A 72089-nucleotide genomic window follows, 5' to 3' on the forward strand; every position below is an offset into this window, starting at 1 on the left:
GCAGGTCTCCCCCAGACCACTGGCTGCAGGCTCCTGACGTTCACTCTCTCTACCACGAGTCTGGGATTTCCTTTCCCACATCACTGGCAGAAAAGCTTCCTTCCCTACCTGATCTTCTACAGCTCCGAGGGAGGGCTAACTGCAGCCTCTCTGCGGCAAGCGCATTGTCAGCAGCTCAGGTGCAGCCCTGGGGTCCTGACCCCCTGGCATGTTCCACCGCAGCCCACTCCAGCTCCTCCAGGAGTTTCCCCCACGCCAGGCGACCGCGGCCCTTAAACTGTGACGGCCCCTTCTGAACGGTCTGCGTCCCAGGTGTCATCTGCTGTCTGGGAAGCTTACACCGGCCGACCACTCTGTATCGGCCCGCGTGTCCTCACCGGGGTTGGAAATAAGATGCCTTGCGCGGGGTGCCAAGCGTGACCAGAGGCCTCCGGTTAGAAGTCGGTGGGGGAGGAGAGGACACGCAAAGCCCCGTCGAGCATGAAATCAGAGTTCAGGGGGCCCTACGGATTCCCTCCAGGCGCCTCCTGAATGTGTCCGGGGCTCTGAGGGACATTTCTAGGAGCACGCTCAGTCCTCGGTTGAGGTCACTCAACATGGGGGGATCCCTTTCTGAGACAAAAGAAACACCTCTGGAGTGTGTCCTTAAGAACTGGAAACTTTTTTTTTCTTTTACTGTGACAGTGTCTGGCCTTTATTTAAATGGGTGGATCGGGGCGGAGGAGGGGAACGCCTAAAACTGGGCTTCTTTGTTGACACAGGAAAATGGGCTGAGGTTCCAATATGTTCAGGACTTTATTCCACTTTGGTCATATTCCTGGTCTGTGGCTCCTGTGATCAGAAAACCCTCTTAACTTTCTGAAGAACCCCCTTCTGACTCCTGACTCCTCTTGGGGTGGGGGCGGGGCGGGAAGAAAGCGGGAAAAGAACCGAGCGTCCCCTCTGCCTGCATGGCCCGTCCTGATCAGACTGAGAGCCTGGCTCCCAGAGGCAGTCCCTGCTGGGACAGCACCTTGTCAGCAGTCTGCCCCTCTGGTTGGGGCCAATCTGAGCGCCGTCTGGGCTGTATGTCAGCTGCGAGGCAATGACCACAGCCAGGAGAGGTGACGCTTTTTGCCACTGGATGGCCGTGATAGCCTTTAGACTCCAGAGAAAATGGGTTAAATGAAACTATTTTTGAAATCGCAAAACCAGTTCCTTTTGCGTGTGCAGTTAGCAAAAGCTGGCTTGTTGAAATCTTTTTCTTTTTTTTTCCCAGAATTCTGACCCTGAGAAAGTAAAACTATGCCAGGAAAAAAGCCTGAAGTTAGCGCTTATCTTGACTGGGAGATATACAGCCCACTTTACCTGAGACTTCAACTCGGGTAATTTAGTAGAAATTCAAGCCAAGAAAAAGAAAAGAGGCAAAGAGACATTTTATAATAAATCTTCAGTGGAAAACTGTGAGATCCCCTGGAGAAGGAAATGGCAACCCACTCCAGTATTCTTGCCTAGAGAGTCCCGTGGACAGAGGGGCCTGGCGGGCTATGGTCCATGGGGCCGCAGAGTCCGATGCAACTGACTAAAAACGACATGGGATCTCTGTCTGCCTGGATCTGTGCGTGCCTCCGTGTGGGTCTTTGTCTTTGGATAATATCGTTGAGGTTAATTTGTAAATGGGCTGTATTTAACTGGCTTAAAGAAAAATAAGCACTTACAAATCAAACAATTCTAAATACAAGGAAAAAAACCTGAAGATGTTTGGGCTCACTAGACACAAGCCTTGTATTACACTGGGGAAAAAAATTGTACTTTGGAAAAATACATGTTTTTAGAGGTTCTAAAATTTGCTCCTGAGTTTGCTAATCAGAGAATGACAATCTGACACAGTTCACGATTGCTTTCTTCTTGGTTTTAATTAGGTGTTAAGGTTTTTTAACATTAAAAATTATAATATGGAATCAAAGCTACTAAGGTGACAAGGAAAAGATTTCAGTGCATAAAGCAAGTAAAGATACATGTTGTCAGCGAAAGAAGATATAAAAGACTGGAGGTGTTTTTGTTGTAAAAAGTAATGATAATCTGTTCTACAGTTGGTTATTTATAAGTGGGGGGAAAACAGAACAAATTAATACAGATCTAGAAGGTGACAAAAGGTTTGCAGAAAAGGAACGTTGGAAAGATGCTTTGGTATATGTGTTAATAATACATCAAAGGTTAAAACCGACTTAGATTAAACTAGATAACTGGCTATACACCTGCAAGTCTCCTTAAAGTACCAGGTGTAGACTGGAATTCAATCTTATTCTTCTGGAAATAAATGAGATCCATTTTGTATACTAATGTTCAGGTTGTCACGTCTCCAGCTACTTCTGCAGTTGAGTGGCCTGTCACACCTTCCTCAGTCATTCTGAGCTAATAAAAACGGCACCGGAAATATGTGAGACCGAGGCAAAAGTTCCCACTCCTTTGGACAGGGTAGCACCAGCTCTGACTCTGCCGGACCAGGATCAGACTTGCTAAAAACCGTACCCTGGTTCTCACTCCTGCTTGGGCCCCTGGTCACAGTAATTCTTCTACTGGCCTTTGGCCCCTGCCTTTTCAGACCTACTTGTGAAATTTGTCTCTTTCAGATTACTCCAGTTTCACATCAAGATGCCAGTGATGCGGAGATTCCAGGCAGTCCTCAGAAGAGATCCTTCGGGAACAGCAACAGAAATCACCCTGGGGCCCCTGAATGAGACAGGGTGAGAGCTCCTGGCCCCAGCTGGGTGGTGTCTACAGCCCCACCCAGCCTGCAGAAGCGACAGGAGACTGACCTTTGCCCTCAGCCTCCCAGGGAAGGCGTTTGGGGCTCTTGTCTCTCAGAGGGATCTGAGGAAGGAGACGGAGGGGACTCTGGGCTGGAAGCTGCTGTTTGTCAAGTGGAGTGAGGCTGAAGCTTTGTTGTCCCCCAGACACTCAAGGACAAAGCTAACAGTAGCAGCTGAGCCCTGCTGGAGTCAAGAGATAAGGCGCCAGTGACTAAGCTCAAAAATGACTCCCCTGTGCAAGGGCAGGAAGGCTCCTTGGAGGCTGAAAATGGACGGGACCCCACCCCATAACGAGTGTGGACACGCCCCAGGGGGCTCTGTTGGGGGGATCAGACCCAGAGTTTGGTCCTGACTTAGGCCTGACTCCAGTCACACTCAGGTCCGACTCTGGTCACACTCAGGCCCGACTCCGGTCACACTCAGGGCCCACTCCGGTCACACTCGGGCCCGACTCCGGTCCAGACTCAGGCCCGACTCCGGTCACACTCAGACCCGACTCCGGTCACACTCAGGGCCCGACTCCGGTCACACTCAGGCCCGACTCCGGTCCACACTCGGGCCCGACTCCGGTCACACTCAGGGCCCACTCCGGTCACACTCGGGCCCGACTCCGGTCACACTCAGGCCCGACTCCGGTCCACACTCAGGCCCGACTCTGGTCACACTTAGGCCTGACTCTGGTCCACATTCAGGCCTGACTCTGGGCCACGCTGAGGCCTGACTCTGCACACTAACGCCTGGCTCTGGGCCATGCTGAGGTCTGACTCCGCACACTAACCCTGGCTCTGGGCCACACTGAGGCCTGACTCTGCACATTAACGCCTGGCTCTGGGCCACGCTGAGGCCTGACAGTGGTCCTGCCTCAGGCCTGATTCTGGTCCACATATTAAACCTGACTCTGCACACTGAAGCCTGACTCCAGTCCACACGTAAGTTCCGACTCCGCGCACACTGCAGTCTCACTGTGGTCCACACCGAGGACTGACTCTCGTCCACGTGCGGCCTGAATGTTCTTTCTCTAAGCTGTGACTCTTGTCCTCATAAGGCATGAATCTGGTCTTCACTAGGCCTTGCTCGCGTCCTCAGTAAGACCTCGTAATAGGAAATCCGCTCTGCCGAATATAAATAAAGTGTGGACTGTAGGTAATTCAGAAACTGACACAATATTGCCAAGCAGAAGCAAAATATAAACACATTTTAAAAAACACAGACATAGGAAGTATTATGACTTCATCTGCTCCACGCCTGTGCAGAGGTCTAGGAAAGCTGACATTGATGACAACTTCACGCCGTGGATCACTGCACCGGGAAGTTTAGACAAGTCAGAGCTGCAACCTGCGTGCGAAGGAGAGACGATGCATAAAGACGGGGTACAGACACGAAAGGCAGGATTATTCTGCCATAAAATATGATCAAAATTACCTTTTCCAGCCTCAGTGACGAAAACGATGACCGTGATCTCGGAGAGAGAGCAGCGAGCGGTCCTGAAGACAGTCGTGGTTCCCTGTCAGGCACTGACCTGCGGAGCCGGATGAGAACCAGGAGCCCTCGCCGCCGGACCAGCAGGGGCGAGAAGCCAAGGGACCCCGCTGAAACGATGAGTGTTTCAAAGAAACGGAAACCTGTTAAAACAGGTACGGAGTTCACTTTTGGAGACACGGCATAGCACGTGGGCAAGCACGCAGAGGAGAGTTTGTTTAAGACAGAAGCGGGGCAGAGATACGCCCAGAGAGAAAGGCTAAGAGCGTCCTGAATGAGGAGCACAGGAGGAGGTAAAATCCCTCAGGCAGGACCATCCTGCCGGCTGTTTGCCTTTGCCAATTACCTTGTCTCTTTCTTCACACCCGACTGGCCCCTAAGCCCTCCGCAACATGCATGGACAAGAAAAAGAAAGCCACCAGCACTGGGGAGAGAGTGTTTGCAAATACAGGTGTCCACAAGGAAGCCATCTCCAAAATATGCAAACTGCTCTTTCAGCTCAATTTAAAGAGAGCAAACAACCGAATAGGCAAGGGGGCCAAAGACCTGCATGGAAACTTCTCCCAAGAAGGCCTCCGGATAGACATAAAGCCCGTGAAGACTGGCTCAGCATCACTATTACAGGAAAAGGCAGTTCAGAACTGGACCGCGGTATCAGCTCATCCCACTGAAAACGGCCATCACGCCGAAGATCTGCAAAGATTCAGTGCTGCTGGGGCCGGATGTAAATGGGTGGGTGTAGAGAAGGACAACAGCGTGGAGAGCCCTTAAAACGGCACTTGTCGAGTTCCCACGTGATCCAGCAAGCCCACTCCTTGCCTGAGATCCGGAGAAAATCGTGATTTAAAATCACAGGTCCACCCCCTCTTTTCAGGCAGCGCTACTGACAACGTCCAAGACAGCATCAACCAAAATGTTCATCAACAGAGAAATGAAGAGTCACTGGTCCATCGAGACACTGGAGTACACTCAGCATCAAAAACAGCCGAAACATGCCATTGTCAGCGTCAGTGGGCCGAGAGATTTACATACTGAGTGAACCCAGGGAAAGGGGAATTCATCACGTACAGGCGGAAGCTATAAACTCATACAAATGAACTAATTTGTAAACAGAAACAGACTCACAGACTTAGAAAAGCAACTTCTGATTATTTAAAAAAAAAAAAAGGAGGGGAAGGGAGACATTAAGAGGTTAGGATTAACATATACCACTGTTATCTGGTAGATAATCCAAAAGGACCTACTGAACAGCACAGGGAAGTCTAAATCTACTCCCATTAGATAATAAAAACTAAATAACCAAAAAAAAAAAAAAAGTGGAGCATGAAGAAATGCTGCCACCTTGTGGCCACTTTTGGTAACAACCGAAAAACCTGTGCTGATGGGTCTTTAATATTCACAATGGTTGGCTGGCATCACAGAGTCGATGGACCCGAGTTTGAGCAGGCTCCGGGCGTTGATAATGAACAGGGAGGTCTGGCGTGCTGCAGTCCATGAGGTCGCAGAGTCGGATATGACTTAGTGACTGAACTGAAGTCTTCAGGGACGTAAGGGAAAAAAAACACCAGCCCTCAACAAAATACCCTCTACCCTGGGGTAAATCACCGGAAGAGAATTCAACACAGGGCCGATGTTCAAGAAGTCTATTTGAAGACGTAAATTGTACTCACAAGGTAAGAAACCAAGTCCGAGGAAAGATACTCAGCGTCACTATTTGTGGTGTGCATGTTCACAGTGGCTCATTTGTGTCCCAGTCTTTGTGACCCCGTGGACGGTAGCCCGCCAGGCTCCTCTGTTCATGGGATGTTCCAGGCAAGAATACTGGAGTGGGCTGCGATTTCCTCCAAGGGATTGTCCCAACCCATGGATCAAACCCGGGTCTTTTCCGACTCCTCATTATCAGACGGATTTTCCTTACCACTGCACCACCTGGGAAGCCCTTCCTAATTGTTAAGGAACTGCACTGCAAGTCAAAACTACGTGGAGGTGTCACCTTGCACCACTCAGAATGGCCATCCTCCAAAAGATCTTCAAAGATGAACCGCTGCCAAGGCCGCGGGGAACAGGGAATCCTACACTGTGGGCGGGGAGGGAAGCGGGTGGGTCAGCCACCGTGGAAAATATCTGTAGGTTCCTTAAAACATTTAATACAGAGAAGCCACACTTTCCGGCCATCTTACTTCTTGGCCTAGAACTGAAAAGTATCCTAATTTGAAACACGTGCACCCCTATTTTTAGGGTGGCACTGTTCACAATAGCCAACACACGGCTTCAACTAAATGTCCATTGATATTTTCTATCACAAAAATGAACAGTAACTGGTTCATCTATACACTGGAACATATTTGGCCATCAAAAAAAAGGTAAAAAAAAAAAAAAAATACCATTGGCAGCAGCATGGCTGGACCAAAAGATGATCATACTAAGTGGAGTCAGGGAGAGGAAGAAAATGGTTAAAGATATCACTTACAGGTGGAATCTATAAATTCACAGAAATGAACTAAATTCTAAAGAATAACTGAATTTCAGACTTAGAAAACCAGCGTATGATTTTTTTTTTAAGTTATGGGGGAGACATACAGTTAGAGGTTACAATGAACATATACACACTACTTGATATCAGAGATAATTGTAAAAGACCTACTGAATAGCACAGGAAGTTGATTGAACACACCGTGATAAGGCATAGAAAAAAATCCCTGAAGAACAGACAAACACCTGTGTATAATTCAGTCACGCTCTTGTTCACCTAAAATAAACAGAACATCAGAAATAAACTCCACTTCTATAGAAAATGGAAAAATTGCCTGATTAAAAAAACATTCCAAAAACCAGTGGAGCAAGAACACGTTACTGCCTTGTGGCCACTTTTGGCAACAGCAACTGATAACTATGCTGTTCAGTTCAGGTCAGTCGCTCAGTCGTGTTCGACTCTGCGACCCCATGGACTGCAGCACACCAGGCCTCCCTGTCCATCACCAACTCTCGAAACTTACTCAAACTCATGTCCATCAGGTGGGTGATGCCATCCAACCATCTCATCCTCTGTCGTCCCCTTCTCCTCCTGCCCCCAAGTCCTTCCCAGCATCAGGGTCTTTTCACATGATTGAGCTCTTCGTATTAGGTGGCCAAAGTATTGGAGTTTCAGCTTCAACATCAGTCCTTTCAATGAACATTCAGGACTGATTTCCTTTAGGATGGACTGGTTGGATCTCCTTGCAGTCCAAGGGACTCTCAAGAGTCTTCTCCAACACCACAGTTCAAAAGCATCAACTATTTGGTGCTCAGTTTTCTTTATAGTCCAACTCTCACATCCATATATGACCACTGAAAAAACCATAGCCTTGACTAGACAGACCTTTGTTGGCAAAGTAATGTCTCTGCTTTTTATATGCTGTCTAGATTGGTCGTAACTTTCCTTCCAAGGCGTAAACATTTTTTAATTTCAGGCTCCAGTCACCATCAGAAGTGATTTTGGCCCTCAAAAAAATATAGTCTGCCACTGTTTCCACTGTTTCCCCATCTATTTGCCACTAAGTGATGGGACCGGATGACATGATCTTAGTTTTCTGAATGTTGAGCTTTAAAACCCCCTCTCTGCTCCCTAAGCCGCCCCCTCCTCCAGCCGGAGCCCCGGTGTGGACACGCAGGGTGAGGCAGGCTCAGCACGTGTCCTGCCCAAGGTCGGTGCCCAGACACAGCTCCACGGTCCTCTCGCCGAGACTTCCTCTGTCCTGTCTGCTTCCTGCCCTGAGACTGAGCACGAGGCAGCGCACACCTGCCGGGACCTGGCTCCAGAGCTCTGGGCAGGGACCTGTCGGCCAGGGTGGGCCAGGGGCTGGTGAGTCTACAGTTACAGGGGCAGGGCCCCCAGACCCGCTGTCCCCACAGACGCCACCACCCCCGCAGCGGCTGGGTCGGCCCCGCTGTCTGCACGGAGAGCGTGGCGCGTGTCCCGTGAGGAGCCGGTTTTATCCCCAGCGCTGCTCATCCCCCTCTCGGGTGATTAAGCAATTAAAGATCCTAACGCAACAGCCAGACCACAGGTGAAAACACTTCTGTGTCCTCTGTGGGAAATCAACGCTGAGGAAGCATACTCGGGCATTAAGGGGACAAGCGGAGGTGCACCAGTCACGTCCTTCCTGCGCTTTCTCCTGGCCGTGCTCCTGGGGCGGCGTCATCTCGTCACAGCTCTGAGCTCCATCCCGGTCAGGAGTCTGGCTCCAGTGACTTCACGCCCCATGGTTCCTGCTCTGTACGGCCGGAGCTCTTTTTCTAATCTGGAAAGCAGCCCATTTTGAAGCCCTCTTTCCCACCTCAAAATGCTGTGGATCCCTAATGCCCCCAGGCCTCCACGGGAGGACGGTGCCTTTTATGGGGACGGTTACTCGAGCGGTTCCTAGGGATGCAGTTACGCCTGTTTTCACATTGTCTGTGGGCAGCGTCTACCTGCAAAGGTGGCCTTAATAGGTGTGGCAGAGACCGCACAGCCCGTGACTCTGAAACACCTACTCGCTGAGGCTTCGTAAAAATCTGCCTCACGGGGCTTTTGATGGCCAAGCTGAAGATCTCTCTGGGTGAGTGTCACACTGCCCTCGAAAACGTGTGCTATCGTCCGTCACTCGGGCGTCTCTGACTCCCTGTGACCCCAGGACTGCAGCACAGCAGGCATCCCTGTCCTTCACCATCTCCTGGAATTTGCTCAAACCCATGCCCGCTGAGTCACTGATGCCATTCAACCACCTCATCCTCTGCCACCCCCCTCTCCTCCTGCCCTCAATTTCCCCCAGCAAATATGCGGGTTGTTTCCAAGTATCTTTTGACGTTGGTTTCTAACATAATTCCAAGTGGTAAGAGAACAGCCTCTGTATGATGTCAGTACCTTTAGACCATGAAGTTTTGGCACCTTCTTTTATGTGCCGTGATATATTCCAGTGTCTCCTAGTTTACAGTCTATGGAAACTTGAATCGAATTTGTACCCTGTGGCTGTGTGAACATTATGTAAATCTTCATTATGTTGAGTTGGTTCACGGTGCTCTTTGGATCTACTCTATCTTTCTACTTCTTTGTAAATTCATTCTATTAATTTTTGATATTGAAAGTCCAAATAAAAGAATCTTAATTTATCCACTTAAAAATAATCGTAATATATAGTGGAACTATCTGTAACCTTGTTCTGTATTTTCCAGGTCTCCTGTAAATGGGTCATCACACTTTCATAATTAAAAAGATAAACATATATTTAAAGAGATTTGCCTCAGCGCCTCCTGTATACAGTGCTCCTACTGCCCCACACCCACCCCACGTGATGGTCCGAAGCGCCCTGGCCCTGGGTCAACCACACATCCCCGTGGGCTTCCGACAGGCTTTCCACCTAGAAGTTGCTCTTTTTTGCTGTCTTTTGCTTCCTACTGGGACTGTGTTCACATCTTCATTCTTCTTTTAGGGCTAATTCAGAGTCTTCTCAAGGCACCATTTAGGATGAGGAACTGTCCACTCCCAAGGTCCTGTCCTTGGGAGTTGGGTCCTGACTTTTCAGGTCAAGGACCCCAGAGCCCACACTGTAGGCATCTTCTTCACATTTACTGCAAAGGGGCAAATAGCTCGCTCACTTTACTTCTGTGATTCCACTTCTTCCCCAAACCAGAATTTTCTTGGGGAAACTTACTTGGACCCTGAGTAGGGGAAACTTTTTATATACAGAACGAATGGCTATAACTGGAACAAAATCTTCCTGTTCACAGTAGCTGTTCTCCTTACATGAAAGTATTCATTTTTTCTATTCAGTTATGTCTTGGGTTGGTTAAAAGTCCATTTGGCTTTTTCCGGAAGATGTATGGGAAAACACAAATGACCTTTTCGGCTAATCCAACAGTATAGACAAAAGATCGGCAGGGTGGTTAGGCACTGGGTTAATAAGCGTCTAAGCCACCTTTGAGCAGAGGATACATAGACTGAGGTGGATAGGGCCCGGGTTTCCCACTGTTGGTGGGATATTTATAAGCACAGAAGAGGGGAAGCGTAGGAGAAGTCCTAGGGTTCAGTTTTTACTGGAGGAATCATGACTAACTCACGTTTCTGTTGTTCAGCTGGTCAGTTGCATTTGACTTTTTAGTGACCACATGGACTGTAGCCCGTCAAGCTCCTCTGTCCATGGGATTTCCCAGGCAGGAACACTGGAGTGTGTTGCCGTTTCCTTCTCCAGGGGATCTTCCCGGCCCAGGGATTGAACCTGTGTCTCCTGCATTGGCAGGCAGGTTCTTTACCACTGAGCCACCAGGAAAGCCCAGTAACAAGTTGTCGACCGTCATAACGTTTGTGTAAATCGAGTTAGAAAAGTGGTGACTCTGCTATGTGACTTGGGGACGAAACCCACTGCCATCTTGCTTAATTCAACCCAGTGCTACAGAGGCTCGTTGGGTGCTGGCTAGGCCCCCAGGAGGCTCAGTGTGGGCTGCGGTAATCCACCCCAGAGGACACAGGACAAGCAATGGATGAAAACTGACATGGGAAGTGTGTGAGTGTGAGGTGTATAGCATGGTACTCTGATACAGGAATATACTGTGCAATTATTACCACAGGGAGGTGGACACCTCCGTCGCCTCAGAGAATTAACTTTTCTCGCAGCCGGTGGTGACGGCAGGGAAGCTGTACCCTCTCACTGGCTTTCTAGTAGATGGCTAGTGTATAGTGCAGCACGCTGGGGGCCGGCCCCAGGCGGCGCATCAGATCCTCAGAACTTACTCATTCTCTCCTGGAACTCAGTGCCCTTGGACCAGCATCTCCGCATTCCCCTGACCTCCCGGCCCCTGGAAACCACCATCTCACTCTCTGTTCCTGAGTTCAGCTTCTTCAGATTCCACGCACAGAAGCTGGCACACAGCACTTTTCTTTCTCTGCGCAGTGTGTCTCAATTAGCATAGTGCTCTGGAGGTCTATCCATCATGCTGCAAACGGCATTATTTCATTCTTTTTTGAGGCTATGTAATATTCCATCGCTGGAGGAGGAAATAGAAACCCACTCCAGTATTCTTGCTTAAAGAATCCCCATGGACAGAGGAGCCTGACGAGCTGCAGCCCACGAGGTTGCAGAGTTGGACATGACTGAGCAGCGAAGCATAGCACAGCGCTGACTTCAATGGTACCAACTTTTAGTTATAAAGTAAGTAAGTCACAGACATATAATGTACAACATGGTTCAGTAGTTAAGTATACTGTGCCACATGCCGAAAAGTGGTAAGAGAATCAATCTTCAAAGGTTTCACCACAAGAAAAAAGCTCCATCAGTACAGTACAGTGTGGAGGTGGGTAGATGTTAACTACACTTATTGAACTCATCACCTGTAACGTGTACAAATATTCAATCATAATGTTGTAAGTCCTGAAGTGATATAATGTCACACTTATTATACTTTAATAAAAATAGCCACTCAATACTTAAAGAAGAGAATTAGTTATTATTGAAGGCATCTACTAGATATTTATCACACTAAGCATCGCTTCTATTGACTCCAGAGCAGATCCTAGGAGTTTTAGGATCCCTCAGGAGCAGCAGAAAGGGGGAAACAGTGGGAAAACATGAGGCCAAGGCATCAGAAGTCTGCATCAACCACAGACGAAACTCTACAAGAACAGTGAGATAAAAAGAAAAAGTGGAATTCAGTATGTAAACAATGATGAAGGTGACCACCAGCATCAGGATGGTGTGCGTGGCTCTGGTCTCCGGGGGGCTTCTGTGGTGCCCAGTGAGGGTGTGGATATACTGCACCCTCTGGCGGTGTCTGTGCAGGAGAAGCACCATGGAGCCACTGGACCAGACCATGAGGGTAAGAAACACAGCATCAGAGATGAACCACAAGTAGCCAACGCTTGTGACAGTACCTGAGATTGAGCAGAACCAATTGCCTTGGGAATCAGTATAGTTGTGTGTGTCCTGAGGACCAGTGATTTTCAGAGGAACAGGGACGTACATTAAGAGACTCAGCATCCAGCAGGTGCAGCAGGAAGGGCCAGTGACCCTGGGGGCCCTTCCTCTGAGCATCACCCACTCCGCTCTCCTGGGAAGGAGAGTGAAGGACTGATAGGTGCTCAGGACGCAGGTGGAGCACAGGGCGGTGCTGAGAGCCATCCGCTGTATGTAATACACAAACTTACACCCGAGGCTGGACAGGGGCTTCCTTGACACGAAAGCTGCCATTATGTGGGGAATGCCAGGAGAGAGGAGAGCCAGGAGGTTGGCCAGGGCCAAATGTGGCAGAACCATCTGTGTGGGTCTCTGCTTGTGGCCCAGCAAGACTGGAGAGATGCTGCGGGAGAAAAGGATGGCATTGCCCAGAGCACCAACCACCACCTGGAACAGAAAGATGGTTTTCACAGCCGCCTTCCCTGCGTTTCTCAGGGCATCTTTGTGAACAGACATGGAGAGGATGTCAGAGTGGCCCGGAGTGGAAAGGGGGCTGAGCTGGTGTCGACATCAGGAGGCGTCTCACAGAACCAACACTGGGAAAGAATTCCTTTCTCCTCTTCTGAGAAGGGAGACACGGTCATGCTCCACAGGAGGGGCTCAACCTGGAGCACACATGCATGATACCGGTTACACTTTTCACTCTGATTATATTTAATCCTATTGATTTGGCATTTCCTTATTCTCCACCAGCAGGTAAGGTCCATGAAGTTAAGAACCACATCGCTTGTTCAGTAACATGGTGTGATGCATAACAGATGTTACAAAATCTGTCCTAAGTGTAGGACAATGAGACAGGAGACTAGCAGATACACTAACCCCTTAGAGACATTCCTGCGTACTGTAAGCGTGTGTTAAGAAAGAAACGGAAAGTGCACAATGCCGGCGAGCTTTAAGACTGCCCACCTAATTTAAACACAGTTGCAGAAGAGTCAGTTATTCACACTTGAAACTCACATTTCATCAGAATTACCACACACAGTATAACTTAAAAAATCAGTTGTGGACCTGCACTTTCTTGTTCCTCGTGTGAGGAGCTTGGGAGTCACCTCTCTGTCCTAAGAACAGGGAAAACACCGAATAGACGGAAAATTCTTAGATCAGTAAGCGAGGTGACAGACAGGGCAATCAATCACTGCCTCCACTAGGAAAGAGACAGCGGGGGAAGAAAAGGAATCAAGACATACTGGAGCAGAGATTCCTGAGCAGAAAGCCCTCTGGAAGAAGACCTGGGTAGGAAATCCTGCGTCATAACGATGGATCGGTGGGGCCTCCGTGTGTAGGAGTCTGACAGTTAGAATCTCCAGGAGGACCACTCATCCCACAGTCCTGTGAGTCTGGTGATATTTGCCTCAGCTGATATCAGAGAGAAATCCATCCCCTTCTGCCTCCGTTCCCGGGAGAGGAAAGCAAACATTTTCAAATACTCCAGAGCCCTGGGTTCTTCTTACCTAAATCTGCTTTCCTGGGAAGGTAGTTAACCAGAGCCTATCCAGCTGGAGTCACATGGAGCCGGCCTCACCTGGGAAGGGAAATCCCCAGCTCCCACCCACTCCAGTTGTGCTGTCCTGTCCAAGAGGCAGAAAAACATGGAGAAACAGGAGTTCACACCAGAGGCACAGGCTCACAGGCACCTCCTACAGGTGGAACCTCCCCTCTCCCCAAGGAAGGAGATAGAGGGGCCCCCAGGCTGGACAGCTGGTGTTCGTCGAGTGGAGTAAAACGGAAGGTTTATTCTCACGCACACACTCCAAGGACGAAGCTAGTGGCAGAAGCTGAGTTCTGCTGGGGTAAAGAGAAACTGTGCCCAGGCCTAAGGCCAAGAAGACTTCCCTGTCCGTACAAGAGCAGGAAGGCTTCCCAGGGGCCGAAAAGGGAGGAGGGTGGACATGCACCCACAGGCCTCTGCGGTGGGATCCGTCTTAGCAGAACATTGCCCGTGCACGTTGGGGAGGGTTCAGGGATCAGTCAGGCGTCAAGACAGAGACAAGGTAATTGGCCAAAGGTAAACAAGGACAATATCTTAAGTATATACTATGAAATCGTACAGTAACCACAGTAATTATTTAGATTTAGACCAACAGAAGTTTGGTTTGTTTCTGGAGAGTTTTTAAAGACCCCTGACAAGTGTCCTTTTTGCTAGTAAATACCATCATTTGGTAATCTCAGAAATCATTCCTTGTTTCAAAGAGAAAAAGTCCACTATGGTTTAATCCCACTTTCTCTGAGTGAAATCCCATCATATAGACCAAAGATCAGCAAACTTTTTCTGTAAAGGGATAGATAGTGGTATTTTAGGTTTTGTAGGTCCAGATGCAACTGCAACTCCATGTGTTTATGCAGCTGGGAAGGCAGCCATGGCCAATATGTTAACAGGTGAGCATAGCTGTGTTCACAACGAAACTGTATTTCTGAAAACAGATGGCGTCTGTGCACACCACCATTCACAGCAGCATCGTTCACAGTAACAAGTAAGTGGAAACAGCCCCAGGTCCATCAGTAGATGAGTGGATAGGCAAAATGCCATCCTATATCGTACAGAAACAGTATTCAGCTGTGAAAAGGAAACGTGTAGCATGCTTGATATATGCTACAACACAAATGGACCTTGAAAACATGCTTAACGAAGCAAGTCAGGCACAGGTGGAAAAATAGTATATGATTCCACTTATAAAAGCTACCTGGAGTAGGCAAATTCATTGAACCAGAAAGTAGAACAGAGGTTACCACTGACTGAGGGGAAGAGGGGTTGTTGTTTAATGAGTAGCCAGTGTCTGCTGGGATGATGAAGTTTTGGAAATAGATGGTGGTAATAGTTATACACGGGCTTCCTGGTGGCTCAGATGGTAAAGGGTCTGCCTGCAATGCAGGAGACCTGGGTTCGATCCCTGGGTTGGGAAGATCCCTTGGAGAAGGAAATGGCAACCACTCCATTGTATCCTTGCCTGGAGAATTGCATGGACCGAGGAGCCTGGCAGGCTGCAGTGCATGGGGTCACAAAGAGTTGGACATGCCTGATGGACTAAAGCTAAAGCTCAAACAAAGACCTGGAAGGATGGTCCTAAATGAGGGGCTTCTGTCACCTCTTCCTGTGCTCCTCACTCAGGACACCCACACCCTTTCTCTCTCTGGGTGTATCTCTGCCCCACTTCTGTCTTAAACAAATTCTTCCCTGTGTGCTCGCCACATGCTTTGCTGTGTCTCTAATAATGAACTTTATACCTGTTTTTTTAAAACAGTTTTTGCCTTCTTGAGACATTTTTGCTTTTTAATGGGGGAAAGAACCAGGGTCACTTTGCTTCTAGCCTCAGGCTCCTGGTATTCTGGTAGGTAGGACTCCTGGTTTTCATTCAGGCTCTTTAGGTTCAATTCCTGGGCAGGGAACAAAGATCTCTTTTCAGAACCCCTCACTGCCGTCTCTCTGAGGTCATCCCCACAGCTCACCACCACAGCACCAAAGGTTTATTAACAGGGACTCTTTTTACCCACTACAATGCGTCCAGATAACAAGAAAAAACTCTTAGGTGCATTGAAAGTCAAAAACAGAAGACCCCCCAAACCCAAACAGTCTGAAGACACAGAGCGAGCATCAGATAGAGACATGGCAGGAAAGTTGGACTGGTCAGACCAGGAACGAAAATCAGCAATGATCACTGCGCTGAGGGCTCTAGTGGATAAAGCAGACGTGTGCGGGAATAGCTGGGCAATGAGAGCAGGAGAGGGAAGTTCTAAATTAGGAAGAAATGCTGGAGATCAAACACTGTCCCAGAAATTCAAGACTGACTTTGATGGGCTTCTTAGTAAATCAGATGCTAATGTGCAAGTAATCTCAGAGGGAGATGTACAGATGTACACTGAACTCACGGCTCTGGTCCCACTCAGACACACACCCCAGCACATTCCCCCCTTCCACCTGCCTGCCAGGGCATGGATGGGGCAGCTCAGGACAAGGCAGGGGGGCACCTGTCCTGCCCAAGGTGCTGACAATGCAGCTCTGAGCTCCTCTCCCGCTGAGAGCCGGCTCTCCCATTTCCTGCCAAGACTGAACACAAGGGAGCACTCACCTGCCTGCGCTCGGTGCCACACTCTGTGCAGGGAAGTGTCGGTCAGGATGGGCCCCAGTTATAGGGGCAGGGCCCCTGGGTCGCTCTCCCCACAGAGGAGCCATTATCATGTCATCTGGAGCGGAGGTGACATGTCTGCATGGAGAGTCTGGGGCGTCTCCAGTGAGGGCCAGATCTTACCCCCAGTGCTCGTCACCCTCACCCACGCCTGGGGACTAGGGACAAGTCCTGGCAATTACTGAGAAGGTCCGCGCGAGCAGCTGAGCAGAGGGCAGGAGCGTTTTCTGTGTTCCCTGCGGGAGAGCCCAAGTTCACAGTGACAGTCATAGCCGGGGGAGGGACACTCACAGAGCACCCGGGCTCCCTTCACTGTCTCCCGGTGGGCATTTTCCTTCATGGCCTCACTCTTGCAAACTGTTTTCTCACTGATCATCAGCATGGGATCTGGAGGCTGGGCTTTCTCCTGAGTTGAAGTTCCATAGCCCTTTTTATTTATGGCCTCAGGTCTGTTTAATCTGGAAAACGCCCCCTTTGAAGCCAGAGTTTCCCTCCTCAGAATCCTCAGGTCTCCCTCACATCCACATGACTCTGCAAGGACCTTGTCACTGGTTCTAAGTCACCCATGGAGCCCCCTCCTTGAGCCTCTTATTGGATTCCAGCCTGTCCCTGTGTTCTGGGCCATGACTACTGGAAAGAAGATTTCTGGACTCAGACAGAGACTAAGAAATACCACTGATGAGGAAAAACAGAGAGGTAACATTAAACTGTATGCTGCAGTCCATGGAGTCACAGAGTCGAACTTGACTTAGTGGCTGAACAACAGCATTAGAATACTTTAAATTGATCACGGCAATCATCAGCTGATAGTTGGTTCTTGGGTACCAGTTCCCTCAGCTGGGAAATAGCTCTGAGTTCATCCTTCTGAGAGCCCAGAGAGCAGAAGGGGTACAGTCAATCGTCCCCATTGGGCTCCTTCTGCAGGGAGTTGATGCACTGTGGCCATTGGACTTATTCACAGTTCAGGTACATGGGTTTGAGAAGAGAAGTCAGGCAAGTCAGCCACTACCTCTTCAAAGTGTTCAACTGTGGTCCCTGTCTGCAGAAAATATGCATGATAATGATTTAACGTGTTGACTGATTATTCATCCTTGGAATCTGCCCCCACATATTTAAACACAGAGAACCTACTGTGTGCCGTCCCTAGTACTAGGTAATAGTGGTCCCAGTCCTGATTTATGAGATGCTGGTTACATGAAGGACATGGTTCATCATTAGACTTCTCACTGAACTGGTGAAACGGTCTTGATTTTGCTGTCTATTAAGGTAGCTCCAGTCCCATGTCAGAGAAGGCAATGGTACCCCACTCCAGTACTCTTGCCTGGAAAATCCACAGACGGAGGAGCCTGGTAGACTTGCTAAGAGTCGGGCACTGACTAAGAGACTGAGCGACTTCACTTTCACTTTTCACTTTCATGCATTGGAGAAGGAAATAGCAACCCACTCCAGTGTTCTTGCCTGGAGAATCCCACGGACAGCGGAGCCTGGTGGGCTGCCGTCTATGGGGTCACACAGAGTCGGACACGACTGAAGCAACTTAGCAGCAGCAGCAGTCCCATGTGGCTACTAAGCACCTGAAACGGGCTCGTCTGAGAGATGCTCTGATTGTAAACACACACTGGACGTCAAGTATCTGTTAAGAAAGAGAGACAGTAAACTACTTTTTCAAGAGCTTTTCAGAATTGATTATAGCTTGTGCTCAGTCGCTCACTTGTGTCCAACTCGCGACCCCATGGGCTGTAGCCCACCAGGCTCCTCTGTCCCTTGGATTCTCCAGGCAAGAACACTGGAGCGGGTTGCCATGCCTTCCCCCAGGGGATCTTCCTGCTCCCGGGACTGAGCCTCTGTCTCCTGTGTCGCAGGCAGTTTCTTCACTAGCTGAGCTATCAGGGAAGCCCCCATCCTTAATAAAATCTCACTTATTCCAGAAATAAGTCAACATTTGATGGGATTGAGGACATGGGATGTAAATAAGGAGGAAGTAGGAACCATATTCAATAAAATCCCCTTGCAGGGGAGCTGAGTGGCAGTGGGGGCGCGTGGAGGCCACAGGCAAAACTAGTGGACTTGAGGTGGGTCCACATTATGGAATGTCTTCTTCACGTCTCCGATTTCTCCAAAAGACAGATTTGAGAGACAAGGTCTGCAGTGTGGAGGCATTTGTTAATTCAGCAAATATTCTTGAGGTCAGCTCAGTGCCGGGCAGTGTGTGTCCATTTAGGGGCACTGGACAGAGAACTCTGTCCTGAGAGGAGTAAACTGACCCTGGCAGGGTCTTCTTCATTTTCTTTATCATCACAGCTTCACATTTTATGCACGATGGTGACTTTCCGCCATTGATTTTATCAACCTCTCAGGTCCTGCCAGGCCTCCTCTCATGGGCAGGTGGGTCCTGCTGGGGTCAAGGCTCAGCAACATGCAGTAGAAACGGAATGAAATGAATGTGGTTTTCAGCTGTTGAATGAAACTGATTGCATGCACACATTTTTTAATCTTGAAACACGTCTTGTTCCATCATAAAGACCCTCCATCACACACACGCTTGCAGAAAAAAAAAAAAACACACACACACACACAATAATTGAAACAGAAATAAGTCCGGAAACCACAATATTACTTCTGGAAACGTAAGCTTCTCTCATACAATTTGTGTTAGTGATTCATGAACTGTTCTGTAGTTCTCTGCTGCGCTTTTGCGCCACGCGGGCAGCAAACGGGGACGTCCCGGACACAGCCAGGCGCACACGAGAGTTCTCTCCCGCGCCTCGAGGACCGCCAGCGCCCAGACTCACACGGTAGATCCTCAGGAAGCTCTGGTCGTCCCGGCTCGAATGCGATGCAGATAAAAACGGACACAGCGGCTCCGCAGCGGGAACTTGAGTGAATGTAAAGATATGGGACCCCTCGCCAACGTGGTAGAAGGAACCGATCCCGACGTTCAGGAAGACCCCCGCTCGGTGCAGCCGGGGCTCACCCTGAGCGCGGTGCAGGAAGGCTCGGGCAGGCGGAGAGCACGGCTCCGTCTCTCAAACTCACCCGCAGCCGCGCCCGCAGTCGGCCGCGTCTCCCCGAGCCGGCGCGCTGTCTCGCGGCCGACGCCCAGGTCCCCTCGGCCGGACCCGCCTCCACCTCCAGGAGTGGCGCCGGAGGTGAACCGCGGGCAGCGCAGGACGCAAGTGGTGCGGTGACCCTCTCAGGTCTCGGCTCCTTCCGCTGCTTGTAAACCCGCGGCGGACAGTTCTCAGGTCCTCAGAAATGATGAGGTGCTTGGTGGCCGTGTCAACGTCCATTGGCACGTCCACGGCGGGGAGAAAGGTCAGCAAGCAGGGACGCTGGACACTGCACTTCCTGCCCTCTGGGGGGTCACGTGGCTCACTCACTCCACTTCCGTAACTCGGTACTTGTTACCCAAGCAGACAGAGGGTTCCTGCCGACGCTCCCCTGAGCCTGATGAGATAGTTCCACGAATAAACTGAAAGATTAAAGACATACAATTCCATGTATATACAGAATGGTTAAAATGGAACCGGGCTTTCTCATTCACGCCCATGTTCTCTTTGCATTAACTGGATTATTTGATTCAAGACTTTTCTTCTGTTTAGAACATGATATGCGTCAAAAAAAAAAAAAGAAAAGAAAAGAAAAGAAGTCCCTGGGTGTTGATTTTCCTCAAAATTGTCCAATTGAGACAGACTTTGTCAAAATACAGACACTGAGTATACACCTGAATGGTGGTGATTTGCCGTGTCCCAGAATAATGTTGGAATGGTAAGGTATCCTTTTCTTCTTTTTGCATCTTCCCTCTCTGTAAATGAACAAGCAAGTGCACTCCAGTCCTTCCCATTCTCTGAGTTGTAGAAAATCTAAGAAGACGTGTCAGAGGTCTCTGGATGAGGGGGTTAACTCTGGAAGTTAAGACAGAGGAAGGGATTCTTGTGGACACAGGAAAGGATGGGCTTGGATACTGTAGTGACTCAGACCCAGAACTCGATGTGGCCAGGCTCGGAGGGCCGGGGCGGAAGGACTAGCTGCATTGACAACATCTCCACCTAATCCTGTGATGAGGAGGGGGCCTTGACCCGTCTGTCCTGATGTGACCGTGTGGATGGGGCCACATTTCAGTTCAGTCGCTCAGTCGTGTCCAACTCTTTGCAGCCCCATGGACTGCAGCATGCCAGCCCTCCCTGTCCATCACCAACTCCCGGAGTTTACCCAAACTCATGTCCATTGAGTTGGTGATGCCATCCAGCCATCTCATCTCTGTCATCCCCTTTTCCTCCTGCCTCAATCTTCCCAGCATCAGGGTCTTTTCAAATGAGTCAACTCTTCACATCAGGTGGCCAAAGTACTGGAGTTTCAGCTTCAACATCAGTCCTACAAATGAACACCCAGGACTGATCTCCTTTAGGATGGACTGGTTGGATCTCCTTGCAGTCCAAGGGACTCTCAAGAGTCTTCTCCAACACCACAGTTCAAATGCATCAATTCTTCGGCCCTCAGGTTTCTTCACAGTCCAACTCTCACATCCATACATGACCACAGGAAAAACCATAGCCTTGACTAGACGGACCTTAGTTGGCAAAGTAATGTCTCTGCTTTTGAATATACTATCTAGGTTGCTCATAACTTTTCTTCCAAGGAGTAAGCGTCTTTTAATTTCATGGCTGCAATCATCATCTGCAGTGATTTTGGAGCCCAGAAAAATAAAGTCTGACACTGTTTCCACTGTTTCCCCATCTATTTCCCATGAAGTGATGGGACCGGATGCATGATCTTCATTTTCTGAATGTTGAGCTTTAAGCCAACTTTTTCACTCTCCTCTTTCACTTTCATCAAGAGGCTTTTTAGTTCCTCTTCACTTTCTGCCATAAGGGTGGTGTCATCTGCATATCTGAGGTTATTGATATTTCTCCCTGCAATCTTGATTCCAGCTTTTGTTTCTTCCAGTCCAGCGTTTCTCATGATGTACTCTGCATAGAAGTTAAATAAGCAGGGTGACAATATACAGCCTTGACGTCCTCCTTTTCCTATTTGGAACCAGTCTGTTGTTCCATGTCCAGTTCTAACTGTTGCTTCCTTAACCTGCATACAGGTTTCTCAAGAGGAAGGTCAGGTGGTCTGGTATTCCCATCTCTTTCAGAATTTTCCACAGAAAAATTTATTGTGATTGGCACTCAGCCTTCTTCACAGTCCAGCTCTCATATCCATACATGGAAATTTATACACAGGAAATTTATTGTGATCCACACAGTCAAAGGCTTTGGCATAGTCAATAAAGCAGAAATAGATGTTTTTCTGGAACTCTCTTGCTTTTTCCATGATCCAGCGGATGTTGGCAATTTGATCTCTGGTTCCTCTGCCTTTTCTAAAACCAGGTTGAACATCAGGGAGTTCACCGTTCACGTATTGCTGAAGTCTGGCTTGGAGAATTTTGACCATTACTTTACTAGTGTGTGAGATGAGCACAATTGTGCGGTAGTTTGAGCATTCTTTGGCATTGCCTTTCTTTGGAATTGGAATGAAAACTGACCTTTTCCAGTCCTGTGGCCACTGCTGAGTTTTCCAAATTTGCTGGCATATTGAGTACAGCACTTTCACAGCATCATCTTTCAGCAGCACTATTTACAATAGCTGAAACATGGAAGGAACCTAGAGGTCCATCAACAGATGAATGGATAAAGAAGCTGTGGTACATATGCACAGTGGAATATTACTTGGCCACAAAAAGGAATGCATTTAAACAATACTCTAATAATTAATAAATAAAAATATCACACTGCCCCCTAAAAGAAGACAAAAGTAAAATCAAGGAGAGAAAAAAGCAAATAGGACAAACAGAAAATTTAGTCTCTGGTTTCTGCTTTTCAATGATGGAAACTAGATATTTGAATGAAAAGTACACAGGTGACGGTTTTTTCTCCCACTTATTACTGCATCCAACTAATCAGCAAACTTCATGGAGGGTCAACCACATAAAAAAATTCTGCAAGGTTTAAAAAGGAAGCAACCCTCTGGACAACACTGATTTTTCTATGTAATACTATAACATATTTGAAAAATATGAGGAAAACAAAGATACAAAATAATAGGGGAAAACACCTTATTTTCCTTTCATCTATGAAATAAAATTCTTGCCCACCCTGGAGTAGTAGTATTCTGGACCAATATTAGATTATGTGCAAACATATATTAGGTACTGATCACACTCACATGGACAGAAAACTATGGAAACACTTCAACTGTTCCTGAAGAAACGAAATGCCTTTCAGATGGCAGTACTCATTGAGGAAGAAATTGATCTCCTTAATAAAGTTATTAATCTTTTTCTGTCTAGTGATTTCATGTATAGACTCAGCTCTTCCCACACAGCATCAGTTAAAATTGACCTCCTAATATTACTCCTTGGAAGGAAAGTTATGGCCAACCTAGACAGCATATTAAAAAGCAGAGACAATAATTTGTCAACAAAGGTCCGCTAGTCAAGGCTATGGTTTTTCCAGTAGTCATGTATGGACGTGAGAACTGGACTGTGAAGAAAGCTGAATGCTGAAGAATTGATGCTTTTGAACTGTGATGTTGGAGAAGATTCTTGAGTCCCTTGGACTGCAAGGAGATCCAACCAGTCCATCCTAAAGGAGATCAGTCCTGGGTGTTCATTGGAAGGACTGATGTTGAAGCTGAAACTCCAATACTCTGGCCACATCATGCAAAGAGCTGACTCCTTTGAAAAGACCCTGATGGGGCTCTCAGGGCATTGTCCTGGGCAGAAATGGAGAGAGCTTCGCAGTGGCTTGAAGAAAGGAATGAGATTAGCTGGTGCAGGCACGAGGACTCTTCTTACATAACCTCGAAACAAGGATCCTGGGCCTTTTATTCTGAAAAGTGACACAGCGTCATGCTCCATGGGGCGGGAGGGGGTGGGGGGGTGACCTGGAGATCACATTACTGACACCAATCCTATTTCACCATTATCATTTTCTATTTAGTTTTATTTACCTTTATGGGCTTCCCAGGTGGTGCAGTGGGAAAGAACCTGCTTGCCAGCGCAGGAAATGCAGGAGATGCGGGTTGGCTCTTTAGATGAGGAAAATCCCCTGGAGAAGGAAATGGCGACCCACTCCAGGGTTCTTGCCTGGAGAAGTCTACTGGGCAGAGAAGCCTGGTGGGCTACAATCCATGGGATGGCAAAGCATCAGGCATGACTGAGTAGGCACACACTCACCTTTAGAGTCTGACTCATCACTAGAATGTAAGGTAGCATGAACTGAAAAACCATGCCTGTCTTGTTCAAAAATATGAATGGCCTGTAATAAATATTAAATAATACATACTTAATAAATGAATAAGTGAAAGGGAGACAGGAGCCTAGGACTGCCCTTAGAGTTATTCTGACAGTTGTCATTCATAGCAGATCCAAAGCACTCTAACCTAAGTTAACAACACAGGACCATGCAAGCTAATGTCCAGATTATAAGGTTCTTGGGCATTTCCTGACGGTCCAGTGGTAGGACTCCATGTTTTCACTGCCAAGGGCCCAGGTTCAATCCCTGGTTAGGGAACTAAGACCGCTGGTGCTGCATGCTCACTCAAAAGAAAAAATATATATGGTTCTCTGACTCATTAAAATGGCAAGGGAATCAATAGGCTTTGAGAACTCTAACATTTTTCATCTGAGTGACTGATAACAAAATACCTTCTAAAAAATCAGTAGCCTTTGAATATTCAGTATGACCTTAAAATGCCCTGCAGATATTCTATTCAGTATAGAAAAGCTCCTCATTGGCCAATGAGTTTTAATTATTAATAATTCCACAGATCTGAACTTGCTGAGAAGTCAGCTTCAGCTTCAGTATCAGCCCCTCCAATGAAGATTCAGGGTTAATTTCCCTTCGGATTGACTGGTTTGATCTCCTCGCACATATTCAGAGTATGCTGTTGAAAGATTGTATATATAAGATAAACCTGAATATTCTTTGGAAGGACTGATGAAACTCCAATACTTTGGGCACCTGACAGGAAGAGCCGACCCATTGGAGAAGACCCCAATGCTGTGAAAGATTGAGGGCAGGAGGAGAAGAGGACAGCAGAGGATGAGATGGCTGGATGGCATCACTGACTCAATGGACACGAGTTTGAGCCAACTCCGGGAGACAGTGAAGGACAGAGGAGCCTGGCGTGCTGCAGCCCTTGGGATCCCAAAGTGTCAGATATGACTAAGCACCTGAATCCATGCAAACACACACACACACACACACACACACACACACACACACACCAGTCTGCCCTGATGTTGATGTAAGAAACTATACATCAATAGACCTTATCTGATGTGTCAGGAGTTTGAAGTTATAATCCAGACTCTGCACATCAATTGCCCTTATGTATCCCCACTCAAGCCTAAACAGTATGTTAGGTTTGAGGAAATAAGCAGACACTTCTGTCCATGGCTGGGTTGCTCAGTGGGGCAGGTCACCCAAGATTGGCTCAGATTCCAAAGAGACCTCCACGTTTACTTCCCTCATTGTTGGGTACACAAAGACCCAACAATCTTGCAGTAAATCTCACCATTGTGATCCCGCTCAGATACACACACTAGCACATTCCCACCTTCCACCTGCCCAGCTCTGAGCTCCTCTCCTGCTGAGAGCCGGCTCTCCTGATTCCTGCCCTGAGACTGAACACAAGGGAGCACTCACCTGCCTGCACTCAGCGCCACACTCCGTGCAGGGAAGTGTCGGTCAGGATGGGCCCCAGTTATAGGGGCAGGGCCCCTGGGCCCGCTCTCCCCACAGAGGAGCCATTATCATGTCGTCTGGAGCGGAGGTGACATGTCTGCATGGAGAGTCTGGGGTGTCTCCAGTGAGGGCCGGATCTTACCCCCAGTGCTCGTCACCCTCTCCCACGCCTGGGGACTAGGGACAATCCTGGCAATTACTGAGAAGGTCCGTGCGAGCAGCTGAGCAGAGGGCAGGAGAGGTTTCCATGTTCCCTGCGGAAGTTCAGAGTCAGAGTTGTCATCTGTGGTGGAGTTGGAACTCAAGATTGAGTCTAGGATTCCTATTATATTTGTATGCAATTGTATGATATTTCCCAATGGGCATTGTTTTTCTTTTTTTTTTAATTGAAATATAGTTAATTTACAAGGTTGTGAGTCTCTGGTGCATGGCAAAGTGACTCAGCTCTTCTCTCTCTCTCTCCCTCTCTCTCTATATATTTATATACATATATTCTTCTCCGGATTCTTTTTCCTTGTAGGTTATTGCAAAATATTACTGCAGTGGGTTGCCATGCCTTCCTCCCACGGATCTTCCCAACCCAGGGACGGAACTGGCATCTTTTATGTCTCCTGCAGTGGCAGGTGAGTTCTTTACCACTACTGCCACCTGGGAATCCCCACGTGTCTCTGTGTGTGTATTCAGTTCAGTTCAGTGGCTCAGTCGTGTCCGACTCTTTGTGACCCCATGAATTGCAGCACGCCAGGCCTCCCTGTCCACCACCAACTCCCAGAGTTCACTCAGACTCATGTCCACCGAGTCAGTGATGCCATCCAGCCATCTTATCCTCTGTCGTCCCCTTCTCCTCCTGCCCCCAATCCTTCTCAGCATCAGAGTCTTTTCAAATGCGTCAGTTCTTCACATGAGGTGGCCAAAGTATTGGAGTTTCAGCTTTAGCATCAGTCCTTCCAAAGAACACCCAGGGCTGATCTCCTTTAGAATGGACTGGTTGGATCTCCTTGCAGTCCAAGGGACTCTCAAGAGTCTTCTCCAACACCACACTTCAAAAGCATCAATTCTTCTGCACTCAGCTTTCTTTATACTCCGACTCTCCCATCCATACATGACTAATGGAAAAACCATAGCCTTGACTAGACAGACCTTAGTTGGCAAAGTAATGTCTCTGCTTTTTAATATACTATCTAGGTTGGTCATAACTTTCCTTCCAAGGAGTAAACGCCTTTTAATTTCATGGCTGCAGTAACCATCTGCAGTGATTTTGGAGCCCAGAAAAATAAAGTCTGACACTGTTTCCACTGTTTCCCCATCTATTTCCCATGAAGTGATGGGACCAGATGCCATGATCTTAGTTTTCTGAATGTTGAGCTTTAAGCCAACTTTTTCACTCTCCTCTTTCACTTTCATCAAGAGACTTTTTAGTTCCTCTTCACTTTCTGCCATAAGGGTGGTGTCATCTGCATATCTGAGGTTATTGATATTTCTCCCGGCAATCTTGATTCCAGCTTGTGCTTCCTCCAGCCCAGTGTTTCTCATAATGTACTCTGGATATAAATTAAATAAGCAGGGTGACAATATACAGCCTTGACGTCCTCCTTTTCCTATTTGGAACCACTCTGTTGTTCCATGTCCAGTTCTAACTGTTGCTTCCTTGACCTGCATACAGGTGTCTCAAGAGGCAGGTCAGGTGGTCTGGTATTCCCATCTCTTTCAGAATTTTCCACAGTTTATTGTGATCCACACAGTCAAAGGCTTTGGCATAGTCAATAAAGCAGAAATAGATGTTTTTCTGGAACTCTCTTGCTTTTTTGATGATCCAGCGGATGTTGGCAATTTGATCTCTGGTTCCTCTGCCTCTTCTAACACCAGCTTGAACATCTGGAAGTTCACAGTTCACGCATTGCCATACAGTTGTTCATAACAGTCTCATAACCCTTTGTATTTCTGCATTCTCTGTTACAACCTCTCCTTTTCCACTTCTAATTTTGTTGATTTGATTCTTCTCTCTTTTTTTCTTGATAAGTCTGGCTAAAGGCTTGTCAATTTTGTTTATCTTCTCAATGAACCATCTTTTAGTTTTAACAATTTTTACCATTATTTCTTTCATTTCTTTTTCATTTATTTCTGCTTGGATCTTTATAATTTCTTTCCTTCTGCTAATTTTCAGGGTTTTTTGCTCTTCTTTCTCCAGTTGCTTCAGGTGTAAAGTTGGCTGTCTATTCGACGTTTCTCTTGCTTCTTGAGGTAGGGTTGTATTGCTATAAACTTCCCTCTTAGGCCTGCTTTTGCTGCGTCCCACAGGTTTTGAGTTGTCGTGTTTTCATTGTCATTTGTTTCTAGAAATTTTTTTATTTCCTTTTTGATTTATTCGGTAACCTGTTGGTTATTTAGAAATGTATTGCTTGATCTCCACATGTTTGTGTTTTCTAGTTTTTTCTTGTAATTGATATCTAGTCTCATAGCATTGTGATTGGAAAAAATGCTTGATACGATTTCAGTTTTCTTAAATTTACTGAGGTTTGACTTGTGACCCAAGATGTGGTCTATCCTGGAGAATGTTCCATGTGCACTTGAGAAGAAGGTGTATTCTTCTGCATTTGGAGGGAATGTCCTGAAGATATCAATGAGATCCATCTCATCTAATGCATCATTTAAGTCTTGTGTTTCCTTATTAATTTTCTGTTTTGATGATCTGTCCATTGGTGTGAGTGGGGTGTTAAAGTCTCCTACTATTATTGTGTTACTGTCAATTTCTCCTTTTATGTCTGTTAATGTTTGTCTTATGTACTGAGGTGCTCCTCTGTTGGGTGCATAAATATTTACAATTGTTACGTCTTCCTCTTGGATTGATCCCATGATCATATGTAGTGTCCTTCCTCATCTCTTGTAATCTTCCTTAAGGTATATTTTGTGATATGGGGATTTCTGCTCCAGCTTTCTTTTGCTTCCCATTTGCATGGAATATATTTTTCCATCCTCTCACTTTCAGTCTGTATGTGTCTTTAGGTCTGAAGTGGGTTTCTTGTAGACAGCATATATATGGGTCTTGTTTTTGTATCCATTCAGCCAGTCTGTGCCTTTTGGTTGGAGCATTTAATCCATTTACATTTAAAGTAATTATTGATATATATGTTCTTTGCCATTTTCTTAATTGTTTGGGGTTTGATTTTGTAGATCTTTTTCTTCTCTTGTATTTCTTGACTACGTAAGTCCCTTTAACATTTGTTGTAAAGCTTATTTGGTAGTACTGGATTCTCTTAACTTTTGCTTGTCTGAAAGGCCTTTGATTTCCCCATCAATTTTAATTGAGATCCTTGCTGGGTACAGTAATCTTGGTTGTAGGTTTTCCGTTTCAGTACTTTAAATATATCCTACCATTCCCTTGTGGCCCGCAGAGTTTCTGCTGAAGATTAGCTGTATGGGGTTTCCCTTGTATGTTACTTGCTGCTTTTCCCTTGCTGCTTTTAATAGTCTTTCTTTGTGTTTAGTCTTTGTTAGTCTGATTAGTATGTGTCTTTGCAGGTTTCCTCTTGGGTTTATCCTATATGGAAATCTTTGTGCCTCTTGAACTTGATTGACTATCACGATATTTGTCTTTGGCTTCCTTCACTTAGTATGACAATCTCTAGGTCCATCCATGTTGCTGCAAGTGACATGACTTCATTCTTTTTTATGCCCGAGTAGTGTTTCGCTGTATTGTATGTATATATGCACCATGTCTTCTTTACCCACTCCACTGTCAGTGCAGCGTGTAGGTTGCGCCATGTCATGGCTACTGTGAATACTGTGACTGTAACTCCTATTGGCTGTTTCTGTCAATGCTCTGATGTTTCTAGAGTCAAGCTGACACCTGTGATCAGCTTCATTTCATCTGGAACCGGCTTCTCCTTTGACCTATGCTCTGTGTCTGTGTGCTCAGTTGCTCAGTCATGTCTGACTCTCTGCAACCCCATGGACTATAGCCCACAAGGCTCCTCTGTCCATGGGATTTGCCTCTGTCAGGCAAGAACACTGGGATGGGTTGCCATTTCCTTCTCCAGGGGATCTTCCTGACCCAGGGACTGAACCTGCATCTCTTGTGTCTCCTTCATTGGCAGGCAGATTCGTAACCACTGTGCCACCTTGGAAGCCCCCATACTACGCTTGATGTTAGTCAAAAGGGCTTAAGCGCCACAGTTGTTGCTTCATGTAGCCTCGAGTTCTCTTAAACCTGGAGGGTGTCCCATTTAAAGCTAGGCCATCCCACCTCAGCATCTGTGAGCATCCCGAACGTACACAAGGCTCGCAGGGTATGATGGCATGGATCCGTGGTGGAGGACAGACTGCTCCTTGGTTCCTGTGGGACAACCAGACTTTCCTTCTTTATTTTGAGGACTTATCTCCATGAGTGATATTTCTGGACCTACAGACAGGATTCAGCAAAAAGTAATATATAGATACAGGTGCAAAGGGCCAACTCATTGGAAAAGACCCTGATGCTGGAAAGGAATGAAGGCAGGAAGAGAAGGAGGCAACAGAGGATGAGATGGTTGGATAGCATCATGGACTCAACAGACATGAGTCTGAGCAAACTCCAGGAGATAATGTGCAGAGAAGCCTGGTGTGCCGTAGTCCATGAGGTCTCAAAGAGTCAGACAGGACTAAGGGACTGAACGACAACAACAGAGGGATAGCATCCGAATTCTTTAAAAATGGGAAAAAGGCCCCAAACCAGTGGCGAACTGGGCAAAAAAAAAAAAAAAAAGAGAGAAACTTTACAACATAGATGAGAAGACTGACCCTGAATCATGTGTTAATTACAACAAGTCATTCAATTTTTCAAGATGGCTTTGGGTATTCTATATTTTTTACAGTTTCCTATCTTAGAATAAGCTTGCCAATTCAAACAATGGCAGCAAAATAAAAACAACACAGGCAGGACTGTGTTGTCTTTGGGATCTGCCAACTCTTCAGATCAACTAAGAGTGCATAGGTTCAGGGGAAATATGGGAAACCACCATGCCTTCCTTCAGTTTTGCTGTGAATATGAAACTTCTCTAAAAATAAAATTTATGAAAAATGGAGGAGGGATGGATTGGGAGTTTAGGATTAGCAGATGCAAACTAGTATACATAAGATATATAAACAACAAGGTCCTATTATATAGCACAGGGAACTATATTTAATATCCTGTAATAAAGCTTAATGGAAAGAACTATGAAATATATATATATGTATGTATAACTCAGTCACTTTGCTGTACAGAACAAATTAAAACAGCTTTGTAAATCAACTCTACTTCAGTAAATTAAATTTTAAAAAAGTATTATACTCAACAAAAATAAAATTCTATATAGGGCCAGTAAGGCATTAATTTGTAAGGCCTCCTCAGGCAGCCATTTTGCATTTTTGCATTACTTTTCCATGGGGATGGTCTTGATCCCTGTCTCCTGTACAATGTCACAAACCTCCATCCATAGTTCATCAGGCACTCTATCTATCAGATCTAGGCCCTTAAATCTATTTCTCACTTCCACTGTATAATCATAAGGGATTTGATTTAGGTCATACCTGAATAGTCTAGTGGTTTTCCCTACTTTCTTCAATTTGAGTCTGAATTTGGTAATAAGGAGTTCATGATCTGAGCCACAGTCAGGTCCTGGTCTTGTTTTTGTTGACTGTATAGAGCTTCTCCATCTTTGGCTGCAAAGAATATAATCAATCTCATTTCAGTGTTGACCATCTGGTGAAGTCCATGTGTAGAATCTTCTCTTGTGTTGTTGGAAGAGGGTGTTTGCTATGACCAGTGCATTTTCTTGGCAAAACTCTATTAGTCTTTGCCCTGCTTCATTCTGTATTCCAAGGCCAAATTTGCCTGTTATTCCAGGTGTTTCTTGACTTCCTACTTTTGCATTCCAGTCCCCTATAATGAAAAGGACATCTTTTTTGGGTGTTAGTTCTAAAAGGTCTTGTAGGTCTTCAACCGTTCAACTTCAGCTTCTTCAGCATTACATGAGAAACGCCGGGCTGGAAGAAGCACAAGCTGGAATCAGGATTGCTGGGAGAAATATCAATAACCTCGGATATGCAGATGACACCACCCTTATGGCAGAAAGTGAAGAGGAACTAAAAAGCCTCTTGATGAAAGTGAAAGAGGAGAGTGAGAAAGTTGGCTTAAAGCTCAACATTCAGAAAATCGAAGATCATGGCATCTGGTCCCATCACTTCATGGGAAATAGATGGACAAACAGTGGAAACAGTGTCAGACTATTTTTTGGGGCTCCAAAATCACTACAGATGGTGGTTGCAGCCATGAAATTCAAAGACGCTTACTCCTTGGCAGAAAAGTTATGACCAACCTAGATAGCATATTCAAAAGCAGAGACATCACTTTACCAACAAAGGTCTGTCTAGTCAAGGCTATGGTTTTTCCTGTGGTCATGTATGGATGTGAGAGTTGGACTGTGAAGAAGGCTGAGCGCCGAAGAATTGATGCATTTGAACTGTCGTGTTGGAGAAGACTCTTGAGAGTCCCTTGGACTGCAAGGAGATCCAACCAGTCCATTGTGAAGATCAGCCCTGGGATTTCTTCGGAAGGAATGAAGTTAAAGCTGAAACTCCAGTACTTTGGCCACCTCATGCGAATAGCTGACTCACTGGAAAAGACTCTGATGCTGGGAGGGATTGGGGGCAGGAGGAGAAGGGGACGACAGAGGATGAGATGGCTGGATGGCATCACGGACTGGACGGACCTGAGTCTAAGTGAACTCCAGGAGTTGGTGATGGACAGGGAGGCCTGGTGTGCTGCGATTCATGGGGTCACAAAGAGTCGGACACGACTGAGCGACTGCACTGAGCTGAGCTGAAGGCATTAATAATTCATGGTACTGGCAACAGAGAACTAGACAATGTTTAATGATGTCAGTGAGATACTGATGTATATTTGAAAAAGAAATGCTAAACTGTGTAGATACATTTGAAAAATATTGAATTAAAAAATTAGTACATGGAGTGGCATGTACTAATAGGTAGTGAGATATGGAAATACACTTTTTTTTTAACTAAACCAGAAAACTCAAAGGAGACTTGGACTCAGTGGGAGAAGGCGAGGGTGGGATGATTTGAGTGAATAGCATTGAAACATATACATTACCGTACGTAAAATAGAATAACCAGTGGGAGTTTGGGGTATGACACAGGGCACCCAAGCCGGTGCTGTGTGACAACCTTGAGGGATGGGGGGTGAGGAGGCAGGTAGGAGGGGGTTCAGGATGAGAGGGACACATATATACCTGCGGCCGATTCAAACTGATGTATGGTGGAAACCATCACAATGCTGCTGCTAAGTCACTTCAGTCGTGTCCGACTCTGTGTGACCCCATAGACGGCAGCCCACCAGGCTCCCCCGTCCCTGGGATTCTCCAGGCGAGAACACTGGAGTGGGTTGCCATTTCCTTCTCCAATGCATGAAAGTGAAAAGTGAAAGGGAAGTTGCTCAGTCATGTCTGACTCTTCGCGACCTCATGGACTGTCAAATAATTATCCGCCAATTAAAATAAATAAAAACAAAAACACTAAATTTGGACAAACTCAAAGTGAAAGGTGTGTATGAGTGGGATGTTAGATGTAGGGAATAAATTCTAAAATCTAGAGACACATCCTAGCAGCAGTTCTATGTCAGACGATCATGGTTCCTTCAACCCCAAGTCCTACATCCAGAGAAATCTGGTAAGAAAATAAAGTCATGCTTTCCCAAGTGTTTACATGTATTTCTTTTCTTCTACACATTGCAAGACAGGATAGGAACTTTAATGGGAGGTAGAGGATTTAGGCGCAGACAGTCAACCCCACAATCACATCACTAGAATACTGTGAAGAAAGAACTCCAAAATCATCAACTGGCCCTGATGAACCATTTACAGGACAGGGTGCGTCAGGAGGGGAGATGCCAAGGTGACCAAGGGGGACACCTTTGTGAGAAGATTACTTCAGGACGTGCCCTTGTCAGACAAGTACACCCCTGAGTCTGCCCTCATCGTGAGTCCAGAGATGGTGTGAAATGATGAGGTTGGGGTTCATCTCTTCCACCTGCGTCAGCATCATCTTAATCTCCTCATCATATGAAGATTTGTTCAGGCTGGGAAAATACAAAAAGAGAAGCTGTGTTGACTTGATACATGACTTCTGCCCTCTCTACACCCAATGGCTAGTTCCCCTTCACTCTTTCCTGGGAGAGTTGTGCAAAGGATGCATAAAATCCTTCCTAGAGACTAGGAAAGTGAGCAAGAGGGGTGTGAACCATTTGTCCCTCCCCTGCAGATCATCAGGGTCTTGGCACATGGAAGGCGCTCAAATGTTCATTCTATGGAAGTCAGCTACACACACTCTAAATGCAAACATAATGTTTCTCGAATTTATGGTTGCCAGAGGGGAAGGATGGAGGGAAGGGATAGTTTGGGAGTTTGGGATGGATATGTACACACTGCTACATTTGAAATGGAGAACCAACAAGGACCTACTGTAGAGCGCAGGGAACCCTGCTCAGTGTTATGTGGCAGTCTGGACAGGAGGGGAGTTTGGGGGTGAATGGATACGTGTATATGTATGGCTGAGTCCCTTCACTGTTCACCTGAAACTATCACATTTGTTAATCGGCTGTACCCCAATACAAAATACAAAGTTAAAAAAAAAACAAACCATAATGTTCCAAACAATATTGACTCCTTCTCTTCAGGAAATGTACTTCTGTGTCAAGACCCTGCTCTGTCCTTGATGGAAACCCTCCTGGCTCTGAGCTGCGGTTGCACTTTTTCAGGCAAATTAAGTAGGAGATGGTGTTTTTAGTAAAGGAGTCATTCTTGCCTGGGGTGACTCTGCTTGTCAGGGGACATTTGACAACATAAGGAACCTTTAAAAGAATTTTTTTCAGGGATAGATACGATGGGCCTTCTTTTTAAAAGTTAATTAAAATTTTATTGAGATATACCTGACATGCAACATTGTATAAGGTTAAGGTTGAAACACATTGGTTTGATATGTTTATATACTGCAAAGTGATTACCATCAGAACGTTAGCTAACATCTCTACCAGATCACACAGTCTCTCTCTTTTGGTGGTGAGAACAATTAAAATCTTGTCTCAGCAATTTTGAAGGTTTTTTTTTTTTTTCTTGGTGGTGGGGGGCATGTGGCTTACAGGATCTCAGTTCCCCGACCAGGGATCGAAGCTGGGCCACGGCAACGAAAGTGCAGAAGCCTAACCATCAGACCACCATGGTAGTGCCTGAAGTTTGTATTTCTGGTCATCATCTCTCAAAGGCGGTGCCCCAGGGAATGGAACGAGTGGGTTGAGACCAGAGACGCTCGACCAACATCCTGTGATGCACAGGATAGCCATCCCCTGCAAAGAAGTCTCCAGCCCAAATGTCAATGGTGCCAAGACTGCACAAACCTACAGTGGTCCCACCTCCCTCGGGGGTCACTCACCACTGAGGGGACAGCATCCACTCACCCAAGCACTTGCAGGCTGCACTCCAGACTGACCAAGGCTTCACACAGCACCGCTGCCCCATCATAGTCCAGGGTGATCCATTCCAGGTTCACACAAGTCAGCGATTTGCAGGTGGTGAGAGCCGAGGCTAGGTCCTCACAAGAGGCAGGGCTGAGCTCGCAGGCCTCTAGCCTGCACAGGGGGACACACCAGCATAAGGTGGGCTGGCATACACACCACCTCGAGGTGCCAAGGCCACGCCTCTGAGAAGAGATGTTGCAATCTGGACAAGTGGGTCTCAACTGGGGCACACAGTGTGTCTGCAGACATCTGACACGTGCGAGGAGTCCTGCTAGCCTCCCGTGGGTGGAAGGAGGCCAGAGTTACAGCTAAACCTCCCTCAATGCACAGGACAGCTCACTTCCCCACTCCAGCAAGAAACCACCCAGGCCCAGGGCTTCCCTGGTAGCTCAGTGGTGAAGAATACGCCTGCCAATGCAGGAGACACGGGTTCAATCCCTAGTCCAGGAAGATCCCACATGCCACGGAGCAACCAAGTCTGTGAGCCACAACTACTGAGCCTGAGCTATCAAGCCCGGAATCCACAACTTCTGAAGCCTGTGTGCCCCGCAGCCTGTGCTCCACGAGAGAAGCCACTGCAAAGAGAAGCCCGCGCACCGCAGCTAGACAGTGGGACCCGCTCGCCCCCACTGGCTGCAGTCAGAGAGCGCCCGTGCACAGCAACGAAGACCCAGAGCAGCCAAATAAACAGATAAAACTATATATAAAAAACAAAACCACCAAGTCCCACATGTCAGCCCGTGGCAAGCTGGAGCAAACCCTGGGTTCATGGCTGGCATTTTACTTAACAGGTTGCTTCATTGCACTTGTTTTTAAACTTGCATCCCGTTCGTCCCTTTCACTCTCCAGCTTTTCTTCTTGAAATAGATAAGCTTTCCCACCATCCATGGACACTCACCCGAGGTGCTCTAATTTACACTTAGGGTGCTTCAAAGCTTTGCATAACTGTTTGGCGCCAGCGTCGTATATCTTATTGTTCCCTAGTTTCAGGGTCGTCAGTTTTTCACTGTGGATAAGAACAGTAGCGATGTCCACACAGCAAACAGAAGTGAAGTAGCAATTCATCAACCTGGAGGAAAAGAAAAATACAAGTGGATCTGATCCTGAGGTCCAAGCTGTAATGGCTTCACTTATGTTCACTTATTCCTGTAAAGGAAGAAATACTCAAGTGTTCCTGAGATGCTGACGATGGTGATGGAGATGATACCAGAGACGACGATGAGATGATAGAGGAGACGAGGATGGTGGTGATGACAGATGAGAAAGAGGATAGAGATTGTAATGATAATGACCGAGATGATGGGGACGATGACAGAAGTGATGATAGAGACGACACAATGCAGTTCCTCCCCTTTCTGCCCTCTGCCCAACCCTGGGCTCCCTGCACTCTCCTTCCTGCCCAGTCTCTCCCCTCAGGGACCTCTGTTCCTGCTGGTTCTAATGCTCTTTATCCAAGTATATGCTGAGTTATCCCCCTACTTCCTTCAAGTCTCTGTATACACAGCATGTTTTGGGAAGGACTTCACTAAATATCTCACATAATGTGGTATCTGCTGTGTATCTCCTGTCTGCAAGCTCATGGCTCCTCACAGTATTGTGCCCCACTCACACAGTATGCAAGTGCGTATACAGAACATACATAGGTACATACACATGTGTGTAAGCCTGATGAACGTGTATCTGTGTATGCAAGCATGTGGACACATGTATAGACACATTTATACACACATATATGTCTGCTATGTACATATCTGAAATACGTATAGAGGGTGTATATGTGTGTCTGTGTTCTCAAGCAGGAATGATTTTTGCTTCCTGCCCCCAGGCGACACTGGGCAGTGCCTGGGGACATTGTTTGGCTTGCCACACAGGGACAGGCTGCTACCACCATCCTACAGTGCACTGGACAGTCGGCCTCCCCAGGGAAAAACCATCTCAGCCAAAACGTCAATAGCTAACAAGCTGTTGATCTTGTTGTTTAGTTGCAAAGTTGTGTCTGATTCTTTGTGTCCCCGTGGGCTGCAGCACACCAAGCTTCCCTGTCCTGCATTATCTCCCAGAGTGTGCAACTGTTGACATGTACCCACTACCATATGTAAAAGAGATAACTAACAAAGACCTACTCTGCAGCACAGGGAACATCAGTGCTCTGTGGTGACCTGCTGCTGCTGCTGCTGCTGCTGCTAAGTCGCTTCAGTCGTGTCCGACTCTGTGCGACCCCACAGACGGCAGCCCACCAGGCTCCCCCATCCCTGGGATTCTCCAGGCAAGAACACTGGAGTGGGTTGCCATTTCCTTCTCCAATGCATGAAAGTGAAAAGTGAAAGTGAAGTCGCTCAGTCGTGTCCAACTCTTCGTGACCCCATGGACTGTGCCCGACCAGGCTCCTCCGTCCATGGGATTTTCCAGGCAAGAGTACTGGAGTGGGGTGCCATGGCCTTCTCCATGGCGACCTGAGTGGGAAGGAAATCCAAGAGGGGATATATGCACACACATAGCTGACTCATTTTGTTTATAATAGGAACTAACACAACACTGTAAAGCAAATATACTATAATAAAAATTTTTTTTAAAAACAGATGAGTGGATAAAGAAGTTGTGGTACATATATACAATGGAATATTACTCAGCCACAACCTAGAGCCTGATATACAGAGTAAAGTAAGTCTGAAAGAGAAAAACAAGTATCGAATAATATACACACATTTTTGGAATCTAGAAAAAACAGCACTGATGAGCCTATTTTCAGAGAAGAAAGGGAGACGGAGAGAATGGCCTGGTGGGCACAGTGGGGAAGGAGACGACGGTAGCGCAAACTGACAAAGAAGCACAGACACATATACACTGCCACGTATAAACCGGGCCTCCCTGGTGGCTCAGACAGGAAAGAATCCGCCTGCACTGCGGAAGACCTGGGTTCCATCGCTGAGTCGGGAAAAGCCCCTGGAGGAGGAAATGGCAACCCACTCCAGTATTCTTGTCTGGAGAAGCCCCATGGACAGAGGAGCCTGGCAGGCTACAGTCCATGGGGTTGCAAGGAGCTGGACATGACTGAGCGACTGAGCAAGAACAACATGTATAAACCAGATAGCTAGTGGGAAGCTGCTGTGTAGCCCAGGGAGCTCAGCCTGGCACTCTGTGATGACCAAGGGGAGTGGGATGAGGGGAGGAGGCTAAACAGCAAGGAGATTATATATGTAATTATGACTGATTCACACTGATGTATGGCAGAGACCACCACAATACTGTAAAGCAATTATCCTCCAATAAAAAAAAATTTCAAGAGGTAGAGTAAAAAAAAACCAGACACGCATCTGCCAGGAAGCCCCAGAAGTAGCAGGTGGGGTAACCACTGAGCCTTGCTTTTTTTTTCTTTTTCAGAAGACTCCATGCTTTTCCTCTCTTCCTGTTCCTTTCCTGGGCTGCCAAGAGCCAAAAACAAAACCAAACACTGACATTCAAACAAACCCCAGCCAGGCGTACCATAACTCCTGTAGGTTGCAGCTTGGGTGCCTCAGTGATTCACACAAAGTTGTCACTCCGTCATCTTTCAGGACGTTTGAGCCCAGGTCGAGAAAAGTCAGGGATCTGTTGCCCAGAAGGACCTGGGAGAGGTAGTCACAGGCTGCAGAGGTGAAGCAACAGTGCGACAATCTGCAAAGACACACACATCATCCATCAGCCTACCCAAGTCCTGTGTTCTCGTTCAGTCGCTCAGTCACGTCCTGCTCTTTGCAACTCCACAGACTCTAGCCCTTCAGGTTTCTCTGTCCATGGGGTTTCCCAGGCAAGAATACTGGAGTGGGTTGGCATTTCCTCCTCCAGGGGGGTCTTCCTGACCCAGGGATGGAGACCGAGTCTCCTGCATTGGCAAGCGGATTCTTCACCACTGCGCCACCTGGGAGGCCCACATAAGCTCCATAGGGTAATCTTTTCATGAAACTACATGGAAAAACTTTCTTGTACCCTGTGGTCATTTAGAAAAATAAGAGGATTAAAATGTGGAGCAGAGGTGACTTCCCTGAGGGTACAGTGGATAGGAATCCACCTGCCAATGAAGGAGACATAGGTTCGATCCCTGGTCTGGGAAGATCCCACATGCCTCGGAGCAATGAAGCCTGTGAGCCACAACTTCTGAGCCTGTGCTCGCAACAAGAGAATCCACTGCTCACCGTCACTAGAGAAAGTCTGTGCGCAGCCGCGAAGACCCAGCATGACCAAAACTAAATTAAAATAAATTTTTTAATGTGTAGCAAGGGGAATCTAAAAAGAAATGATACAAATGAACTTAGGTACAAAACAGAAAGAGACTCACAGACTTAGAAAATGAACTACAGTCAGGTGGGAAGGGATGATCAGGGAGTTCCGGACAAACATGTACACACTGCTGTATTTACAGTGGAGAACCAGCAGGGACCTACTGTAGAGCACAGGGAACTCTATGGCAGCCTGGACGGGAGGGGCTTTTGGGGGGAGAATGGATACATGTATATATATGGCTGAGTCCCTTTGCTGTCCACCTGAAACTATCAGAACATTGCTAATCAACAATAATCCAGTTCAAAATAAAATGCTAAAAAACGAAAACGTAAGACTGTAACGGTCACTTAATATAATCTCCAAATTTTCCATGACTCTACAATTATGCCTTCCCTACATATCTCCACTTTCTGCCATTTTACGTTATACTGAATTAATACCTTGCATCAAAAATTTTAAGTTCTAAGGTTTGTTATAAATAGACTTTTCATATTTTTTAAAATTTATTAGCCAATTGATTTTACAAAAAACTTAATGCTTTCTATTATACTATAAATTTGCCCACTTTGCAGAATTCTGACCTAATGGAATATATTTTTTAAATCTGCACATTTGTTTAAAATGGTATTAAACATTTAAATACTAAAAATATTAACTATTTGAAGAAAAAAAAAAGGTTGAACATTAGAAGAATGGGGTAAGGGTTATAAGAGAATTTTTGTGCTATTTTTCCAACTTTGTTCCAAGCCTAAAACTAGTTCAAAATAAAAAGTATAGAAATAGATTGAACATTTTTTCTTTTAAAGTTACTAGTGACTTTCTTGCATCTTCAGTAGTCTTTCATTTTTAAGGAATAAAGATTCAAGTTTAAAAACAAAAAAAAAGTTAAATGATGTATTTTAAAGAACTCTTAGATAAATATATCCCACTTAAATTACCAGCTATTGAATATGCTTTAATTTTATTTACTGAATAATATCAGGCAAGGTTTAATAGCCAAGTCCTTTCATCTTCCAATATGTAATTTCTTTTGTGCCTCTAAATATTTCTTGGTCTAAATCGTTATAGTTCAGAGTTTTCTCTTATTTTTTTAATAGTTTGGTTTTAATGTTTAATGTTCCTGGAACTTTAGTATTGACTTTTTTATAATAAAGAAAATCATCTCAGTAATAATATTCTAGCCTTCTATTGTAAATGCCACTTTGGGTGTGCATGTAATACGTCTATATACACACCTGTGGACATGCACACACACAAAAGCTTTGTTTCTAGACTACCTATTCACTTCCATACACTCGGGCTTGCTTGCTGCCTTCCCCCACTTTAAGGTATTCTTTTGAAATGAACACGAAGTTTCTCCTGTGGCCCCCCTGGGTAAATAGACAACCCTTTCTATTGCCACCGACAGAGAATCAGTTTGGTTTATAGAAACTCCAGGCAAGAAAGAGGTGGGGACACTGGGGGTGGGGGAGGGGTCCAGTGATAACCAAGGACGTGTGAAGCCCCACACCTGCAAGTAATCAGATGAATCCCCGCACCCCCCCCCCCGCCCCCCCCCCGGCCACCAAGCACCCAGTATACCTACAGAAGCACCAACCGTCTTTATGATAACCCAGGCACCAAGCTGGATGCTAAGGGCTTGTCTTGCGTCTCTAGAATTCATCAATTCAACCTCAGGCACCCCTGCGGGGCAAGCCCACTTTGCTGGACCGTGCGTGGTGTGGGGGCGGTCCGCGGCCATCCCCCCAGGCTCCCCTCCCCGACACCGACTCACAGCAGCGCCTCCAGGGCACAGTCTGGGTTCTTCAGGGCCTCACACAGCACCTGCACCCCATCGTCCTTCAGGGCGTTGTCGCACATGGAGAGAAGCTTCAGCTTTTTGTTGTGGATGAGAACAGAGGCGATGTCTTCGCAGGCTTCACCCGTGATGTCACACTTCCCCAGCCTGCGGGAGAGACGGGTGGTGGGGGGCGGCTGGGATGTTTACAGGGTGTCTGCGCGGGCCCTGGACCACCTCAGGGCCTCCAATCCAGCACCTGCCAACTCCAGACTCTTTAAAAAGCAGAGGTAATTATGCAGTTCTCCGCATGAGTCCCTGTTGCTTTCCACTCAAATTAGAAATGCTTTCAAATGTGGTTCTGGAGAAGACTCTGGAGAGTCCCTTGGACAGCAAGACCAAACCAGTCAGTCCTAAAGGAAATCAATCCTGAATATTTATTGGAAGGACTGATGCTGAAGCTCCAATACTTTGGCCACCTGATGCTAAGAGCAGACTCATTGGAAAAGACCCTGATGCTGGGAAAGATGGAAGGCAGGAGAAGCGGGTGACAGAGGATGAGATGGTTGGATGGCATCCGACTCAATGGACATGAGTCTGAGTAAACTCTGGGAGATAGTGAAGGACAGGGAAGCTTGGTGTGCTGTAGTTCATGGGGTTGCAAAGAATCGGACACGAGTTAGCCTGAACAACAACAACAAAGCAAGCCTGTATGTTCAAACAAATCATGCATGGACCCTTCCTCTCCCTTCTGATGAATCTTGATAGGTGAAATTAACCATGTGCACTTGATCTGTTAGTCATATTACTGGCGGAGAGAAGAGTATGTCTTCTTGGTGGGTTTAACAAGTTGCTTTTGTTTATTGCTATTTCTGCTACTTCTCTTTGTTCTTCCTGCTGAAAAAAAGACTGAGTCTGTTTAGAAATACCCCAACAAGACTAAAGGCATCCCAGATAATTTTCAGGAGAAAGCAATGATTTGACCCACTCCAGTATTCTTGCCTAGAGAATCCCAGAGACAGAGGAGCCTGGTGGGCTGCTGTCTATGGGGTCGCACAGAGTCGGACACAACTGAAGCGACTTAGCAGCAGCAGTGATTTGGGGGAAATTACTTTCCCTCTATCCTCTGTTATCTGCCAGATTCCAAGATGACATTTGTGATCATCCATAACCTTTCTCATTTTAAGTCTCTGTTTAAGTCTCATGTAAGTCTATCTCATTTTAAGTTTCTTCAAGGGAAAAGAAACTGGAGTTATGGCTTTGGTAGGATTGGTTGAGAGGAGAGTCAAGGAGAATCAGATAAGGCATCTGTGAGGTCATTCAAGTGAGCACAAAAGAAAAGATGGGACAGACCTTCTGAGAGGAAGCCTTGCCCTTGAGAACCCATCCTTCCTCATCTTAGTAGGAGGTCTACTGATACTGAGACGGACATGGTGAAACGTGAGAGACCACGGCAGGAAAGGAGATAGGCATGTTCAATCTGTCGAGTTCACACAGGGAAAAATCTACATCACGGAGGCCAACCCCGAGACTCACATGAGCTCTTCTATGTTGCACATTGGGTGTTTCAGCGCCTCACACAGCTGCTTGGCATCCATATGGGAGAGGCTGCTGCCATAGAGGTTCAGGTGTTTCAAATGAGGGTTATGAAGAATGGCCTTAAATAATTCTAGGCTATTTGCCAGATTCGATGCAAAGTTACACCTACAAAAGAGGAAGAGATACGGTAACTCATGCAATGAAGTCCAAAGCAAGATACCTCTTACACAATTCTTCCGACTTTTCATGCTTAGGCTCCTAATATTTTTTTTTAATATCTGGTTTGTTATTGTTCAGTCACTAAGTCATGTCCAACCCTTTGCAACCCCATGGAATGCAGCACGCCAGGTCCCCCTGTCCTTTACTATCTCCCAGAGTTTGCTCAAATTCATGTCCATAGGGTAGGTGATGCTATCTAACCATCTCATCCTCTGACGCCCTCTTCTCCTTTTGTCTTCAATCTTTCCCAGCTTCAGAATTTTTTCCAATAATTTGGCTCTTCTGGTTGTGTATGTGTGTGTGTGTGTTAAGTCACTTCAGTGTGTCTGACTCTTTGTGACTCCATGGACTGTAGCCCACCAGACTCCTCTGTCCATGAAATTCTCCAGGCAAAAATACTGGAGTGGGTTGCCATGACCTTCCTGTCCCCGGAATTGAACCCGTGTCTCTTATGTCTCCTGCACTGGCAGTTGGGTTCTTTACCAGTCATGCCATCTGGGAAGCCCTCTTCTGGTTATTTCCGCCTATGAATTCTCTCTGGGATCTTTGGACACCAGGTGCTTAGAGGTCTCCTGTTTCTGCCTAGTCCCTCCACTTCCGCATTCCACCACAGATATTATAAGGAAACCAGACTGAGCCCATGTTAAATTCTTGGCACCAGGTTTGTGCCTCCTTGCACTCCTATATCTGGCAATACCTCCCATGTCCAAACAAGACTGTCTTCCCCAAAGAAAGGATCATTTCAGTCTAAAATTTTTAAAGGGTTTTTTTTTTAAGGCAACAATTAACTTAATGGTGGAGGTTCATCATAAAACAAGTAGATCATGATGGTTCAGAAATTACCATTTATTGCCACCCCCCCATAGAGGAATGGATAAAGAAGATGGGTTACATTCCATATATACAATGGAATATTACTCAGCCATTGACCCGGAGGGATGGTGTGGGGGGCGGGGTGGGGGGGAGGTGGGAAGGGGGGGTTCAGGATTGGGAACATGTGTACACACATGGTGGATTCATGTTGATGTGTGGCAAAACCAATACAATGTTGTAAAGTAAAAATAATAATAATAATAAATTTTTTAAAAAGAAATGAAATAATACCATTTGCAGCAACATGGATGGACCCAGGGAATGTCTTAATGAGTGAGTAAGTCAGACAGAGAATGCAAAATACTGTATGACATGCCTTATATGTGAAATCTAGAAAGAAATGATTCAAATGAACTTGCTTACAAAATAGAAAGAGAGTCACAGACTTAAGAGAATGGACTTATGGTTGCCAGAGGGGAAGGGATAGTTAGGGACTTTGGGATGGACAGGTACACACTGCTATATTTAAAATGGATAACCAACAAGGACCTACTGTAGAGCACAGGGAACTCTGTTCAGTATTACGTGGGAGCCTGGAGGGGAAGGGACTTGGGGGAGAATGGATACCTGTATCTGTATAGCTGAGTCCCTTTGCTGTTCACCTAAAACTACCTCAACATTGTTAATCGGCTCTGCTGCTGCTGCTGCTAAGTTGCTTCAGTCGTGTCCGACTCTGTGTGACCCCATAGACGGCAGCGCACCAGGCTCCCCCATCCCTGGGATTCTCCAGGCAAGAACACTGGAGCGGGTTGCCATTTCCTTCTCCAATGCATGAAAGTGAAAAGTGAAAGGGAAGTCGCTCAGTCGTGTCCAACTCTTAGAGACCCCATGGACTGCAGCCCACCAGGCTCCTCCATCCATTGGATATTCCAGGCAAGAGTACTGGAGTGGGGTGCCATTGCCTTCTCTGGTTAATTGGCTCTACCCCAGTACAAAATAAAGAGTTCTTAAAAAGAAAACCTCTAGGTATGATGATGATTCATTTCTGTGTACACTGTGAAGAGGAACTGTTTTCCTCAGTTTGGAACCCCAGGGTCCTTGGAAGGACATGCACATTTTCATTCACACCTTCACTCAGGTGATTTCAGATACCTTGTCTCCTCCTTTACAGAGTCATCTGCCCCGTTTAAAATCAACAACCAATCTCTCAATTATAAGACCACTAGTCCTCATTTTTCAATAAACTGTATAGACTGGAGAAGACTCTTGAGAGTCCAAGGAGATCAAACCAGTCAGTCCTAAAGGAAATCAACCCTGAATATTCATTGGAAGGACTGATGCTGACGCTCCAATACTTTGGCCACCTGATACGAAGAGCCGACTCGCTGGAAAATGTCTTGACGAGGGGAAAGATGGAAGGCAGGAGGAAAAGGGGACGACAGAGGATGAGATGATTGGATGGCATCATCGACTCAATGGACATGAGTTTGAGCCAACTCCAGGAGATGTGACAGACAGGGGGGCCTGGTGTGCTGCAGCCCCTGGGGTCTCAAAGAGTTGGACACGACTTGTGACTGAACAACAACTGAACTGATGTATGAGCAAGTCAGTCCTCAACTTTATTTTGACAGAGCTTCCAGAAGAAATAAAACAACAACACTGCGACGAGGTCCATTTTTTACTATCCAGGCAGGATCTAGAGCAATTCATTTATGAGTCCGTTTCTTTCTGTGAAGTGAAAAAACCACTTCCAGAATGCAAGGATCCATACATTCACTCGACCTCAGTGTAAAGAGCGCCTGGAAAACTGTATTTTGCTGGCTGCTGGAGACATCAGGGTAAACAAGAGCGAGATCTTTTCTCTCTTCATGGTGAATTAGTCAGAGAAACACTGTGTCTCAAGACCACCCCCAGCTGTGGTGGGTTCCTAGGCTCACAAGTTTTGGTATATGGCAAGCGACACTTAAGCTGAAGGAGGAGTTAAAATTTAGCTTGAAAGTGATAAGCTTGCAGAATTGAAATCAACAGGATGGCCTAGGGAAAACCAAGTTACTCAAAGTATCAAAGAAGGCCATCATCAAAAAATCTGCAAATAATCAATGCTGGAGAGCCTGGGAAGAGAAGGGAGTTCTCAGACACCTCATGCGAAGAGTTGACTCATTGGAAAAGACTCTGATGCTGGGAGGGATTGGGGGCAGGAGGAGAAGGGGGCGACAGAGGATGAGATGGCTGGATGGCATCACCGACTCGATGGACGTGAGTTTGAGTGAACTCTGGGAGTTGGTGATGGACAGGGAGGCCTGGCGTGCTGCAATTCATGGGGTCGCAAAGTCAGACACAACTGAGCAACTGAACTAAGCAAAGGCGAACAGAATGGAGATTTTAGGTTTTAACCTAAAAACAGAGCTACAGCAATTCCACCCCGGATATGTATCCACAGAAAACCATAATTTGAAAAGGCACACGTACCCCAGTGTTCATAGCAGCAGTATTCACAATAGCCAAGACATGAAAGCAACAGAACTGTCCATCAACAGTTGAATGGATAAAGAAGACATGGTCCATATATACAGTGGAATATTACTCAGCCATAAAAAGAATGAAATCATGCCTTTGCAGCAACATGGATGGACCTAGGGATGATCACACTAAGTGAAGTGAGACAGAGAAAGACAAATACCATGGGACATCACTCATATGTGGAATCTTAAAAAATAATGATACAAAGAGACTTATTAACAAAACAGAAACAGGCTCACAGACTTCAAAAACAAACTTATGGTTACCAAAGGGGAAAGGTCGGGGGGAGGAATAAATTAGGAGTTTGAGATTAACACATACACACTCCTGCTTATAAAACAGATAACCAACAAGGACCCACTGTGTAGCACAGGGAACTCGACTCGGTACTCTGTGATGATCTGTATGGGAGAAGAGTCTGAAAAAGAGTGGATACATGTATGTGTGCCTGTGCGCCAAGTTGCTTCACTCCTGTCCAACTCCTTGTGGCCCCATGGACTGTAGCCCGCCAGGCTCCTCCGTCCATGGGATTCCCCAGGCAAGAATACTGGAGTGGAGTGCCATGCCCTCCTCAAGGGATCTTCCCAACCCAGGGGTCGAACCTGAGTCTCTTACGTCTCCTGCACTGGCACACAGGTCCTTTACCACTAGCACCACCTGGGAAGCCAAGACACATGTATGTGTATGCATGTTTGCATGTATGTGTCTATGTGTGTGTGTATGTATATATATATTTAACTTTGCTGTACACCTGAAACTAATACAACATTGTGAATCAACTACAGTTCAATATAGTATAAAAGTTAAATTTTAAAAATTACACGGAAAAAAGTACATTTCTGTACTTAAAGGCAGTCTCTCCATTAGAGAAACATCTCCTCTCCTTGACTTCTTAGCTGTCATAAAAAGCAGTCTTTCCACCATAGAAAGAAAAGCATCAGAGCATTACTGTGATCTTCACTATGCTTCTGGTATTTGTTGTGTAAAAAGGTCATGATGAAATTGCTATAAGGATTACAAGACAGAGGAGATGGTGCATATAAAGCAACCAGCTCAGGGCCTAAGAACTGTTCTACACACACTACCCATTCCATGATATTCTTATTATTTCTCTCTTTTATGAACTTAAGGCTCTTTTATTACCTGTCCTCAGCACCTTCCTCCACCATTTCCTGGGAAACATCTATTCTCAATCCATCGGCATCCAAGCAAACATCACCAACTACCAGGACTATCTGCTCTTGGGCTCCCCAAGCAAGTTTTATGTCACAGTTAAAACATCTGTGACAGAGAAACCGAAATGGGGACCTCAGTGCAAACACATTGCTAGACCAAAACACACAGTTGTGTCACCCAAAGGTAACACCAAGTTCCCCAAAATGCCAATTCTGCTTCTGAAACAAAATAAGATTTCTCTGGACTTCCCAGGTGGCTCAGTGGTAAAGAACCTGCCTGCCAATGCAGGAGACGCAGGTTCAATCCCTGGGTCGGGAAGATCCCCTGAAGGAGGGCACAGCAACCCACTCCAATATTCTTGCCTGGAGAATCCCATGGACAGAGGAGCCTGGCAGGCTACAGTCCATGGGCTCGCAAAGAGTCAGACACAACTGAGAGACTAAAGAGCAAGAACAACGAGATTTTTCAGCTAATCGTCTGCACACAAGTGAGCTGATGCCGTGGGAAGGAAGGTCTGGTTCTAGGGACCACAGCAGAAAAAAGGAAGATTTGTCCTTTCTCACCCAGGCTCTGTAACCTAGCAACCAAGCTTCTTGAGCACATTCCGTCTTCAAGTCTCCCTATTTGCCCAGTTTGTGTCTCACTCAGTGAAACATCTTAAATCAAGGAAAGCGCTCAGAATTTGCTTTCGACCCGTGGGATTGTAGCTCAGGTTTTCAAAAGAAACCAGAATGGGAAAAAACGACACCCTGCTATTGACTTAAAGAACAGGTGAAAATCTGACTTACACAAACTTGCGGAGTTTACAGACGGGTTGAGACAGCGTCCTGCAGAGAACAGCTAGAGAGGCCTCATCGAACTGACAGTTCTCCAGATTTAGCATCTCGAAGTCCTCGCTAGCGGTGAATGCTGAGCACACATCCCGCCAGAGCGTAAGTTTCTCGATGGTGCTGTGGGAAGACAAATACCATGATTCTCCCGTGGCTCCACTCGACTCACTCCTTAAACCGCTAAAAATAGGGCTTCCATCCCTGACGGCTCAGTGGTAAAGAATCCACCTGCCAATGCAAGAGACACAAGTTTGATCCCAGATCTGGGAAGATCACGTGCCTTGGGGCAACTAAGCCCGTGTGCCATGACTACCAAGTCTGAGCTACTGAGCCCACGTGCTCTAGAGCCGGTGCTCTGCAACAAGAGAAGCCCCCACAATGAGAAGCCCGCACACTGCAACTAGAGTGGAGCCCCTGCTTACTACAACGGAGGAAGCCTGCAGGCAGCAAACAAGGACTCAGCAAAGCCAAAAACAAATAAATGAATTTTTTGATAAAGCCAAAAATAGAGTTGCCATACAATCCAGCAATTTCACTCCTGGGCACATATCTGGAGGAAACCAGATATATTCAAAAGGATACACGCACTCCTATGCTCACTGCAGCACTGCTTACAATAGCCAAGACATGGAAGCAACAAAAATGTCCATCAACAGATGAATGGATAAAGAGGTAGTGTATATACATACACACAGGTACGCACAATGGACTATTACTCAGCCATTAAAAAAGAATGAAATAATGCCATTTGCAGCAACATGGACAGACATGGAGATTACCAAAGTCAGTGAAGTCAGTCAGGCAAGAGGAAGGCAAATATCATGGGATATTGCTTGTATGCGGAATCTAAAATAATACAAATGAACTTATTTACAAAGCAGAAACAGACTTCAAAAACAAACTTACTCCTACCAAAGGGGAAAGGTAGGGGGAGAGAAAAATAAGGAATTTGGGATTGACACATATGCACTACTATATATGTTTGTTCATTTATCTTTTTGATTCCACATATAAGTGAAATTGTACAGTACTTATCTTTCTCTGATTTATTTCACCAAGCATAATATCCTACAGACCCATCCATGCCATCATAATTGGCAAGATATCGATTTTTATGGCGGAGTAATATTCTATCTATATCACATCTTTTTAAATTTATTTTTTAAGTAAAAGATAATTGCATTACAGAATTTGGTTGTTTTCTGTCAAACCTCAACATGAATCAGCCATAGGTCCCCTCCCTCTTGAACCTCCGTCCCATCTCCCTCCCCATCTCACCCCTCTAGGTTGGTACAGAGACCCTATTTGAGTTCCCTGAGACCTACAGCAAATTCACAAATTGGCTATCTATTTTACATATGGTAGTATAAGTTTCCATGTAACTCTCTCCATACACCTCACCCTCTCCTCCCCAGCCCCGTGTCCGTAAGTCTGTCCCTTATTGTCTGTTTCTCCATTGCTGTCTTGCAAATAAATTCTTTGGTACTATCTTTCTAGATTCCATATATATGTGTCAATATTCTGGATGGCATCACTGACTCGATGGACGCAAATCTGAGTGAACTCCAGGAGTTGGTGATGGACAGGGTGGCCTGGTGTGCTGCGATTCATGGGGTCGCAAAGAGTCGGACACGACTGAGCGACTGATCTGATACATATGTATATATATCACATCTTCTTTATTCATTCATCTGTTGATGGACACCTAAGTTCTTTCCATACCTTAATAAGGCTGTTACAAACATTAGGGTAGATACAAAAGTCCTCATTATGGGCAAAATAACCTGTAACTCTGTATGATGACAGATGTTAACTGGTCCTCAGATGGTAAAGAATCTGTCTGCAAGGCGGGAGACCAGGGTTCAATCCATGGGTCAGGAAGTTCCCCCGGAGAAGGGAATGGCAACCCACCCCAGTATTTTTGCTTGGAAAATTCCACGGGCCCCTGGCATGCTGCAGTCCATGGGATTGCAAAGAACTAGACAAAACTGAGCAACTAACACTTTCACTTTTCATGTATGGTGAAAGATATTAACTAGACTTTCTGTGGCGACCACTTCACAGTATATACAAATATTGAAAATTAGGCTGCACACCTGAATCCAATATAATGTTGCATGGCAATTATACATTTTTTTGGCCGTGCCACACAGCACATGGGATCTTAGTTCCCCAGTCAGGGATCAAACCCATGTCCTCTGCAATGGAAGCATGGAGTCTTAACCACCAGACCACTAGGGAAGTCCCTCAATTATACATTAGTGTTTTTTTTAAATGACAATGAAAGAGGGTATGTGTTTGACACCTAAAGGGTGAGCTGGGAGCCTGAGCCTAGTGAAAGAATGCAAGTTAAAATCAGCCCAGGGATGCAAGGATTCTTCAGTATTCACAAATCAATCAATGTGATACACCACATTAACAAATTGAAAGAGAAAAACCATATTATCTCAATAGATGCAGAGAAAGCCTTTGACAAAATTCAACATCCATTTCTGATACAAACTCTCCAGAAAGCAGGCATAGAAGGAGCATATCTCAACATAATAAAAGCCATATATGAGAAGCCCACAGCAAACATTATCCTCAATGGTGAAAAACTGAAAGCATTTCCCCTAAAGTCAGGAACAAGACAAGGGTGTCCACTCTCACCACTACTATTCAACATAGTTTTGGAAGTTTTAGCCACAGCAATCAAAGAAGAAAAAGAAATCAAAGGAATCTAGATTGGAAAAGAAGGAGTAAAACTCTCACTGTTTTCAGATGACATGATCCTCTACATAGAAAACCCTAAGGACACCACCAGAAAATTACTAGAGCTAATCAATGAATATAGTAAAGTTGCAGGGTATAAAATTAATACACAGAAATTCCTTGCATTCCTATACACTAACAATGAGTAAACAGAAAGAGAAATTAAGGAAACAATTCCTTTCACCATTGCAATGAAAAGAATAAAATATTTAGGAATATATCTACCTAAAGAAACAAAAGACCTATATATAGAAAACCATAAAACACTGATAAAAGAAATCAAAGATGACACAAATAGATGGAGAAATATACCATGTTCTTGGGCCAGAAGAATCAATATAGTGAAAGTGAGTATACTACCCAAAGCAATCTGTAGAGTCAATGCAATCCCTATCAAGCTACCAACAGTATTTTTCACAGAACTAGAACAAATAATTTCACAATTTGTATGGAAATATAAAAAACCTCAAACAGCCAAAGCAATCTTGAGAAAGAAGAATGGAACTGGAGCAATCAACCTGCCTGGCTTCAGGCTCTACTACAAAGCTACAGTCATCAAGACAGTATGGTACTGGCACAAAGACAGAAATATAAATCAATGGAACAAAATAGAAAGCCCAGAGATACAATCTCTTTAACAAGTGGTGCTGGGAAAACTGGTCAACCACTGTAAAAGAATGATACTAGAACACTTTCTAACACCATACACAAAAATAAACTCAAAATGGATTAAAGATCTAAATGTAAGACCAGAAACTATAAAATTCCTGTAGGAAAACATAGGCAAAATGCTCTCTGACATAAATCTATGACTCACCTCCTAAAGTAATGGCAATAAAAGCAAAAATAAACAAATGGGACCTAATTAAACTTAAAAGCATTTGCACAATGAAGGACACTATACGCAAGGTGAAAAGACAGCCTTCAGAATGGGAGAAAATAACAGCAAATGAAGCAGCTGACAAAGAATTAATCTCAAAAATATACAAGCAGCTCCTGCAGCTCAATTCCAGAAAAATAAATGACCCAATCAAAAAATGGGCCAAAGAACTAAACAGACAGTTCTCCAAAGAAGACATACAGATGGCTAACACACACATGAAAAGATGCTTAACATCACTCATTATCAGAGAAATCCAAATCAAAACCACAATGATGTACCATCTCATGCTGGTCAGAATGGCTGCTATCAAAAAGTCTACAGACAATAAATGCTGGAGAGGGTGCAGAGAAAAGGAAGCCCTCTTACACTATTGGTGGGAATACAAACTAGTACAGCCACTATGGAGAACAGTGTGGAGATTCCTTAAAAAACTGGAAATAGAACTCCCATATGACGCAGCAATCCCACTGCTGGGCATATACACCAAGGAAACCAGAATTGAAAGAGACATGTGTACCCCAATGTTCATTGCAGTGCTGTTTACAAGAGCCAGGACATGGAAGCAACCTAGATGTCCATCAGCAGATGAATGGACAAGAAAGCTATGGTACATATACACAATGGAATATTACCCAGCTATTAAAAAGAATGTATTTGAATCGGTTCTAATGAGGTGGATGAAACTGGAGCCTATTATACAGAGTGAAGTAAGTCAGAAAGAAAAACACCAATACAGTGTATTAACACATATATATGGAATTTAGAAAGATGGTAATGATGACCCTATATGCAAGACAGCAAAAGAGACACAGATGTAAAGAACAGACTTTTGGACTCTGTGGGAGAAGGCGAGGGTGAGATGCTTTGGGAGAATAGCACTGAAACATGTATATTATCATATGTGAGACAGATCGCCCGTCCAGGTTCGATGCATGAGACAGGATGCTCAGCGCTGGTGCACTGGGATGACCCTGAGGGATGGATGGGGAGGGAGGTAGGAGTGGGGTTCAGGATGGGGAACACACGCAAATCCATGGCTGATTCATGTCAATGTATGGCAAAAACCACTACAATATTGTAAAGTAATTAGCCTCCAATTAAAATAAATAAATAAATTTTTAAAAAACAAAATCAGCAAAGAGAAAAGACACATTGGCAAAATCTGGAGGAAATCAGGCACAATCTTCTAAGTGTGCCTTCCCGGTGGAATTATCAGGATATGCTAGAATGCTATGGGGGGAAGGGACGGGGAAAACATTGTTCTGGCAACAATAAAAACTGCTTAGCTTTCAACCTGACATTGGCCCTATGAAGTAAGATGCTGACCCCTGCTTATACAGATGGGAAAACTGAAGACTCACAGTTCACGGTCACAACACTAGCAAACAGCAGTGCAAGGACTCTAACCAATGTCTCTTTGACCACAAAAGTCATGTTTTTAAGTACAGAAGTACAATGTTTTATGAAATACCCATTGGGGGCTGGAAAGAAAGTAAAAAGTGAGACTGTTAGTTGCTCAGTTGTGTCTGACTCTTTGCAACCCCATGGACTGTAGCCTGCCAGGCTCCTCTGTCCATGGAATTTCCGAGGCAAGAATACTGCAGTTGGTTGCCATTCCCTTCTCCAGGGGATTTTCCCACCCAGGGATCAAACCCGGGTCTCCTGCACTACCCGGGTGGATTCTTTACCATCTGAGCTACCAGGGAAGCTCATCTGGGACTGGCAAAAATATGGCACATAGGAGAGAGGGATTTAATACGTGGACTTACTTTGAGATGCATCCAGACTCATCTGGGAAGACATGTTCCATACACAGGTGAAATTTCTGGAGACTATGGCAATGTCTCAGACAGGCTGCACATATTATCAGTTCCTCTTTGGTTCCAATATAAATGTCAATGTCTTTGAAGAAATTCACCACTTGGGCTACAAATTCTGGGTCCTGGGTCTCAAACAAACAATTGAACAAAGCCTGGAAACTCACCATGACATTATTGGGGTCATACTGACTTAAAGCGTCAAGACTTTGTGTTATTTCCTGCTTTATCTCTTTGGACAGTGGAAAACCAAAGGACGTCTCCAGCCTGTTGGTCATCCTTTCAGTTGAGAACACAAACAGGAATACCGCTGTCCAGGACAAGCGGGAGTAGTGTTCACTCACGGCCCTGGTGATGAGCTGGGTCACATTTCCAATGACCGAGTGAGGTGGGTCTTTGGGTCGTTTGAACATGTAGAACATGGCGGCACAAAATTCTTGGATACAGGTATGGATGAAGGCAAGGCAGTCACCACTCCTGTGAAGAAGTTTCATGTCTAACCACATCAAGGTGTCCGATTCGGACACCCCATTCCTCCTGAGGTCCTCGGGGCAAAACAGGAACGTTCGAGTCCACATACCCTCAGCAGCCAAGGTACACAGGCTTTTCAGACAAGCTCTTCTCTGCTTTAGTGGACAGGTCTCACTTCCTGATTTGAATACTTTCGTGAAGAAAGACACATACAAACCAGTGATGGTTTCAGAGTCTAGCTCCAGGTCTTCTCCTTTATCCAGCTGACACTTCAAGCCGGTACAGACCAGCCAACAGAGAAAGGGGCTCTGGCACAAGACGAAGAGTGACCTCTTCTCCCTCACAAAACTGAAGGCTCTTGAGGATGCATCATTCTCCTGGAAGTAATGGGAGAAATACAGCTTCCTTTGGTGCTCAGAGAACCCCAAGAGAAAGATGCATTTAATGTGCTTCAACAAGGAGTGGTTTTTTCTCATCCCCGTCTTGCTGAGTGCGAGGAGCAGAGAGCATTCTGGGAGCATCTGTTTCTGTAGCAGGCTCCTCAGGACAACCTGCATGGAGTGTGGCTCCTCCCAGTCTTCACAGAGGTCGGTGTTGCAATCCAAGTCAAACTTCAGTTCCTCCACGCCATCCAAGATAAAGAGAATTCTCTCTGGTTGGGAAAAGATGTCTTCAATGGGTTCTGAAGACTCAGGCCAGTCCCTGGAGAGCAGCTCCACCAGGCTCATGTCCGTCACACCATTCATTTCACGACCCGTGAGGAAGAAGACAAACGAGAACCTGTCCCTCCATAGGTTTCCCTTGGCCCACTCCAGCATCACTTTTCTCAGAAGGGTTGTTTTTCCAATCCCTTCAGGACCGTGCAAGATCACAGTGGGTGAGGACTCTCCAGGCTGGAGGGCGGCAAGGTAGACAGCGTTCAGGAATTCATACTCGCTCTTTGTGGTCTCTCTGTAGAAATCTTCAGGAACCAGAAGGCAGGCCTCCTTCTCCCATAGGACTTGGAATTTCTGCTTCATGTGGCTTCTATATGGGTTTATCGTCTCTGAATTAACAGGGACAGAAGAGAAGATAATAAAAAAAAAATACACACCATATTTGGTACTGAGAACAAACCCTGTGGATTTACTCAAACACACATGCAAAGACTGACGTATGCCCATGGGGGACCAGGCTCATAAACTTAAGGGCTTTTTTTCTTATTTTTATTGAAGTATAGTTGATGTACAATGTTGTTAATTCCTATTGTACAGCAAACTAATTTGGTTATACTTATATATTCATTATTTTTTAATATTCTTTTCTATTATGGCTTATAGGATTTTTTTAATTAGAGGGTAATTACTTTATAATGTTGTATTATTTTCTGATGTACAACAATGTGAATTAGTTATATGTATACATATATCCCCTCCCTCTTGAGCCTCCTTCCCACTCCTCTCGTCTCACCTCTCATTACTCAAAATAATGAGTAAAGTTTCCTGTGCTATGCAGGAGGTCCTTGCTGGTTATCTGTTTTATACATGTTCAGTCGTGTCTGACTCTTAGTGACCCCATGGACCATAGCCTACCAGGCTCCTCTGTCCATGGAATTCTCCAGGCAAGAATACTGGAGTGGGTTGCCATTTCCTTCTCCAGAGGATCTTTCTGACCCAGGGATTGACCATGTCTCCTGCACTGGCAGGTGGGTTCTTTGCTGCTGAGCCATCATGGAATCCCTAAATATCTGGGTCATCACAGAGCATCAAGCGGAGCTCCTCGTGCTACACAGCAGCTTCCCACTAGCTGTCTGTTATACACACAGTAGTGTGTATATGTCAGTACTACTTTTTCAACTCATCCCACCCTCTCGTTCTCCCAGTGTGTCCTAAGAACCTAGGAATAAAACTATCACATGACCCAGAAATCCCACTGCTGGGCATAGACCTAGAGAAAAACATAACCCCCCCTCCAAAAAAAAACCTACCCCAGATTTTACACAGAATATGAACACCTGGGGATTACATTTCAAACTGGAAGAACACTATCTGCCCTGTCAAGAATTCATAAGCACTGCTATTTATTTAGGGATTCCACGATGGCTTAGCAGCAAAGAACCCACCTGCCAATGCAGGAGACATGGTCGGGTCAGAAAGACATTCTGGTGAAGGAAATGGCAGCCCACTTCAGTGCTCCTGCCTGGAGAATTCCATGGACAGAGGAGCCTGGTAGGCTACGGTCCGTGGGGTCACTAAGCGTCAGACACAGCTGAACATGCACGCATGTATAAAACAGATAACCAGCAAGGACCTCCTGCATAGCACAGGAAACTTTACTCATTATTTTGTAATAACTTATAAGGGAAAAGAATATGAAATATATATACCTTATATAATTTATGTACCATATATTTATGTATATTGTGCATTATAATACATAATATATAAATTATATGTCAGAAAGGTCCCCTGGAGAAAGAAATGGCAACCTACTCCAGTTTTTCTTGGCTGGGAAATCCCATGTTCAGAGGAGCCTGAAGGGCTACAGCCTACGGGGTTGCACAGAGTCGGACACAATTCGGCGACTAAACAACAACAAATTATTACTAATATATTTAATGTATAATATAAATTATATATCACTTGGCTATACATCTGAAACTAACACAACATTATAACATAAATTAGCAATAATTCCTTTTAAGAAATCATAGTAACCATGAAAACAGATAAAAGAGAACCTTGAGAGCAGAAAAATAAAATATAAAGAAATATTGAAAGAGTTTCCATGTTCATGAACTCCAATTTAAGATCAAACACTTACTCAAAACTAAATTTAAATATATGTGTGTGTGTATATATATATATGAAGAGAAAAAAATTAATGGGTGATTTTGTCTGGTATTTTGTCACTTTATTTGCCAGGATTTACAACTCAACTGATCTTATTCTCTGAGGGAAAAAAAAAAAAATAGCATACTCTCCCAGAGGAGGATGTAAAGCCCTTCAGTGAGTCAAAAATAACTGGTCCTGAACCAGATGTGTCCCTTTTAGAAACGTCATCTAACACGCGGGGACACTGTTAGGTCTGCATTTTTCTCATTTGCAAACCTCAGAGTTGTAGTAAAAATGGAATGACGTCACACATGAAAAGTGCTTCCTGTGGGAGCGGGGGCATCTGCTATTTCCTCATCTTAGGATTCTGCCTAGTTTCTTGTGCAAGTCTGGTGAAAAAGACGTGACCTCTATGGGAAAAGAACCTTAGAAAGAGTGGACACATGTACATGTATAACTGAGTCACTTTGCTGTGCAGCAGACAATAACATAACTCCGCAAGTCAACTCTACTCCAATAAAAAAATATATTTAATCAAAAGAAGGGTGGAGAGAGTGGAACAAATGAAGAGAGCAGTATGAAAACATACACAACCAGGTGTAAAACAGCCAGTGGGAATTTGCTGTGTGACACAGGGAACTCAAACTGGGTCTGTGTAACAACCTAGAGGGGTGGGATGCGGTGGGAGGTGGTAGGGAGGCTCAAGAAGAAGGGGACATGTGTATATACGTATGGCTGATGTATGTTGATGTATGGCAGAAACCAACACTATTGTCAAGCAATTATCCTTCAATTTAAAAAAATAAATTTTTTTAAAAATTATTTTTTAAAAGAAGTGGGTCAGAAGCATCGTGGAATTCCATCTCAGCAGTCCTGGTGACACAGACACTAAGCCCCAGGTGCTCAGTCGCTCAGTCGTGTCTGACTCTCTGCAACTCCATGAACTATAGCCCACCAGGCTCCTCTGTCCATGGGATTCTCCAGGCAAGAATACTGGAGTGGGTTACTATTCCCTTCTCCAGGGGATCTTTTAAACTAGCATTGACTCAACTTGGAACAGAAAAATGAGGAGAAGACACTTAGATGAAACGTCTGAGGACATTATTCATCCACTCTGGCCCATGAGTGACCAGAGCTGGCTTGCAATTCTACTATTTCCAAGGGTCCTACTGACCCCTAACACATTCTCAACAGATAGAGGTGTGGCCGCTAACTCAGTAACAATGTGAACTTCATTAGAAGCTCCCAGTAAACCAGCCACCCCCGTGGGTCCCTGTCCCCCATCCCTTCTAGGACACTTACGTCGGATCTCGTTCCGAGCCTTCCTCCAGAGATCATCCCGACTGATCTGAAGAAACAGACTCAGGGTCACATCCCAGGCCAGTTTTCCTGGGTAATGCTTGCTCAACAGCTTTGACACATTTTCTCGTGAAGCCTTCTTTAGTTCAGTCCACGGGATGGGCTTGAGTTTGAATTTCAGAGGTTCTTGCTTGAGGAGCTCCTTAAATTTCCAGAACTCTTCCTTTTTGAGCTCCTCCAGGTACCACAACAAGCCAAAGTCAGAAAAAAAAGAATCGGCCATCTTGTCACGGGATTTCGGAGCTGGACTTCTCCAACCGGTGGGGGGAGGGGGAAATTCTCAAAAAGAAGCAATTGGTGATATGATACCTGGGAAGAAGGGTGTCATGATGAAGTTAAACCTCAACAGATGTGGATATCATATCATGCATTTCTTGTTTAAAATCTATCTTCCCAGCTTCACTTGGCAGGGGGGAAGTACCCCCATCCTTTCTCAACATTCCAAAATCACATATGTGAATTCAGTGCTAGCAACTGAATATGTGGCTGATACTAAACCAAATTCCCTGGACTGCAAGGAGACCAAACCCGTCAGTCCTAAAGGAAATCAACCCTGAATATTCACTGAAGGACTGATGCTGAAGCTCCAATACTTTGGCCACCTGACTCAAATAGCCAACTCATTGTAAAAGACCTTGACGCTGGGAAAGATCAAGGGCAGGAGGAAAAGGGGGTGACTGAGGATGAGATGGTTGGATGGCATCACCGACTTAATGGACATGAATTAGAGCAAACTCCAGGAGATAGTGAAGGACAGGGAAGCCTAGTGTGCTGCAGTCTGTGGGAGAGAGGATTGTTGTATGGCAGAAGCCAACACAACATTGTAAAGTAATTATCCTCAAATTAAAAATAGAAATAAGAATACAAATGGAAGTCTGTTGCTTTGTTAGCATTGCTTGTTTCATGCAGGCAAGGGTCAGCCTCAAGATGTGTTGTTAAAATAAAAATCGGAACTACCTGGGGGGCGGGGGCGGGGAACAGGCTCAGTTCAGTTCAGTTCAGTCGCTCAGTCGTGTCTGATTCTTTGTGAACCCATGAATCACAGCACGCCAGGCCTCCCTGTCCGTCACCAACTCCCTGAGTTCACTCAGACTCACGTCCATCGAGTCAGTGATGCCATCCAGCCATCTCATCCTCGGTCGTCCCCTTCTCCTGCCCCCAATCCCTCCCAGCATCAGTCTTTTCCAATGAGTCAACTCTTCGCGTGAGGTGGCCAAAGTACTGGAGTTTCAGCTTTAGCATCATTCCTTCCAAAGAAATCCCAGGGCTGATCTCCTTCAGAATGGACTGGTTGACCAGCGAAAAAAAAAGTCGAGAAACATGGAGATTTAAAGAGGGAACGTGCTGGATACACAACCTCTCTGTGAATTTAAATGCTTTTCACTTTAGTACACCCTTGCCAAAACAAAGCGGGGGAGACCTGGCCATTTCTGGTACCCCTCTCTCTGGTCCTTTAAGCACCCCCCGACCTACAGAAAGCTCTGAGAGTGGAAAATGAAGGAAAAGAAAGATCAGCGATAAGGCCTCCTCACCCAGTCTGGTCCCTGGTCCTCCTGACTGGCACCCATCAGGGAGCAGCTTGAGATGTAACGGCTGTGCCTGCTCCTGATTGGTCACAAAATCTCTCTCTTCCCATCGGCTGGCGAGGCTCTTGATTGAGGAGTCTCAGAAGGTGATGGAAAACCGGGCTTGTTTTCCCACCTCAGGTGTGAATGATCTTGCTTCGGGAGTTGCTGGCTCCTGGATATTCACTCCCATGAAGCTATTCACAGCTCTCTTTCTACCATTTCATCACTGGGCTGAACTGAACAGTCTTCTCTCAGTACCGCTGATGCAAAGTGTGGAGACTGGGGTCGGGAACCTTCCGCTCATCCTCTGAGCGTCTACCTTCTCAGATGCTGTGTGCTTCCCAAGGGAGCCTATGGTGTGTGTCCTCTCAACTTTCAGAGCAGCACCTAGATGAAGCATTCATATATTAGGAAATCAATGAATATTCCCAAGTAAACTAGCTCTAGATGGAAAGGGCAGAAATTAGAATTAGCAAACGTCTTTTTCTATTGTCATAAGAACATTTCACGTGAGACTTACAATCTTAAATGTTTTTTTTAATTTATCTATTACTTGTTGAATTTTTGGCCACACCCCTTAGCATGTGGGATCTTAGTTCCCTGACCAGGGATTGAACCCACAACCTATGCCTCAGAACCACTAGACCAACAGGGAAGTCCCACTCTTAAATATTTAAGTGTCTGACACAGTATGGTTAACTATAGGCATGTTTTGAATAGCAGAACACTGGAACTCATCTCAAGAGTTTATACCCACTGAACATTTGCCCCCAACTTCCTCCTCCCTCTGCCCCAGCCCTTGGAAATGCCCATGCTATACTGGTTCTATGAGTCTGACTATTTTAGATACTTCATAGGAGTGGAATCATGCAGTATTTTTCCTTCTGTGGCTGGTTTATTTCCCTAAGCACCACGTCTTCCAGGCCCATATGGCAGAATTTCCTTCTTTTTCAAAGGTGAAGGTTCCACCACAGGTGTCTCTTGATACCCCATTACAGTCATCATTGAGACTTGTGGGGACTTTGCCCCAGCATCACTCTTATCATCATCACCCACCATTGACAATCATAAGAGTCTCCACCAGCTTTAACATTCACTGGATGCTAATAATGCAGGTAAGAGCATTTCCGGCAAGATCTGATCATCTTCAGCCCTCTGAAGCAGGTGGTATCATTTATACCCTCCCCGCTTTTCAAAGATACGTGAGGCCATCAGGTGGAGGCCAGAGTTTAGAACATCCCTACTTGGTTAGCCTTAATTTTAACCTTTCTTCTGAGCAGCCTCCCAGGCAACATCAATCCCACTGGGAGTTTAGAGAGAGTGAGGCTGGATCAGTGGGCAGGTGTGGCTTCAGTTCAGTTCAGTCGCTCAGTCGTGTCCGACTCTTTACGACCCCATGGACTGCAGCATGCCAGGCCTCCCTGTCGATCACCAACTCCTGAAGCTTGCTCAAACTCGTGTCCATTGAGTTGGTGATGCCATCCAACCATCTTATCCTCTGTCGTCCCCTTCTCCTCCTGCCCTCAATCTTTCCCAGCATCAGGGTCTTTTCAAATGAGTCAGCTCTTCGCATCAGGTGGCCAAAGGATTGCAGTTTCAGCTTCAGCATCAGCCCTTCCAATGAACACTCAGGACTGCTCTCCTTTAGGATAGACTGGTTGGATCTCCTTGCAGTCCAAGGGACTCTCAAGAGTCCTCTCCAACACCACAGTTCAAAAGCATCATTATTCAGTGCTCAGCTTTCTTTATGGTCCAACTCTCACATCCATACATGACTACTGGAAAGACTGTAGCTTTGACTAGACAGACCTTTGTTGACAAAGTTATGTCTCTGCTATTTAATATGCCATCTAGGTTGATCATAGGTTTTCTTGCAAGGAACAAGAATCTAATTTCATGGCTGCAGTCACCATCGGAGAAGGCGATGGCACCCCACTCCAGTGCTCTTGCCTGGAAAATCCACGGACGGAGGAGCCTGGTAGGCTGCAGTCCATGGGGTCGCTAAGAGTTGGACACGACTGAGCGACTTCACTTTCACTTTTCACTGTCATGCATTGGAGAAGGAAATGGCAACCCACTCCAGTCCAGTTCTTGCCTGGAGAATCCCAGGGATGGGGAAGCTTGGTGGGCTGCCGTCTATGGGGTCGCACAGAGTTGGACACGACTGAAGCGACTTAGCAGCAGCAGCAGCAGCAGTCACCATCTGCAGTGATTTTGGAGCCCAGAAAAATAAAGTCTCTCACTGTTTCCATTATTTCCCCATCTGTTTGCCATGAAGTGATGGGACTGGATGCCATGATCTTAGTTTTCTGAATGTTGAGTTTGAAGCCAACTTTTTCACTCTCCTCTTTCACTTTCATCAAGAGGCTCTTTAGTTCTTCTTTGCTTTCTGCCATAAAGGTGGTGTCGTCTGCATATCTGAGGTTATTGATATTTCTCCCGGCAGTCTTGATTCCAGCTTGTGCTTCTTCCAGCCCGGCATTTGGCATTATGTACTCTGCATATAAGTTAAATAAGCAGGGTGACAATATACAGCCTTGATGTACTCTTTTCCCAATTTGAAACCAGTCTGTTGTTCCATGTCTGGTTCTAACTATTGCTTCTTGACCTGCATCCAGATTTCTCAGGAGGCCAGGTAAGGTGGTCTGGTATTCCCACCTCTTGAAGAATTTTCCAGTTTGTTATGATCCACACAGTCAAAGGCTTTGGTGTAGCCAATGAAGCAGAAGTAAATCTTTTTCTGAAACTCTTGCTTTTTCAATGATCCAACGGATGTTGGCAATTTGATCTCTGGTTCCTCTGCCTTTTCTAAAACCAGCTTGAACATCAGGGAGTTGACGGTTCACATACTGTTGCACAAACAAAACCTTGTACGCACCAGGACCCAAGAGAAAGGAGCAGTAACCCCACAAGAGACTAACCCAGATTTGTCTGTGAGTGTCCAGGAATCTCTGGCAGAGGCATGGGTCAGCGGTGGCCTGCTGCAGCATTGGGGGCATTCTGTGTGGCTGTGTGTGCATAGGACCTTTTGAAGGAGGTCACCATTATTTTCACTGAAAGTGAAAGTGAAGTCGCTCAGTCATGTCCGACTCTTTGCGACCCCATGGACTGTAGCCAATCAGGCTTCTCCATCCATGGGATTCTGCAGGCAAGAATACTGTAGTGGGTTACCATTTCCTTCTCCAGGGGATCTTCCTGACCCAGAAATCGAACCCAGGTCTCCTGTATTGGAGGCAGATGCTTTAACCTCTGAGCCACCAGGGAAGCCCATAGTTTGGTCTCAGGTCAAACAACAGGGAGGGAACACAGCCCCACCCATTAACAGAAAATTCAGTTCAATTCAGTTGCTCAATCATGTCCGACTCTTTGCAACTCCATGAACTGCAGCACGCCAGGCCTCCCTGTCCATCACCAACTCCCAGAGTTCACTCAAACTCATGTCCATCGAGTCAGTGGTGCCATCCAGCTTTAGCATCACCCAGGACTGATCTCTTTTAGAATGGACTGGTTGGATCTTCTTGCAGTCCAAGGGACTCTCAAGAGTCTTCTCCAACACCACAGTTCAAAAGCATCAATTCTTTGGCACTCAGCTTTCTTCACAGTCCAACTCTCACATCCATACATGACCACTGGAAAAACCATAGCCTTGACTTGACGGAGTACGTCAAGGCTGTATATTGTCACCCTGCTTATTTAACTTAAATGCAGAGTACATCATGAGAAATGCTGGACTGGAAGAAACACAAGCTGGAATCAAGATTGCAGGGAAAAATATCAATAACCTCAGATATGCAGATGATACCACCCTTATGGCAGAAAGTGAAGAGGAGCTAAAAAGCCTCTTGGTGAAAGTGAAAGAGGAGAGTGAAAAAGTTGGCTTAAAGCTCAACATTCAGAAAACGAAGATCATGGCATCTGGTCCCATCAGTTCATGGGAAATAGATGGGGAAACAGTAGAAACAGTGTCAGACTTTATTTTTCTGGGCTCCAAAATCACTGCAGATGGTGACTGCCGCCATGAAATTAAAAGACGCTTACTCCTTGGAAGAAAAGTTATGACCAACCTAGATAGCATATTCAAAAGCAGAGACATTACTTTGCTGACTAAGGTCCATCTAGTCAAGGCTATGGTTTTTCCTGTGGTCATGTATGGATGTGAGAGTTGGACTGTGAAGAAGGCAGAGTGCCGAAGAATTGTTGCGTTTGAACTGTGGTGTTGGAGAAGACTCTTGAGAGTCCCTTGGACTGCAAGGAGATCCAACCAGTCCATTCTGAAGGAGATCAGCCCTGGGATTTCTTTGGAAGGAATGATGCTAAAGCTGAAGCTCCAGTACTTTGGCCACCTCATGTGAAGAGTTGACTCATTGGAAAAGACTCTGATGCTGGGAGGGATTGGGGGCAGGAGGAGAAGGGGACGACAGAGGATGAGATGGCTGGATGGCATCACGGACTCGATGGACTTGAGTCTGAGTGAACTCCAGGAGATGGTGATGGACAGGGAGGCCTGGCGTGCTGCAATTCATGGGGTCGCAAAGAGTCGGACATGACTGAGCGACTGAACTGAACTGAACTGAACTGACTTGACGGACCTTTGTTGGCAAAGTAATGTCTCTGCTTTTCAATATGCTGTCTAGGTTGGTCATAACTTTCCTTCCAAGGAGTAAGCAGAAAATTGGATTAAAGATTTATTGAGCATGGCCCAGCCCATCAGAAGAAGACCCAGTTTCCCCCACAGTCAGTCTCTCCCATCAGGAAGCTTCCATAGGCTTCCTTATCCTTCAGAGGGCAGACAGAATGAAAACCACAATCACAGAAAACTAATCAAACTGATCACATGGACCACAGCCTCGTCTAACTTGATGAAACTATGAGCCACGAAGGTAGTACCTGCATGAAGAAGGGGGGGCCTTGAATAAATAATCCCAAAAGACTCTTCAATGTCTGTTTCCTGATCAGCACAGTCCTCCTTCGTGTAGTCAACAAAACAGAACAAGCAAGGTATTAATAAGCTTATTGAATATGAAAACCTAGCTATAAAAAAGCAACTGTGTGCTTAACACATGACCAGTTAATCTAGTGTGTATTAGGAAAGCACTGTGAAAGTACTGCTGCTGCTAAGTCGCTTCAGTCGTGTCCGACTCTGTGCGACCCCATAGATGGCAGCCCACCAGACTCCCCCGTCCCTGGGATTCTCCAGGCAAGAATACTGGAGTGGGTTGCCATTTCCTTCTCCAATGCATGAAAGTGAAAAGTGAAAGACATTGGCAATTGGCTTATGCCCCAAACAGCCATCCCACCAGGGTGCCCTTCCGGACCCCAAAGCTTCCCAGGGACCACCAGTTCAGGACCACCCCCACCCTGGAGCTGCCCCCTCCCCTTGTCATGGAATGTCCCCCGCACAGCGGCGTTGCAGCCAGCGTGGGGATCTCTAGACTCTCCGTCCTCTTTCCCAGGCCTGCAGGCCTGGCCTGCTCCACACCCCAGACAAGAGAAGACTCAAGATGGTGGTTACTGAGCGGCGCCCCCCTCACCCGCCCCCGCCCTGCTCAACCAGGCAGGAGCAGTGGGGCTGGGCGGCAGCTGGTAGTGACACCTGAGGGCACATGGCATTCCGCTGAGGGGTCGGCTGAGGCAGCGGCAGAAAAGGGCAGGAGAAAGCACTCCCTTGTTGTCCTGGGCGCCCGTGGGGTCTTCAGGAAACATGCCCTCCCATCTCTGCAGGCTCCCCCTTGCCTCAGAGTCCAGCAAGTGGGTCCAGAGCCTACGGGTGCGCAGGAGGAGCCGATGGAGTCAGTGGAGGCCTCAGTCCACCCCAGCAGCCCTCCCCTCTGCCAAGCAGCCCTCCCCCTCACCTCCCAGCCCTCCCCCTCACCTCCCAGCCCTCCCCTCCAGACCAGCTGCTCCTCAAGGCTCCAACAGAGGGGCACTCTTTGTGGCGGCACTGGCAGCCCAGCCCGGACCGTAGAGCCGCAGACCATAGAGCCGCAGACCTTGTAGCGCCTGTCCCTCGGGAAGGTGGGCAGGCGGTCCACCCTGGCCAGACCTTGCCCTGGGCGGCGCCCTTGAAGAGGGCCAGCAGGATCTCACTGGGGCAGCTGTGTTCCACCCTGTGTGGCATGTGGGTGCTGTCACTGTGACTCCAATGCAGACGGAGCAGGCAAGACACAGGTCCACCTGGGCACATAGGTTGGCCAGAGAGGGCTCCTTGGTGGGCAGGGACCGGACCCTGGCAGTGCCCTCTCTGATCCTGGCCTGGTCCTCTTTGGGACTAATATCTGAGGTTTAGCTGTCCTCTGGGTCTGTTCACCCATGGTGACAAATCTGGGACAAGAAGAGCAAGGACCAAGTTTGGGGTGGGGGGGCATGCAGGCCAGGTGACACACACCAGCCTCTCCCACGGGCAAGGGGCCCAGGAAGTAGAAGCAGGGAGAACTCTGCTGACTGGACAGATGGTTGTCAGGTCCAGGGGAGCTGGGCCCCACTGACCTTGACCCAGCCAAGGCAGCCCCGCCCCCCACCTCTGAAGGGTCTCGAGGGTCTTGCCTACAGAGAATCACCTGGATGGATGGGAAGGAGGTTGCCTGGCAACAAGAGACCTGGAAACCAGGGGGAGCCAGTGACGGAGCATCGGCCCTGAGTTGGAGAACTCGCCCGCTGGGAAATGCAAACCTCCATAAGAGGACCAGAGACCACAAGTCAGGTGAAAAGTGAAAGTGAAGAAAGTCGCTCAGTCGTGTCCGACTCTTTGCAACCCCGTGGACTGTGGCCTGCCTGGCTCCTCTGTCCATGGGATTCTCCAGGCCAGAATACTGGAGTTGGTTGCCCGTTCCCTTCTCAGGGAGATCTTCCCAACCCAGGGATCAAACCCAGGTCTCCCACATTGCATGCAGATTCTTTACTGTCTGAGCCACCAGGAAGGCCCCCAAATCAAGTGGATCTCCATAAATAAGGATGGTTAGAGCCACCTGGGGGCCAGGTCCAGAAATCTCCTGCCCTTCTCCTGGCCCAGCCCTGAGTCAGCCCTCCTGGCCCTGCACCAATCAATAGAAAAAAAAAAGAAGAAGAAACAAAATAAAAAATATGGGCAGGAGACCTAAAACAGACATTTCTCCAAAGAAGACATACAGACAGCCAACAAGCACATGGAAAGATGCTCCACATTGCTCATTATTAGAGAAACGCAAATCAAAACTACAATGAGGAACCACTCAGAATGGCATCATCAGGGATTCCCAGCGGCTCAGTGGTAAAGAACTCCCCTGCCAATGCAAGAGACATGGATTCAATCCCTGGGTCAGGAAGATCCCTTGAAGAAGAAAAGGGCAACCCACTCCAGTATTCTTGCCTGGAGAATCCCATGGATGGAGGAGCATGGTGGGCTACAGTCCATGGGGCTACAAAGAGTGGACACGACTGAGAGACTCTATGGATGTTAACAAGAGAATAGAGAAAATAAGAGGGTGGAGCCCAGAAAATTTCCAAAATAACATAAAAGATGCAGGAAAGCCAGCCGCAACAAAAAGCTTTCCTGCCCAGAATGTCAAATCTGGGGCAGGGCTGGGGACTGTGGGGGTGGGGGGTGGGGGTTTGCGCAAAACCAAAACTTATGAATATGTTTCTTTTCTATTGCAACTTTGAAGATTTTATTTTACCAACGCCCTTTATTAATTTGTCTATGGTAACGTCCACAAATGCTTCTCTTTGATTTTCTTTAGTATTTAGTTAGTTTTGGCCGTGCTGAGTCTTCGTTGCCCCTCACTGGCTACCCTCTAGCTGTGGTGTGCGGACTTCTCGCTGTGGTGGCCTCTTTTGTTGGGGAGCACGGGCTCTAGGGCACATGGGTGTCAGTCATTGTAGGGAATGGGCTTAGTTGCTCTGCATGGAAGATCTTCCAGGACCAGGGATTGAACCTGTGTCCCTTGCATTGCCAGGTGGATTCTTAACCACTGGACCACCAGGGAAGCCCTTCTTTGCTTTTGTACTTAGAAGAGTTGGTTGAGTTTCTACTATTTTTTAATCAAAATTTGGAAGTTTTCAGTTGTTAGTTCTCCAGTTAATTTCTGGCCATTTTCCTCTCTTGACACCGTCCGTGACTCCAATGACATGTATGTCATTGATGTTGATAATACTTGATATTATCCTACAGACACTTTTCCCTCCCCACAGACATTTTTAATTTTTATTCCATCTTTTAAAACATTTTAAATTGTAGTAAAGTACACACGCCAAGGAAATTTTAAGGTACATTTTAAGTATACCATTGAGTGGAATTAGAGAGCATTTATATTGTAATCATCGCTATGATCCATGCCTAGAACGTTTTGTTTTGCAAGACTGAAACTCTGGGGACTTCCCTGGTGGTCCAGTGGTTAAGAATCCACTTTGCAGTGCAAGAGACACAGGTTCCCTCCCTGGTCGAGGAACAAAGATCCCACATGCCCCAGGAAGACTAAGCCGGGGCACCGCAACTACTGATCTTGGGCACCACAGCTAAAGAGAACGCCGCAATGAAGACCCAAGCCACCGAAGATAAATAAGCAAACACGTTTTCAAAAGCAATAGAACAAGTCTCATGGCTGTAGCAATATAATTACTGTAGCCACACTAAAGAAAGTAAAAAAGAAACTGTGTCAATTATTTTAACATCTTAAACTTTGTCCGTTCAAGCTATAATCGGTTCTGGAAAGATCTTGACAAAGTAGTTTACATTCCCTCTATGTTAAATCAGGCTTCCCTGGTAGCTCAGCTGGCAAAGAATCTGCCTGCAAAGCAGGGGACCCCAATTTGATTCCTGAGTCAGGAGATCCCCTGGAGAAAGAGATAGGCTACCCACTCCAGTATTCTTGGGCTTCCCTGGTGGCTCAGACAGTAAAGCGGGAGGCCCGGGTGGAAATATCAGAACCAGGAGTGTTAGTATTTCTGTTGGTGTCTTTGCGGCTTAGCACTAGTGATGGTACTGAACTAGGTCCACCGTGTCTCTATGGGTTGGGCCTCATGGGGACAGAACCTCACTATGAATCATTTTCAACACATTATAAACATTCTCATACACTTTTTCCCCAGACACTTCACAGAAGCAGTAGCTGTCCTACTTGCCTGGCTTCTCTTGACAAGCCCATGCCTATAAAACGTGGACTTGTTCACTGCCCAGAAAGCATCGGTGCGCTGCAGGAGGAGCCCACTGGGGGGAGGTTTACATGTCCTTTTGGCGCTAGTGGTAAGAAAAAAAAAAAAAAAACAACTGCCAATGCAGGAGATGTAAGTGACATGGGTTCGATCCCTGGGTCAGGAAGATCCCCTGGAGGGGGGCAGCCCACTCCAGTGTTCTTGCCTGAAAAATCCCAAGGACAGAGGAGGCTGGCGGGCTACAGTCCATGGGGTTGCAAAGAGTCAGACACGACTCAGCGACTGAGCACACACACATTTGTCCCTTCTGCTCTGTGATCTCTCAGGATGGAGACATCAGGTTCACCTCCCAGAGAATATTCACAACTATCAGTTGATCATTTCTCTTTTTTCTCTCTTTCCTTTTCGGTTTTTGAATTATGAAAGAATGGTAACACATTTACAGGAGATTTGGAAAATACAGAACAAAGTTACATATAGTTCTACTGTATAGTATGATTTTTTTAAGTAGATAAATTATGAGTTTTAGTTGGAGTTTCAATATCAAACTGTCAAAACTTAACAGAATGAACATACAGACAGGTAGAAGGATATAGTAGGCCTGAAGAGCACTATAAACCAATTCAACATAAGTAAGATTTATACAATTTGCACACAACAGCAGGATACAAATTCTAGTCAAGTTCCCATAGATTATAAAACAGGAGACACTGGAACATATCCAGGGACATAAAGCAAGGTGTAAAAATTTCATGATCTAAAGGTTCAATTGATCATTTCAATGATCAATTTCATGCATTCTAATGTTATCTCTCTATATTGCCTATCAATGCTTTTTAAAATCCCTTTCTATATGTCCAGGAATACTTTTTTCCAGTACTAATGGCCCAGAATGTGGTGACATGATGGAGGTTCAATGAGAGGCTCAAGGAGGGGGCTCCATGGGTGACTTGGAACCAATGACAAAGTCCTTTCAGGGTCACGTGGATGTGAGGAAGACCTGAGGATTCTGAGGAGGGAAACCCTGGCTTCAAAGGGGGCGTTTTCCAGATTAAACCTGAGGCCATAAATAGAAAGGGCTATGGAACTTCAACTCAGGAGAAAGCCCAGCCTCCAGATCCCATGCTGACGATCAGTGAGAAAACAGTTTGGGACAGTTTGGAAGAGTGAGGCCATGAAGGAAAATGCCCACCGGGAGACAGTGAAGGGAGCCCGGGTGCTCTGTGAGTGTCCCTCCCCCGGCTATGACTGTCACTGTGAACTTGGGCTCTCCCGCAGGGAACACAGAAAACGCTCCTGCCCTCTGCTCAGCTGCTCGCGTGGACCTTCTCAGTAATTGCCAGGACTTGTCCCTAGTCCCCAGGCGTGGGTGAGGGTGACGAGCACTGGGGGTAAGATCTGGCCCTCACTGGAGACGCCCCAGACTCTCCATGCAGACATGTCACCTCCGCTCCAGATGACATGATAATGGCTCCTCTGTGCGGAGAGTGGGCCCAGGGGCCCTGCCCCTATAACTGGGGCCCATCCTGACCGACACTTCCCTGCACAGAGTGTGGCGCCGAGTGCAGGCAGGTGAGTGCTCCCTTGTGTTCAGCCTCAGGGCAGGAAACGGGAGAGCCGGCTCTCAGCGGGAGAGGTGCTCAGAGCTGCGTTGTCAGCACCTTGGGCAGGACAGGTGCCCCCCTGCCTTGTCCTGAGCTGCCCCGTCCGTGCCCTGGCTGGCAGGTGGAAGGGGGGAATGTGCTGGGGTGTGTATCTGAGTGGGACCAGAGCTGGGAGTTCACTGCAAATCCCGGGTCCTGGGGTCCCTGACAATGAGGGGAAGAGGGAGGGGGTCACTGTGGAATCTGTGCCAAGTCCTGTATGGCCAGAGCCCTGGATGTCTCAACCACATAAAAAATGATCTAGAAACCTCCTCAGACCTAATAGATTAGGGTTGGGTGTGAATAAGGTGGAATAATGATGTGCAGAGTTTGGGTTAGAACCTGAAAGTCCTGAAATAAGATCCAGTGATAGACACATACACACACAAACAGAAATACAAAGAGAAAGGGTGCCCTGCAACAATCCTCACATTTTCCTTCACGGGATGCAGTTGGCTCAGTAATTTCTGCCGTAGTATCCTGTCTCGAGTCTCTCTGTGTTCTGTATTATGTATATCAATGTTGCTCATGTTTTTCTCTCTCTAATCGAATGACAAAATGCGCTCAGCCTCCTTAACATGAGGAGCAGGGGAAACAGAAAAAAATTTGCACTGAGATAGAATCCAGTTTCGGAGAAGGCAATGGCATCCCACTCCAGTACTCTTGCCTGGAAATCCCATGGACAGAGGAGCCTGGTAGGCTGCAGTCCATGGGGTTGCTAAGAGTCAGACACGACTGAGCGACTTCAATTTCACTTTTCACTTTCATGCATTGGAGAAGGAAATGGCAGCCCACTCCAGTGTTCTTGCCTGGAGAATCCCAGGGATGGGGGAGCCTGGTGGGCTGCCATCTATGGGGTCACACAGAGTTGGACACGACTGAAGCGACTTAACAGCAACAGCATAACAGAATCCAGTTAACCTCCAGTCTGTCAAATGAGTATAAAGGTTGCAAAGTGAAGTTTTTTGAAAAGATTAGAATTAGGAAGTAAAGCAGTTTCCCCTATGGTAATTCAACATTATATTTGGAAATACAGCTATCATCTGATGTGTGTATCTGCAGATATTCATATGTTGAAAACCTAAACTTTAAAGATAATGGTGTTAGAAGATGGAGCCTTTGGAAGTGCTCATATTAAGTGGGTGGGCATTTGTGAACAGAATTCCTACCTTGTCAAAACTCATGGAAACTGACCTGCCTGCACTGGACACCCCCCAGCCCCGCCCCACCCCCCGCCCTGACACCTGTGGGTGCAGAGAGGCTCCTGGGGGGCTGCAAGCTCTGGGATGTGTGTCCTGTCTCAGCACAAGGGACCTGCTCTGGGTTCATTTCTGACTCTGGCTGTGGGGGTGCCCCGTATGTGACTGTGTGGGGCTGGGGTTATGTGGGGGCAGATATGTCCTGCAACCTGAGTCATGACCGCTGGTGTCAAGGAGGCACCTCCCCTGTGGGGTTGGTCTCTGTATCCAGGAAATGTCCAGGCAGGAGGTCTGACCACATCCCTGACCCCAGTAAATGCTCAGCCCTATGGGAAAGAGGCCATGGACCATAACTGATTGCTGAAATTGCAGTGTATCTGAAATGTACATCATGATTTAATATACGTACACATTGTGAAGGAGTCCACAGTTGACTGAATTGATGCATCCATCACCCCACATAGTAGGTGTCATCACCTGCAGTCACCAGGTTCTACATTAATCCTCAGACCTTGTTCATCTTATAACTGAGAGATTGTACCCCTTTACCCTCTTCTCCCCTTTCCCCCAACCCCAGTTCCCAGGCGACCACCGTTCGACTCTCTTTCTATGAAATTGATTTTTTTCAAACTCTACCTGTAAGTGATAGAAGGCAGTGTTTGTCTGTGTATGAATATTTCACATACC

The 72089-nt window shown here is 46.2% G+C and overlaps 2 protein-coding genes across 2 annotated transcripts; both read right to left on the reverse strand.

Annotated features, from left to right (window-relative positions):
- Positions 1-11761: 11761 nt before the first annotated feature.
- On the reverse strand, positions 11762-12691 carry LOC128063853 (vomeronasal type-1 receptor 4-like). Its single transcript, XM_052656675.1, has one exon. The coding sequence runs from the start codon at positions 12689-12691 to the stop codon at positions 11762-11764; it is 930 nt and encodes a 309-aa protein (XP_052512635.1).
- A 20380-nt stretch (positions 12692-33071) lies between these two features.
- NLRP9 (NLR family pyrin domain containing 9) lies at positions 33072-58089 on the reverse strand. Its single transcript, XM_052656665.1, has 9 exons — positions 57810-58089; positions 53176-54739; positions 47731-47892; positions 42212-42379; positions 40673-40843; positions 38122-38292; positions 35537-35707; positions 34579-34749; positions 33072-33204 (listed from the first exon to the last, which is right to left on the reverse strand). Exons 1-9 carry the CDS (start codon positions 58087-58089, stop codon positions 33072-33074), a joined length of 2991 nt encoding a protein of 996 aa, XP_052512625.1.
- Between the last annotated feature and the right edge of the window lie 14000 nt (positions 58090-72089).

Source organism: Budorcas taxicolor, chromosome 18 (assembly GCF_023091745.1).
Source record: "Budorcas taxicolor isolate Tak-1 chromosome 18, Takin1.1, whole genome shotgun sequence".
NCBI lineage: Eukaryota > Metazoa > Chordata > Mammalia > Artiodactyla > Bovidae > Budorcas > Budorcas taxicolor.

Bases quoted from the DNA above. Each gene is read 5' to 3' on its own strand.
- NLRP9 (XM_052656665.1), bottom strand. From the start codon at position 58,089: ATGGCCGATTCTTTTTTTTCTGACTTTGGCTTGTTGTGGTACCTGGAG. The intron at 40,844-42,211 runs GTGAGTCTCGGG...TCTCTCCCGCAG, and splicing joins TGCAACATAGAAGAGCTCAT to GCTGGGGAAGTGTGACATCA. The intron at 34,750-35,536 runs GTGAGTGTCCAT...CCCCCTGTGCAG, and splicing joins TGTAAATTAGAGCACCTCGG to GCTAGAGGCCTGCGAGCTCA.
- LOC128063853 (XM_052656675.1), bottom strand. From the start codon at position 12,691: ATGTCTGTTCACAAAGATGCCCTGAGAAACGCAGGGAAGGCGGCTGTG.